The 72,089-nt window shown below is 36.8% G+C and overlaps 1 protein-coding gene across 1 annotated transcript; it reads right to left on the bottom strand.

Moving 5' to 3' along the window:
* Nucleotides 1-12,115: 12,115 nt before the first annotated feature.
* AHR (aryl hydrocarbon receptor) lies at nucleotides 12,116-62,299 on the bottom strand. Its single transcript, XM_082661924.1, has 11 exons — nucleotides 62,101-62,299; nucleotides 51,356-51,543; nucleotides 35,099-35,202; nucleotides 27,959-28,048; nucleotides 25,267-25,390; nucleotides 24,439-24,569; nucleotides 22,824-23,026; nucleotides 21,998-22,107; nucleotides 21,242-21,383; nucleotides 18,595-19,843; nucleotides 12,116-16,086 (listed from the first exon to the last, which is right to left on the bottom strand). The coding sequence occupies exons 1-11, from the start codon at nucleotides 62,163-62,165 to the stop codon at nucleotides 15,952-15,954; spliced, it is 2,541 nt and encodes an 846-aa protein (XP_082518050.1). The 5' UTR covers nucleotides 62,166-62,299; the 3' UTR covers nucleotides 12,116-15,951.
* Between the last annotated feature and the right edge of the window lie 9,790 nt (nucleotides 62,300-72,089).

Below are 72,089 nucleotides of genomic sequence, written 5' to 3'. Positions count from 1 at the left end.
AAACTTAGTGGCTTAAAACAATGCAAATTAATTATTTTACAGTACTGGAAGTCAGAAACCCTAAAATCAAGGTGTTGGCCGGGCTGCCTTCCTTCTGAAGGCACTAGGGGAGAATTGGTTTCCTTGCCTTTTCCAGCTTTTAGAGGCTGCCTGCATTCCTTGGCCTGTGGCCCTCCATCTTCAAGGCCAGCAGCAGAGTATATTCAAATCTTCTCTCTCTCTTTCTCTTGCTTTCTCTCTCTCATCTCTCCTGTCATCACATCTCCTCCTTTGACTCTGACCCTCCTGTCTTCTTCTTATAAGGCCTCTTGTGATTACATGGGTCCACCAAGGTAATAGAGGATAACCATTCCATCTCAAGCTCCTTCCCTTAGTAACATCTGTGAAGACCCTCTTGCCATCTAATCTGGGGATTAGAATATGCACATCTTTGGTGGGGGCTGGTGGGGGATGGGGCATTATTTTATCTACTGCCACCATGTTGGTTGTTTTGATTGCTTTTTAAAATAGTTTCGTCATGTGTAAATTTGGGGCAATTATATTCACCTCCTGGAGATACAGAGTTCATGAGATAGGTTGGCTTCAGCCTCACAGCAAAGTGCTTGGATGGTGGCCATTAGAAGATTTACTTTTTGTAAGTGCTCTCAATTCAGAGGTGCAAAGTCTAGATCCTGTACCCACTACTGACTCTGTTACCTGAACAGGCCACTTTGCCTCTTTGGCCTCAGTTTTTGCATCTTTAAGTGCATCACTTGAGTTTTCTCATCAGCCTGTGAATAATGACTCAAGTTGCAATAGGACTCCACCTATAAAAGAAAGCACTTACAAGCTTCTTACAGTGTCACCTACTTATTTGTAGGAGTGTTAAGGTGGTGGTTTGCATGTATCCACACATCAGTTCTCCCAAGTGTTCCCACTCTGGGCCCTTTTTACTCAGGTCCAGAAAAGAAAGCAGATAATCTGTACGATAGGAAATAGTTGAAGATATGACAACCTCAATGGGGAATATTAGAGGGGTCAAAAAGTAAAGGATTTCATGGACAGTGCAAATAATTTCAAGTTAGCAGTGTCAGAGAGAAGGATCATGAAAACATGTCACAGCTCCAGAAAGGCAGACAAGATGGAAACCATTATTCATAGTCATCATTCCTTCATCTTAAGGCTGCTTCCATACTGAGCCAATCTGTCTCCTGTAAATGCTCCCAAGTTTAATTGGCCAACACTTCCTCCAAAAGCACTCATGGATAGCATGTTTCTCTTCAACATGTTTTCCTACATCACTGCATTTACTGACTGCATCTTTATGAGGATAATTTATACCCTACCTAAAAAGAATTTGTGGCAGCTGACACGAAAACTTAAAAGTGGTGACGTCTAGAGGGAAGTAACAGATGAAGCAGGAAGAGTAGTCAGGCAGAAGCATAAAAAAATTTGCCAGACATAAAGGCAGAGGGAAATTGTTGCACTAAGTACAAAACTGAATTCTGTGCTTCCTGGCAGAGCAAACAGGTAAATGAAAGAAATCACGCAGCACTTTGAGAGAAGAGACAAGTCTTTTTTCTCAGTCTAAACTCTAGCTTAGTTCTGCATCTCATTGGTGTCATTGAACAAAATAATGGACAGTGGACAGGGCCCTTAAGAGAAGTTTTTACCAAATTAGTTTGCCTTATAATAATAATAATGGTGGTGATGGTGGTCATGTTTGGCCAGGAAAATCTTTTTCCTGTTGCTCGAGTTTCCATGAGGAAGGATGAGCACTCCTAGCCTCTTGCCTTATTCCTTAATTCTCCCCATGGTAGAAAGCCTGGGTGGGTGACAGCCACTGTCCACTCTCCTCACATATGTGAAGCACACCTATCAGTGGCCCGGGCATGAGGAATTTGGTCTCTTTTTCCCTTTTTCTCTCTCTGGAATGGCAAGAGGCAGTGACATGGGAAAGTAGGCTGGCTCTACTCATTCAAAATATCCCAGAATAGTTTAAGGTCTGGATTCAAGACTGGGGAATGGAGTGGTCAATCCCCATTTGACTCTTCCAAGTTATAGTTTCTAGTAACGATGACATTTTCCCTGTTTACACTTTTTTCTTATTTCTCAATAGCTTCAAAATTCCAGTAGAATAGAGAAGTGATATTTATTTTTTTCTTGGTCTTTTCAGTTGCCCACCAAAATCTGTTTCTTCTTTTTCCACAGAAATAGAATTGTTGCTGGGCAGATGGTGGCAGCCAGGTGTGACCATAGGACTAAGTTCATGGGTACCAAATGTGGGCAGAAGCAATGTATGCACCTTCTGACTTAAGCTCTCAAAGATCCTTGGCCTGGACAAGGTCCTTCCTTTCCTTTCTCCTGGTAGGAAGAAGCAGTGGCTGGAGCCTATTGAGGATAGAAGAGCTGCCCCACCAGCCTGGGTGGCATTCTGGAGCAGAGCCCACTCATATGAGACAAAAGTCTATTTTTGAAACAACTCATTCTTTGATCTCTTCATTATAGCAAGTTGGTCTTTAGCTAATACAGACTCCAAAAACAATAAGAGCTAGCAATTCTTTAACACTTTTCTTGCGTTTTCTAAAACAAATTTTTTATTTTATATTGGCGCATAGTTGATTAACAATGTTGTATTAGTTTCAGGTGTACAGCACAGCGATTCAGTTATACATACACATGTACCTATTCTTTTTCATATTATTTTCCCATTTAGGTTATTACAGAATATTGAGCAGAGTTCCCTGTGCTATATAGTAGGTCCTTGTTGGTTATCTATTTTAAATATAGCGGTGTGTACATGTCAATCTCAAACTCCCAATCCATCCCTCCCCCGCACCCTTCCTCCCTCGGTAACCATAAGTTTGTTCTCTAAGTCTGTGACTCTATTTCTGTTTTGTAAATAAGTTCATGTCGATCATTTTTTTTAGATTCCACATATAAGCGATATCATATATTCGTCTTTCACTGCCTGACTTACTTCACTTAGTATGATCACCTCCAGGTCCATCCATGTTGCTGCAAATGGCATTTCATTTCATTCCTTTTAATGGCTGAGTAGTATTCCACTGTATATATGTACCACATCTTCTTTATCCATTCATTTGTCGATGGACATTTAGGTTGCATCCATGTCTTGGCTATTGTAAACAGTGCTGCAATGAACATTGGGGTGCATGTATCGTTTTGACCTATGTTTTTCTAGGGATATAAGCCCAGGCGTGGGAATTGCTGGATCATATGGTATAGCTCTATTTTTAGTTCTTTAAGGAACCTCCATACTGTTCTCCATAGTGGCTGTACCAATATACATTCCCACAAACAGTGTAGGAGGATTCCCATTTCTCCACATCCTCTCCAGCATTTATTGTCTATAGACTTTTTGATGATGGCCATTCTGACTGGTGTGAGGTGATATCTCATTTTAGTTTTGATTTGCATTTCTCTAATAATTAGTGATGTTGAGCATCTTTTCATGTGCCTCTTGGTCATCTGTATGCCTTCTTTGGAGAAATGTCTTTTTAGGTCTTCTGCCCCTTTTTTGATTGGGTTGTTTGTTTCTTTGTTTGTTTTGCGGTACGTGGGCCTCTCACTGTTGTGGCCTCTCCCGTTGCAGAGCACAGGCTCCTGACGCACAGGCTCAGCGGCCATGGCTCACGGGCCCAGCCACTCCGCGGCATGTGGGATCTTCCCGGACCGGGGCACGAACCCGTGTCCCCTGCATCGGCAGGCAGACTCTCAACCACTGCCCCACCAGGGAAGCCGGTTGTTTGTTTTTTGATATTGAGCTGCATGAGCTGTTTGTAAATTTTGGAAACTAATCCCTTGTCGGTCGCATCATTTGCAATTATTTTCTCCCATTCTGTGGGTTGTCTTTTCGTTTTGTCTGTGGTTTCCTTTGCTGTGCAGAAGATTTTGAGTTTAATTAGGGTCCATTTGTTTGTTTTTATTGCCTTTACTTTAGGAGATGGCTCAGAAAAGATACTGCTGCGACTCATGTCAGAGTGCTCTGCCTATGTTTTCCTCTAAGAGTTTTATATTATCCAGTCATACATTTAGGCCTTTAATCCATTTTTAGTTTGTTTTCATGTATGATGTTAAAAAATGTTCTCATCTCATTTATTACATGTAGCTCACCAGTTTTTCCAGCACCATTTATTGAAGAGACTGTCTTTCCTCCATTGTATAGTCTTGCTTCCTTTGTTGTACATTAATTGACAATAGGTGCATGGGTTTATTTCTGGGCTTTCTGTCCTGGTCCATTGATCTATATTTCTGTTTTTGTGCCAGTACCATACTGTTTTGGTGACTTTAGTATAGTCTGAAGTATAGTATAGTCTGAAGACAGGGAGTCTGATTCCTGGCTCTGTTTTCTTTCTCAAGTTTGCTTTGGCTATTCAGGGACTTTTGTGTTCCCATACACATTTTAAGATTTTTTGTTCTAGTTCTGAGAAAAATGCCATTGGCAATTTGATAGGGATTGCACTGAATCTGTAGGTTGCCTTGGGTAGTATAGTCATTTTGACAATTTGATTCTTCCTATCCAAGGACATGGTATATTTTTCCAACTGTTTGTGTCATCTTCAGTTTCTTTCATCAGCATCTTATAGTATTTGGAGTACAGGTCTTTTGTCTCCTTAGGTAGGTTTATTCCTAGATATTTTATTCTTTTTGATGCTATGGTAAATGGGATTGTTTCTTTCATTTCTCTTTCTGACATTTAATTGTTAGTATATAGAAGTGCAATGGATTTCTGTGTGTTAATTTTGTGTCCTGCAACTTTACTGAATTCATTGTTGAGCTCTAGTAGTTTTCTGGTAGCATCTTTAGGATTTTCTGTGTATAGTATCATGTCATCTGCAAACAGTGATAGTTTTATTTCTTCTTGTCCAATTTGGATTCCTTTTATTTCTTTTTCTTCTCTGATTGACATGGCTAGGACTTCCAAAACTATGATGAATAAAAGTGGCAAGAGTGGACCTCCTTGTCTTGTTCCTGATCTTAAAGGAAATACTTCCAGCTTTTCACCATTGAGTATAATGTTTGTCATATATGGCCTTTATTATGTTGAGGCATGTTCCCTCTGTGCCCACTTTTTGGAGAGTTTTTATTATAAATGGGTGTCAAATTTTGCCAAAGTCAAAAGCTTTTTCTGCATCTATTGAATGATCATATGGTTTTTATTCTTCAAATTGTTGGTGTGGTGTATCACATTGATTGATTTGTGGATATTAGAAAATCCTTGCATCCCTGGGATAAATCCCACTTGATCATGGTGTATGATCATTTTAATGTATTGTTGGATTCAGATTACTAGTATTTTATTGAGGATTTTTGCATCTATATTCCTCAGTGATACTGGTCACTAATTTTCTTTTTTGTGGTATTGTTGTCTGGTTTTGGTATCAGGGTAATGGTGGCCTCATAGAGTGAGTTGGGAGAATTCCTTCCTCTGCAATTTTTTTTGGAAGAGTTTCAGAAGGATAGGTCTTACCTCTTCTCTAAATGTTTGATAGAATTCGCCTGTGAAGCTATCTGGTCCTGGAATTTTGTTTGTTGGGAGTTTTAAAATCACAGTTTCAATTTCCGTACTTGTGATTGGTCCTCTTTAACACTTATTGTCATGTGCCAGTGTCTGTGCTGAGCACTTTGCATGTATTATGTCATTTGGGTCTCATGAAGAGCCTGTAAGGTAAAGTCATTACATCTTCTTTTTACAGAGGAAGGAATGAAGGCACAGAAGGTTAAATGAGCAATTTATACTACACATCTGACAAGGGAGCAGAGTCAGAGTTCAAACCCAGTGCCCCGTGCCCTGAATCTTAAACATCATGGTGTCTTTGCTCTTTACAAGGACTTAGAACAGAGACTTAAAGGAAGTGTTTCAGAGCTATTTCCATGGAAAATCAGAATAATGTAACTTGAGGATAGAAAATGCTTCAGGTTTGGCATGCTCCCCCTCTCAAATAACAATCATCTCTGTAGTCAAAACAGGAGGCAGTCAACAGAGGAAGGATGAACATTTTACTTGAAAGAGCAAGCAGAACCCATCAGGGTAAGTGCTGGAGACCATTCTCCGAGGGTCTCTTGTGTTTCTGCACGTGTTGCAAGCAGAGGCACTGACTGCTTTTGTTGTGAACCATCTTTTCAAGGATGTTTGTATAGTGAACAGTCTTAGGAGATAGTGACAGTGTCTCCTTTCAGAGTAAAGGGTCAGGCATGTGTACTGCTGTCATGAAAGATTTGGGTTCCCTAAGGTCAGGGTTCCTTTCCTGTAACTGCATGTGGGGATGTTTGTCTTGCCTTGTGGGGAACCAACACAAATGCTGACACTGGTTGCTGCTACTGTTGTAAGTTATCAAGTGCCCTTTGACTCTGACCCAGGAATCACATGTCTTTCTGCAGCTGGTTAACCTGTTGGCTTGAATGTAGGGTAGAATCTCAGACCATTCACAGTTTACCTTGACAATAAGGTAAATTTTTCTATCCCCTTTTAAGTGCAATGAAACACTCGATATTCAAAGGTAGCTGGTCTGGATTTTCTACATGTCAGTTGGTTGAACAAGGAGGAAGGGAAGTGTCTTCCCAGACAATGGAAATTAACATCCTTGAAATAGATATTCATTTAGTCAGAATTCATGTCAACCTAATTCTGAAACACAGAGTTCCGTCTGAGTTCTAAATGTTATGGCAAAGTCCCCAAATTAGATTTCAGTACCCTAAAATGTCAACAAATATGTGGTTTAAAATTTTTTGAAGATACAACCTGATGGGGAAATGGAGTTGAGATACATTTTTAGACTTTCCACAAGCATCAGGATATCCAGCTCTGTTGGAAAGGAGGGTGAAACTATAATTCTGAATAGAAGGAAAACAAAAGTTTCATACATAAAGATTAAAAAATAAAGTTATTTGAATATTTTGAGTTCCCTAAGTGGGAAATAAAGCAAACTTCTTGTGCTGAGGAAAGAATACTGTACCAGAGCTCAAGATAGGTGAGATCATTTTATCAAGTAATTGTGAGACTTGCACGGGATAGTATCTGGGCCTTGTTTTTTCTTCAAGCATAAAACAGGGGGTATGAAATACATCTCAAAGCTCACATCTAACATGGAAGTTAATGGAATCATAGACTCTCTGAAATAGAAGGAAACAGTAGTGAATTATTTTCTCAGCATAAATCCTAAGTGGTGTTTCTGGAGAGAGAAAGATCATTACATTTCAGATCAGCCTGTTTCATCTCCAGACATCTTTCAATAATAGAGTCTTCTTTATATTGAGGTAAAATGTGTTAACTTGTAACTTTTATCATTGATCCTGGATTAACTTCTGGACCATAAATGACAAGAATAATCTCTTCCCCCTCACCCTTGCTAGCATATCAGTTACTTGAAGTAGGCCATCACATCAGAGATCACTCTATTCTAATCTATTAGTCCCTGATCCCTATAAATTCTTCTATATATGAGTTTGCGTTCCTTCCTAATTCTGGTTGGTCTTAAATTGTAAGCTGTTTCACGCAGGCCTGTGTACTTTAGACAGCAAAACAGAGTTCTGTCCATTGCTCTTCCTGAAAAAGTTTGCTAGAGGTGGAAGAACTGGTATCAGAAACTGATCTCCAGGGGCTGTGGATCCTGTCCGAGATGGTGGCAGTGGGGTTGGAGATGGGGAAAGGAAGCCAGGGCTGGTTCTGCCTCCTGGAGTTTTAAAAGTCTAAGCTCATCAGCACAGGAAAGCTGATGGGGCAGACTTAAATTCTATCCAAGCACATGGTGATATCCTAAAGATCACATACCACGAGAGAAGGGCAGTTCACCTGATAAACGTGATTTTACTTGTCAGTTGGGAGCCAGAGGATCAGCTGGGATCACGCAAGGAACAGTGTAGCCTGGGCAGGCCTCCCTAGTCTAATACTTAAATTGTAAGACTATCCTGGTGGTTTTCATATCATATCATCAGAGTGGCTTGTTAAAAATAAGATTCTCAGGCCTACAAATTGGATTCAGTGAGCATGGGGTGTCCACAAATCTAATTTTCAATAGCTCTCTCCATAGACAGAGATGCAGATGGCCCATGGACACTCAGTAAAATACACTGTTTCTGGTTCTTTTGACATCAGAGACACCAAATCCTGAGGACCCCACCACAGGTCCCACCATGATGGAGTAAAATAGAGAACTATTCAGCTGGATGCTTTAAGGTCAGCCTAGAATGGCCCCCTGTAGGCCTGGATGGCTAAATGTTTGTTGAATGAATGCTCCTCCCTACTCCTCCTCTCTAACCACTCCCAAATCCTTGTTTGTTGAAACCATTTTTGTTTTCAATTTTGAAACTTCTCTCAATCCCTACAACCAGTGTCTCCCTACACGTTCCTGTCAGATCTTCGGTAGAAGTTTTTTTTCTTCCCATTCTGTCTTTTCTTACTGCAAGTTGGCAGATCATTCTTGCTGAGTTCCTAACTATAGTTTGAATCTAAAGTGTCTCAGATTATAAGTACAGAAGCAAAGAATTCCATTGTCCAGTGGGACTGACTACTGTGGTAATAGAAAGGGCCAGATGTGAGGATTCGGTTTGAGCTCCTAGAAGATGGAAGTGGAGGTGTTAACAAAAATGGTAGGAGAATCTCTAGACTCAGGAGGGAAAATGAGGCATTCAGTTTTGTTCAAAGACAATTTAAGGTGCTGGTAGGATATTTAAAAGAAAACTATACTATATTACATATTGTACAAAATACACCATTGGAAATCTAGGCCAGGAACTCAGAAAAGAGGTCTAGGTTACATATTGAGTTATACACAGTGATTCGATTAGTTGAGATTATAAAGAGAGAGAGGTATAGGGGGAGGGTAGGAAAAAGGACACACATCGAACCTTAAAAAAAAAAAGCCTATCTGTAGCAATATAGAAGGAGAGGGACCACAAGTAATCCCATCAGGAAACTAATTAGAGTACAGTATTACAGAAGCCAAGGTAAGAAAGTATCAAGGAAAGATTTCTTGACTTAATAGAACATTTGTACATACAAATCGGTAGTAGTTAAATTCACACTGAAGGTTTAAGCAATAAGAGGTCAGTGATGAAGAAAGCAAGTCATAGCAAGCTGCTCTATTCAGATGTAAAACAATAAAAATGAATGAGTGAATGGATGCATGGAAAAAGAAAAAAGAATCAAGTAGCAGTTTGATTTGTCCTTAGAAGAAAATTGATGATGCTTGCTGGAGAAACCAATACATTCAGTGACTGAAAATGCAAGAAAAAGGAGTTAAGGAAAATCTGAGAGGATAATTGATAGCAACATAAAAGTAAAAAAGGAGGAAACTGAAAATTGTATCAGACTTTTTTGAGTCAAGTTGGAGATAACGTCACTGGAGAGACTGAGAAGATGAAGATACCATGGGTGGCTGGCAGTGGGGGTGGGATAGATAATAGAATGATGGGTTAACCGAAGTCTATTTATCTCTTATATAAAAGAAGTCACAAGGTACACAGACAGGGTTTCTTTGGTGGTCCCAAACATGTGGCTCCACGTCATGAGGGACCCTGGCTCATCCTGTTTTCAATTCACCATCCTAGTTTATGGCTTCTATCTTCATGGTTCAAGAGAGCTGCTAGATCTCCATTGATCACACCCATGTGTGCTGGCTAGAAAGGAAAAGCAGAAAAGCAAAAATGGCTCCTTGCAGCTGCATTAGGTCTCTTTCAGCAGCCTTTTTGGGAAGTATCACAAAAGTTTTGCTTTCATGTATTTGGCCAGAACTTTTATCAGCTACACCTATTCACAAAGGAGGCTGGAAGATATAGTTTTGTTCCCTCATTGTGACCAGAGAAATGTCAGGGTTCTCTTACAAAGAAGGAAGGGAAGATGATGGTGTTCGGTAACTGTCAGTTTCTGTCATAGACATGGTGAAACATTTGTGATGAGGCCATTATTCCAGTTTCGTCACTTTTTCTAGCAAAACTGGTTATCAGGAAAAGAAATGTTTTGGCCGGGGCTATGGACTGGAGTGGCAGTTTCCAAGAAGGAAGTGAGCAATTCCAGAGTACAAGCAAACATACTGCTGAAACCCGGATACTGAGGTCCAGGCAGATGGACTGAAAAAGCACAATGGGTACTCATGGGGCTAGAGATCACAAGGAACGCAGAGAGCTAGTTGAATAAAGAAGAAAGGAATGGGAAAGTGGAAGAAAGATGGTGTGATGAGAAGAGGAGATTTCAAGTTGGCAAAAATAAGGCAGTTACAAATGCTCAAAGTATGAGATGTGATTATTCTTGGCTGGAATGGAAAAATAGGTTATTATATTGATGTGTAGTAGTTATGGAAACAAGGCTAGAAGGATCATTGATAAGGATGATATCAGGACTTGAAAGTGGAAAGCAACACTAAACTAGAGACTAAAAACCTAGATATTCATGAGATCAGAAGTAAACAGAATGAGGAGTAGGGTCAATGTAGAGATTCACTTACAACTGAGGAGCGGTTGATTGGAAATCGCAGGGGAATATTAGTAATGGCAGACATTTATTGAGTACTTGCTATGTGACAAACAAGAAACTGTTTTTAATATAAAAATGATTTTTAAATTTACAATTTAGGAATAATTTTAGATTTACATAAAAGTTGTGAAGATACAGACTTTCTTCCCTTCATCCGTCTTCCTCTAAACTTAACCTCTTACATAACTGTGGTGCATTGGTAAAGCTAGGAAATGACAGTGGTACAGTACTATTAACTAAACGTGATTCGGCTTTCTTCAGTCGTTCCACTAATGCCTCTTTTCTATTGCAGAATGCAATCCCACATACCCTGTTGTACTTTGTATTTCGTTGTCATGCCTCCTTAGTCTCCTCCGACCTGTGATGTCTCAACATCTGTTTTTCTTGACCTTAACACTTTAAAGAATACTCCCAGGAATCTTGTGGAATGTCTCTCAGTTGGGGTTTCTCTGACATTTTCTGATGAGTAGACTAGGGCTATGTGTGTTTGAGAAAATACCACAGAGCAGAAGTGTGCTGATCATATAGCATCGTATCTGTGAAACACCACAACATACTTGATGTCAAACTCGATCTCTTGGTTAAAGGGGTGCTTGCCAGATTTCTACAATACAAACATTTTTTCCCCTTTCTCTACTGTATTCAGCAAGAGGCTGAGTTTAGCCCACACTCAAGGGGAGGGGTATTAAGCTCCATCTATTGGAAGGCATAGTTACCTATATTTGTGATTTTCCTGTAAGGAAGGTTTGCCCCCTTGTCCCCATTTATTTATTTCTTCAATCATTTATTCATATCAGGATGGACTCACGGATATTTTATTCTTTGGGTTGTAATCCAATACTATTATTTTTTTGCTCAAATTGTTCATTTTGGCAACTGGGAACTGTTTTTACATAAATTATTTATTGAATCCTGTGAGGTGCCTATTACTGTTATCCTTATTTTGTAGAAACGGAAACTCAGGCTCAGAGAGTAAGAAACCTTCCCAATGATTCACATCATGTGTGTGTTGAGGCCAGGTGTCTTCAGAGTCTGTGTGCTTAGCTTTGCTGTGCTGCTCTTAGAGGGAAAGGATGCTCGACGCAAGTCAATCAGAGATAAGGTGTCTTTATTTCACCCTTTTTCAGAGGTGAGATCACAGATTTTGAGGGGATTCATCATAAAGGTAGTAGTTGCAGAATGGATGAGCTTCCAAAGGGTCAGTATGTAGAGAAAGAAACACACATGGTGGTCAGAACTAAGCCTGTTGCCAGGTGGGAGGAGAGGACAGTAGCTAACAAAGGCAGATGAGGGAATAAACAGGATGCAGGACAGCTAATGTCATAGAACCTAAGGGAGGAAAAAAGTTCATAGAGGGTGCAGGGCCGTAGAGAATCAGCCTATGGTAAGATGGAAGTTAAGTGAACATCATCAAAGCAGCGTAATGGGAAGAAAACAAGATTTCAGGAGACCAACATTATTTTAGAGAAAGGAGGCAAAGAAGTAATTTAATAAGAAAAGGGATGCAGAATCAAGTAATTTTTCTTGTTCCTGGGATAGAGGATGACCTGTACACAGGGGTGCCCATAGGAGAGAGAAAAGACTCTGGAAGAGGGAGACGGAGTAGCTGAGTGTATGAAAACCGGAAAGGAAGGGTGCTTTTTTCTTTTTTATTGAAGTAGAGTTGATTTACAGTGTTGTGTTAATTTCTGCTGTACAGCAAAGTCATTCAGTTAAATATAAATACACACGTTCTTTTTTACATTCTTATTCATTATGCTTTATCATAGGATACTGAATACAGTTCTCTGTGCTGTATAGTAGGGCCTTGTTGTTTATCCATTCCAAATACATTAGCTTACATCTGCTACCCCCAACCTCTGGATGTAGAGAACAGACTTGTGGTTGCCAAGGGGGAGGGGGGGGGAGGGATGGAGGGGCAGGTTGTGGTTAGGGAGAGTGTCCATCTTGGAGGCCGGGGAGCTTCTCCTTCTCCCATGTTGGAAGTTGGCCTAAGAGCAGAGGACAGTGGTATTGTGGAGGTAAAAGTACAGACACACTTACGATGTGCTGTGGGGTTTTGATGGTTTCAGTCGTATTAGTGCAACTGGAAGCATGGTCCTCTGTGGACACTGGGATAAAACTTGAGACATTCCCTAGTCTTGTGAGTAGCTAACATCCCTGGTCAGTGTTTGACAGGCTTGGTGACAAGGGGGCAAGTTGCAGTCATTCATGCTGATGAAGTCATTTGACTGAAAGTAGGGATCAGAAATATTATCTGGATTTTTCTTGACTCTTTCAGATCAAACGGTTGAAACTGAATATATTGTGCACGTAGGCAAAAGACAGTGTTAGTCTTTCTCAAATATTCAGAATTAAGTATGATGCTAATTGGCTATGTTTTTATCGACTTGTTGAGAAAAATACCTAATGATTAAGAATCAATGTAAAATTAATGTAAAAAATTGTTACTAGAATGAAAACTTTTTCCCAGGAACTTCTTTTCAACTCTAACTGCAGAATTCTTGGTGAGTGTTTAATAGTTATGAATTTAACACCAAAGGCTTAACATGCCATTTATATTTGTTAGAGGTGTAAGTTTGGGCAATACCTTTTCTAATCTAAGCATAGAATAGAACATGGGTTGTTTAAATTTTTGTCATAAATATTCTTAAAATATTGGCTATTAAAATGGAATGTTGGATTTTAATCTGAGATACAAAACAAATACCACTAGACTATACTACTGATAATACAAGGTTTAAAACAACATACATTTCAGAAGCATTTTAACCTATGAAGTTACTTGAAGTGTGTTTTTTTTTTATATTCCTGTCAAGGCCAAAATATCCAGGGGCAGAACTTTATAAGAAGTTTATGAATTATTGACTTAACCTATCCTTAAATATGAATTATTGACTTAACCTATCCTTAAATATTGAAGACTGCTTTCATCTAATGTAACACTATACTTTAAGTACTCACTTCCTTTATATGGACCAGAAAGAAGAATTTGCCTTAAAACATATTATTCATACCTGGTGATTATTTTATTACCATATATATTATTGTGTACAATTTTTTGATAATGAAGGATATTTATTACAAATCATATTTTAAACAAAAATGTATTCATGGCATATGTAAGCATTAACATCTTGAAGGAGAGAATACCCATGAAAACATTTACCTCAAATTTAGTAATACTGAAAAACACTAGTTTGAGCATAGCAATGATTGAAAGCTATATAATACATTGGAACACTGGTAAATCTTCAGGTACTGTAGGAACAACCTGGCATAGGAAGAAGATCAAATGAGGCACATCACATCCTCAGAAGTGCACATCATCTAAAAATAAATCCCTCAATACAGCAGTACACAAACCATTCTTCCTTTGTTTGGCACTTAGCAGTACAGACAAAGGTGTATTTGGTTTAATGTGATTTTACTATTCTTAGATAAATTTTAGTTACTTTTATAGATAAAAATATACAATATTGCTTTAAGTTTTTTAAATTTTATAAGTGTATACTTGATTGTCATTATATTCACAATTTAAAAAGCCTATTTTTTCCCCCACTAAACCATTCAGTAACATGTGGAAGAGACTAACAAAAATGGTTTATATGAAGACTTTTAATGAAAGGTTTAAATGTGAAAATGGAATATTAATCTGGATCACTGGTCTAAATCTTTAGTGATACCTCATGCTGGAAACAAATTATGAAATGTTTTAGACAAATTTATTATTTTCAACTCTTAAACTGATTCTACAGGTTCAATATTTTGTCTGAAAATGCATAAAACTGATGTAGATATTTTGTCTGAAGTCACTTTTATATACATTAATTTACTAAAAAAATAACAAAAACATGTATTTTAAGACTACATTTCAGTGTGGGATTCCATCACGTTTTTATATAATACGTGCAAAATGTGTCTGTGCCTTTCCAGATGTCATATTTAAATAAAAGAAAGGCAGATGGTGGCACTTTTAAGTTACCTGAGGATGGTTAAATTAATAGCCTGATTAATTTGCCTTATTGATAATAGAGGTCATCATATCAGAAACAACCTAATACTTGAAGTTAAGAGAACTGCATGATTGTCTTTTTCTTAATACCAACTTTTGAAAGAAGTTGGATTCATTATTTGCTATCTTAAAAAGACACACTGATAAAATATGTTAAGACCCAAACAAATTATTTACGTGCATATATAAGGTATGCACTATTTTTAAATGAAAGAAAATATTTTACAAATAATTTTGTTCATTATAAACTATACAATGCACCATTCTTTTCACTCATACCAATACTTTGCACCAAACATTGCTATATTCAATCTTAACACTTCTCAAATATGAGAAAAACAGTTTCCACTATACTAAGAAGTGAAATTTATAGTGAACATATTCCAACATCTTAAAGGATCACAGATCTACAACAGTTTTTAAAGAATTTATACATATTGAAATGGGTGCTTTACTTATTAAAGAGCTAAAAGTAAAGCTGCTTCTCTTCATTTGAAGTTAAATGCTGTAGCATTTAACAGCAGATTCTTTACACTGCAACATTCAACTATTAAGGTGGAGATTTTAGTAAAGCTAAATGGTGGTATATCTCTTACTTCTGAAAACTGCTGAAATTTTAGTGCTGCTGTCTTATTTATCTGATAATTAAAAAATAATTTGGAAAGACATCTTCCCTTTCAAAATTTTTCAACATAAGGCACACGGCAACATTAAAGTCTAGAAACGACGAGATTAAATAATTAACTTTTCAACCATTTTTTGCCCTTTACCTGAAGAAAGTGGGTGAGTAGCGCAGTTAAAACATGCCTGGATTAATAAAAATGACTGAATTTAAGAAACACTGATAATATTTGTGTGCAGAATGTTATTAATTTTAAAAAGAGAAAGTATATTTTATATAAAACATACTCATACAGTGTTATAGGTAGAAAAAATTGTGAGGCACTTACATTACCAAGGAAGGAGGAGAGCACTGAGATTATCTCTTTATAAAAGCACCGAACCACTCATTTTAACATCTGAGATAAAAGCAGAAGCTACAAATAAAAGAAAATAGTTCATATTTGGTACACTAATAAGAATGTTGTTGAAGTTCAAAACTCGAAGTATTTCATTTTATTCTGACAGAAATAATTCCAACAGAGAAAAAGTTCTTATTTAAAAGTGTCATAACGTCCCCCTGAATAAGTTTTGTATATTCTGTGGTATCTCAGAATACTATAAAGTGTAGATTATTTCACTCCTCTGTGGCAGCATACTTTCTATTTTAATGATGGTAATATATGTAATTAACTCCTCTTATAAAATCATTAAAATTTGGTTTGGAAAAACAGTGAGCACTACATATATCAATGCCTCCACGTGAACTTGCTAACATCCAACAATGACAGTTTTATTACTCCCTAATAATGTTTCACAAACGAATTTAATCAAAAAACCAAGATGAAAAGTGGGCTTGGAATTACAGGAATCCACTGGATGTCAAGTCAGAGAAAGGTCTGGCTTCTGACGGGTGAAGATGGGTGGTAGGCTGAGTGTTATTTATGCTGTTTAATTCAGCTGGATAGGTTTCATTTAAGACTCCTCCGTTCTGAAACTGAAAACAAACAAAAATTGCAATGCAACTTATTAGAACAGATCCTTCGTATAGCTTAAGCCGTTAGATGTATGAAAATGTATTTTTAAAATCTTTGTCCTGGGCTTCCCTGGTGGCGCAGTGGTTGGGAGTCTGCCTGCCGATGCAGGGGACGCGGGTTCGTGCCCCGGTCCAGGAGGATCCCACATGCCGCAGAGTGGCTGGGCCCGTGAGCCATGGCCGCTAAGACTGCGCGTACGGAGGCTGTGCTCCGTGGCGGGAGAGGCCACAACAGTGAGAGCCCAGCGTACCGCAAAAAAAAAAAAACTTTGTCCTGCACGTTGTTAAACTTCAAATTCCTTTCCTGCTGTTAAATTTTAAATCATTCAGTGAAGACATACTGAACATATATTCTGTATTAGTTGCGTTTACAGCCTTTTGGTTTCTCTCTTACATGGTATGGAGGAATAATATCATTGTCTCACTGCAGATTTGGCATTCCATACCCTGAGAGAGTACTTGATCAGTGAACTGCCTATGGTTTGGATAGGAGCTGATGGATCAGAGAGTACCAATCGTGAATCACAGTAACTGTACTCTCTGTCATAAGTAAGCTTGTTTTGACCAGATTTTATCTAAAAGTTCTAGGTACCGATGAATTAATTACATTGAAGATCACTACACTGAACTACAGATAACCTAGAACCTTCTCAAAGGAGGTAAGTTTTGATTTGCAAGAGGTTTCTTAACATATTACACCATGGGTATATGATTGCTAGAACCAAGTTTTTTAATTCATAACATGCTTTACTACTAAAATTACTGTCCTAATTATGGAAATAAGTTACCAAAGTAAAATACTTGCTCTTGCTGTGTAACAGTGAACTTAGGCTGATTTCCATAACTGCTATTGAAAAAAAGGAGGGATGACAGAGATACCTAGTTCTGTAGGATTTTTACAGATTAGAGAGCCTTTTGTATTTTAGAATATAGTTAGTGAAAGTAACATTATAATCATACCCTTAATTGCTTTGAATGACATCTACCTTTCTGAAGCCTATGTAACATTAGGTTTCAGTAATCAAAACAGACTGCTTCTAAACTTCGTGGAGTTTTCAAAAGGAATATAGTAAGTGCCCAGAGAATGGTAGGTTTTGAATAAATTACTCCCATCAGTCATAATACAATGCACATCAGCAATTCTCTAAATATACTGCCTACAGCAGTGCTGTCCACCAGAATATAATGTGAGCCACAGATGGAATTTTAATTTTCTTTAGTTTTTATAACTCCTAGGGGGAATATATAGGTCTAGAATTCTTATCATTCATAAAGAAGTAATACAAAACAGTGGGGGAAGAAAATACTGTAAGGAACTCATGCTAATGCAGGCCCTGTTCAAAATGTAATTTTACATAATTAACTTGTACAGCAAAGTGTACAGAAGTTACCCACCCAGGCTTACTTCACAGCAGTGTTGTGAGATAGACTGTAACCAATTGTTAAATAACTGAAGGAAGTCAGGAATGAGGATAAGAAAAACTTTCACAGCCATTTTCTATGAATAAGCTCATATATAATCAGACAAAACCACGTGTATAAAAAGGCCAGAAAAAAACAATTAGTGAAAAAGAGTCAAGTAACATTTATAAACTATTATAATACATAGTCTTATAACCAGGATTCGCTTCAAAACTAAACTTAAATATACGGTAAAATGAACTAAATATTTTCTAATGGAAAAGCATAAATGCAAACATGATGTATTCCTGGGTGGCCGAAGAGAGCAGCAATCATCAGCACGTACTTTTTGTTTTTTCTAAGTTTCCACGATGCTAGAAGGGTTAGAATGACACATTTAAATGAAGACAAAGCATCCAGCTTGAGTCCCCTGATAGAAAGCCAGGGAAAAAAACTATTCGACCTTAAAGGATAAAATGAGGATCTGGCAGGTCACAGAGAGCGACTGCCAGAGAACACCAAGGAAGCCAAGTACTGAATTCCAGAGATCATCTAGGACAAAAGCATTTGAAGGAAGCACAACTATATTGATTTTTAACCCAATTTCAACAGAAATAGAGCCAATATTAAATAATAACTTTAAATAGAGTATAATCGATAAAAACATTGAATCACTATGTTGTACACCTGAAAGTAATTGTAAATCAATTATATGTCAGCAAAAAAATTGAGCTTTGAAGAAAATATCTTTAAAAATTTAAAAGGCCGTGTTTTTAAAAATCAAGATTATACTTTTAACTAATTTCACCTGGTTGTCACTTAAGGCCATGTTGCTTTTTTCCTTGATTTCTTTCTCCTTTCAGGTAACTATGATATACTTGTATTACTAACGTATTAAAAAAGTACTGGCTTATAAAAAAATAGATAAAGTTTAAAATGCTCTCTCACATGAATGCTACAGATAATAGATTAAAATCAGTCACTGACGTAGAAAATTTATAACTTGGTTCGATTTATAATGTACGAAGAATCATCTAAAGGGTTTATTCAGTTTAATAAAACTCTTACCTTGTTTAAAAATGCCTGCGGGCCTGGCATTGTTGGGTTGTACTGCATCTGAGCCACATGGCTGTGCTGAGCTTCCGGCTGGCACTGGTACATTGACACAGCCCCGGCGTAACATGTCTGAGGAGTTACTATGGCTGACTGTGGATTGAGTCCGTGCCTTTGGCTTTGGGGAACTTGTAAACATGTGACAAAGTCTTCTAAATTAGAAGAAGTTGTAAGGTATGGGGCTGGTTCAAAATCCCCGATGGGAAAGTCTAACTGTGTACCCTTAGAATGTGGCGGCAACACAGACTGACCACAGGGAATAAAGCTCTGTGCGTAAGGCATAGTATCAATCTCAGATTTGTAGGGCAACTCTTGACTGGTCCCAGGTACGTCTGAAAAGACATTGTACTGCTGTAAGTCTTGCTGAGGACAATTAGAAGGCACGGATTGGTTCGAGTTCCAGTTTGCGAACATGCCATTAACTTGCATATGCTGCATTTTCTGACACAGCTGTTGCTGCTGCTCCACTGCTCTGTGCTTCTGATGCTGCTGTAGCTGCTCTTGCTCTTCTAACTGGAGGTGCTCCTGTACCATGCAGCTTGGGTTCAGAGCCATGGACTGTTGCTGATGGTAACCTGAACACCCCAAGGCCGACTTATTTAAAGAGTCTTCGACGTAGGTCAGAATTTCATCTGTTAAGTCAATATCTCTGAAGTCTTCTTCACCAGAAAAGTCAGTTCTGAAAAATTCCTCATTCTGTTGCATGTGTTTGATATCTTCAAAATCGATGCCTAGGTGTTTCATAATGCTGTACAAGTCACTATTTCTATTATCTGGAAAGAGCCCTGCGTGATCTCCAGAGAGGGTTGGGTTCATTTCCTGAGACTGGCCAATCTGCTCGTGTTTCAGGATATTGTCACTTCCCATTGGTGCGACATTGTTTTGCCAATTACTGCACTCATTCTGAGAGTCATTGAAAAAGTTTCTTTCAAAAGGTGTACTACTTGAAGCAGGATAGAGATAAATAGATTCATCTTGTTGCATCATGGCATTCAGGAGGGAACTGGGATTGAGGGAATCCTTACTTAGAGTTGACTTGGTAGCAGAATCTTTTCCACCAGCACCATTTTTAGTCCTTATTGGTAAGGGATCCATTATGGGAGGAAAAGGGTTGGTTACCTCATATAAAACAGCTTCTCCAGTGGTAAACATAAAAGGCAACTTCAGATTGCGTTTTCGTAAATGCTCTGTTCCCTCTTCATCTCTAAAATTGTGCACAAGAAAGTTGGCGTATGTTAAGGAGAGTCGCATCATAAACATTTCAAAATAAGAAATTTTAGAAAAGAAAAAATAATAGCAAGCAAAATACACTGTAGTTGAGTTTCATAGCAGGGAACATGAACTCTGAGAGAAATCTTTCTGATGATAAGTACTTAAAATTGTTTTTCAGACAAATTTAATTTAGAATTTGTCCAAAAACTTAATAATACAGTCATTAATTTCACACTCAGGTTCCATCCCTACCTGAAAAATGGATTACAAATGGAATAAAGATCCAAATGTAAAAATGGGGCTCGTTGAAATAAAATATAAAACCCAGAAGCTCTAAAGGAAGATTGACATATGAAAACTAAAAATGTTTGCATGGGGAAGGAATTCATAAATCAAGGCATGGAGAAAATGTCATAGTTATAGGTTCATATGTACTACACAGAGTGTATATATGTAAAATTTAATATCCATATTAGGTAAAGAGCTCCAATGGATCTCATAACCTCTTAATAACTAATAGAACAAGCAAACAAAAATATCAAATGTATAAAAACATTCTTCCATTCTTATAAACAAATTTTCCCATGGGAATTGACAACTGATTTCTAAACTATTTATATAGAAATGTAAAGAGCCAAGATTATCTTGAAAGAGAACAAAAATTCTGAACAAACGAGATGGCGGGCATACATCAAGATATCAAGGCATATTAAGGTACAGAATAGTTTTGGTCTAAAAATAGACAACCAGACCAATGGAACCCCAGATACAATCCCCTGATTGAAATGCAGTGCAGTGGGGAAAAGATGGTCTTTTCAAAAAAACCATCTTTCCAATAAATGTTAGTTACTAGTCAGCTAGATATCCATATAAGGGAAAAGAATAATCTTGATCCTTACCCTCAAAACCACATACAAAAATCATTTCGCCAGACTGGAGAAAACATTTGCAATACAAATATCTGACAAACTACTCACTTCGAGAATATATGAGAAACTTAAAAATCACTGCCTGCTTATTAGCAAACACGCTAAACAAAGCACTGTTATGTTTTTATTTTATTTGACAGATGGCGCTGGCTTTTCATCTTTCCTTCATATACTCATCTTTCCTTCATATACCCAGGATAAACCCTTGGAGTTTTCTTTGATTATTCTCTTTCTGTAGCTCTACATACACAGTTGTTCAAGAAAGTCTGTTAACTCTGTTTTCTCAATGTCCTTACCCTATGCCGCCTTCTTTCTGTACATATTACCTTTCAATTTTTATTTCCAGTGTAAATTCTCTTAAAATTTATTTTTAGGTTTTCATGAAGGAGAATTTATAAACCAAAGTGTTATTATTAAAATAAAAAACCAAAACATGAAATGTTCTAGGTCTTTGTACTTACGTTAGAGGTCTCTGAGTTGCAATGATATAATCTGGTCTTCCATTCTTATAAACTAAGCGTGCATTCGACTGCACCCAAGTCCATCGATTGTCTTTCGTAAGAAGCCTGAACACTATCATGCCACTCTCTCCAGTCTTAATCACTGAAACAAAAAAGAATTAAATTATCAAATTCAAAATCAACACAATAATCTCTGTAATATTTCTAGATGTAATTCACATATCACCAAAGATGATAACTATGTTGACGACTTTTAAGCACAGTATATTAAAATGTATCAAAATACTTCTTCGGCATTGCTAGTTTTTCCTGTTTCATACTAAATTTATTATTTAAATGGTTCAAGGAAAGATTAAGTCAGACAATTCTCGTAACACGTGAAAAGAGAGTATAGAGTTTGGAGGGAAAATTGTTTTCATTTTAAAAAAAAGGGAACATTTCCTATAGCCTAATATTTTACTATACAATTTTAAAGCATAATCTCTATTAACATAAATTTTAGAATTAAAAATGATGCCATTAAAAAAACTGAGCAAAAACGTGGGCAAAAGGTCATTTTCAGAGTAATTAAACTACTTAATTCCTGTGTGGCAGCTAATGAACAGAGAGTGTAACTCAGGCTAATCATAATTGTGGGATACTAAGGAGAAGTTTATCCAAATAGTTTCCTTAAACACTTACATTAGTAATAATTTGAAAGACGTACTAGGGCGTAAGCTGCTTTCACAGCCAAGCTCATGAGAAACTACAACTTACTCCGGATATGGTACTCAGCACAGTAAAGCATATCAGCAGCATGAATAAACTGATATCCTGATCCTCTCATGCATAGCTCTGCTTCAGTATAGCCTAAAACAATTCTTCCTCTGTTTAAAAGAAAGGCAAAATAAGAATGCAATTAAAATTTAACAAAAATGAAGTAGCCAACATCAGTTCATTAGTTATATGCTAGTTTCTGTACTATGTTGACATTCAGAATTTCACACTAGCAGGTAGAAACACACACAGTTCTGTAACTGCTCTCTTTTGCTTATGGTTGCAAATTTCACTTTTAGACTGTTTTCTTCTCCTGAATAAAGACCATGAAAATTATTGCTAAAGATCAGTCTAACAGAGTAGATTATATAGGTGAAACACAAAATCTCTAATTAAATTCTAGAATACCTATACTACATTTTGAGGGGCAGGGTTTCTCCAACCTGTCTGCATTTGCGTTATTAGGAAGGAGAAAAGTAGCAACATGCTTTGGTTACTAAACTTCTAGGGCTAAAAGTCAAAGTTTGTATAGTTTAAAAATGTAAAACAAGTCAACAATAAATGTCATCAGGATACCGAATCTTATATAAACACATCATCTGTATAATACAGAAATTGTGTCAAATATTGTAAAATAATAAAAAGATTTGTGAACGTGATGAAATTTTATTTTAAAAGGCTATGCTGTAAAGTATGAAATAATAATAGCTACTATAATAATAAACTACTATAATCAACACCATATGGAAAATATATACATGCTAAGACACACTTACTGCAACAAAATATACATTTGGTAAAATAAACCTGAAAAGGTTTCACTTACTTGGCATCACAACCAGTAGGTGTAAAGTCTAACTTGTGTTTGGTTCTAAAGATGAAATTTTTGGTTCGGATTTCAAGTATGGATGGTGGCTGCAGTGGAGTAGCTACTGCAAACAAAGCCAACTGCGGTGGAAGTATTGATCCATCTTTCCCTTTCTTGTTCTGTCCGTGAAGATACTTCAACCTCCCTTGGAAATTCATTGCCTTAAAAAACAGTTCATTAAGATTAACGTTTTAAAATGGTTCCTTTTTAAAAGGCTCCATCAGGGCCATTTCCAGTGTTCTTGATAATTCCATAAAAGTTCATGAGGCTATCAAATGTGACTTGAATTCCTTTCTCCCCAGAAAGCCCATTAAAAATATCCTAAAAGGTAGTGTGAGGGCTATCCTCAAGGGATTCGTAAGTAAACCACTCAGTGCTTTAATAGGTCACAAAAGGAAGACCTAATGGTTTTCTGACCTTGCGGCTGCCCTACCATCCACGCCTAGCACGGGTCCGTACACACTGCACACTCAAACTCTATTTCCTAAACGAATGAATAGTGATAAAGCCATCAAGTACATATTAATTTTCAGATATAGTCTGTGGACTAGTCCACAGCTCAGAGTATATTCAAAATTCATAGGAATCTTTTATAGAGAGATAAAACAACTGTTTAAAAACACTAAAATGAATCATAAAACGATACAAAGAACACAGAACTCTATTAAAGAACAATTTTAGAAGACAGAGGAAACAGAGACAATTTAATCACGATCATGATCAATCTGGCTGCTTAAAACAGTACCAGGCCAAGGGATGATTCTTACATCAATATGAGAGCAGCACAAGGGAGAAAAGGCCCAATTACACAAAGAAATTCCACCTAGACATATATACTAAGTGATCATCAATACTAGCAAACTAGCTCAAAGCACAGTTCTAATTCTGGGTCAGCAAAACTATCTTCAGGAATAAACACACCAACAAAAATCATTGTTTGCTAATAGATTTGATCATCTGTTTCCAATTCCTGATAAGTCACAAAAGTAATATGCAACATGCTTGGTCTCCTTCTGTACCTGGTGGAGTGCACAATCTTCAGGACACAGGCACCTGACAGGCCGGGCCGTCTCTACTCTTAGCGTCCTGCCTACGCTGCTCCCTGGCCATCCTACTCAGGAGTTCACACTATTCAAGAGCATTTCATACTAGAGGAGGATCCTGCAATCATGAAGACACAACCACTTTTTTACACGGCAGTTATTCCAGCCATGCGGAAAAGGCCGTGATAATTTTTCCATTTGGCAGGCATTAAATCCAAGGAGGGTAAGCAGTCTGCTGCCAAAGAAGTGCTATATAATTCTCTATCTTATACCTTAGAAGTCCAAAAGAAGGGGAAAGATAGAGAGTTCCCTGTTATTCCACTAGTCTTTGTTACTGCATCCTAAAGGATAGAGATTTATTTCCAAAACTTTAGAAAGATTTTAAAAAGTTACTGTCCTTTATAAAATTATTTAATAAAGTAGATTTTTATAACCCAAACTCAAATACATTCAAATTAAATTGGTTTCACTTTTCTTTTTAATTTTCTAAAACTTCATAGTAAATGTCAGTAAAAGATTTTGCACCTTACCAGAAAACCAGATGAATTATCCAACAGACACCTTAGTCGGCAAACGAAGCACCTTTCCATAGACGAAGAGTTCTCTGGAGGAACCTGGTCTGGGTTATAATAGACTGCTGGCTGTGAGAGGCCATTAGCTTCTGTAGAAATAATAGCAACACAAAGTTACTTTCATTTTGCTGTAAAATTAAGTGTTTGAATAGCTGAAATTTGTGTTAATTTCTAAACCGAAGTCTGTATTTGGATTACAAAAGAAAAATCGCTTTCAGAAGGGGAGCTAGTGAAAAGAAATGAAAACTTATTGAATAACATTTTCACTACATAGAACTTTACCTATTCGGCTGTTTTTACTTCTACTGAGCTATCCTGTCAACAATTTCTATATTTTCTAAGCCTTTTCTTCTTTTTAACATTTTCACAGATGTGTGAAAACACTGCTTGCATTGAAAGAAGGTTTTTTTTATCCTTGCATATGCTAGTCTGCTTTTATATTTGGTGCATTTTAAACACAGAACAATTCATACACACTCCAGAATCAACCTTGTACATTCCTTCCCCCTTTTCACAACAGTGTAAGAGTTCTTTTTATACAATATATTAGTGAGTATATGGGTATACTTTGTCACGTGAAATTCATCAATGGCTGTCATCTGTCAAAATCCTCCTTAGGTCACCAGGTTCCCTGTGACCTGGCTCTGGCCCGCAGCCAGAGATTCATGTCTTTCCCCTTCTCCCCAACCTTCACCATGGAGTTCTATGCCCCTAAACGTTCTCTGCCTTCTTTCACAGAATTATATCAAAAAATCCCCAACACTATCTTTTGGTAAACATTCTTACCATCCATTTTTTGTCCAGAGTCTGGACACTGTGAAGGGTTTAACGCCCAGTGCAGCTGGCGCTGAAATTCAGCTCGGTCTTCAGTATGGATCAGTTCATACACACTCTGATGGATGACATCAGACTAAAGAAAAAAAAAAAAAAAAAAGGAAATTAACAAGAAGTACTGATTTTTTTAAAATGGGGCTTACTAATTTCAAAATCTTGCTAGATTAGTGGGTGCTTGTTAGTGGTGATGAACGCAAATGAAATGCTTGCAAAGTTCTTCAGGAATCCAATATAGGAAAAGCCAGAAAGAGACTAGCACTGTAATTGACAAGTCAAAAGTTATTTGCCATCACTTCCCTGTGTGAATGCTTTTCAGTCAAATAAGTCACCTTCCCACTCCTTAATTGCAGCACATTAAGTTCTGCTGATTTTTATCTATTTACTGATCTTTTAAAATCCTCCTTCTTCCACAAAACCTTGTCTGAACATCCAGCTGCATTTGACTTCTCTAAGCTTGATAGTATTATGTATTTCCTTCACTGCTCTCTAATAATTTTCCTTATATGAAATTTTTACTTCTAGTAGATTCCATAAGAGTAAGGGATTATGCCATTACCAGGTCAGAATCCCTCCTTCACCTCTTGCTTCTCAGCATTTACTACAGTAAATGGCCCTTCCACCAGAATTGCTCTAACTTTTTTTATTGCAACTCATGGCAAGAAATACATTTTCTATCCATCGTGTGTGTGTGTGTGTGTGTGTGTGTATACACACACGTGGAAAAAAGTTTCACAGAACACTTCTTTTATGTGTAACAATATTTTTAAAATTTATTTTTATTGGTGTATAGTTGCTTTATAATGTCCTGTTAGCTTCTACTGTACAGCAAAATGAATCAGCCATACATATATATATATATATATGTCTATATATATATATATATATATATATATATATATATATACCCTCTCTTTTGTATTTCCCTCCCATTTAGGTCACCACAGTGCATTAAGTAGAGTTCTCTGTGCTATACAGTATGTTCCCATCAGCTGTCTGTTTTATACATAGTATCAATAGTGTATATGTGTCGATCGCAATCTCCCAATTCCTCCCACCCCACCCCTTTCCCCGTTGGTGTCCATACATTTGTGCTCTACGTCTGTCTCTATTTCTGCGTGGCAAATAAGGTCATCTCTACCATTTTTCTAGATTCCACATGTGTGTGACAATATTGTGTTTTCTATTTTATTTCATTTTAAGCAACTAAAAGGAATGATTGATGGTGATCCACTATATCAATTTCATAACCCACTAATGAGTCACAAGAGGCAGTTTTAAAAATGGTGCCATAAAACACCACCAATGTCAGATATGAATGTTTTCTTAAAGAATATCCAGGTTATATGCATATATGAAGAAAAAACAGATTGGGAAACAGCTAATCTTTCTGATTTCTTAACTGTTATGAATCACATCAAATAATAACTAAACTAGTTATGTAATTAAGTTGCAAACAGGCTTTTCTATGGACATTAGTATATTTTCTTTAAAATCCAAAAATACTTAAGTTAGGCTTTGTGTCAGTAGCCAGATTCCACCACTTTAGCTATCTGGACTTAAATCTTCCTACGAACTTTATCTTCTGGCATGAAGTCATCTCTATGCCATCCATTACACAATGCCAGAGTTATCTTCTGAAGTATAGATTGGAGCATACACGTTCCCCTTAACAAAAACATTTAGTGGCTTCTGTAGTGTGTATGACATAATTTAAGCTTCAGTCTATATAACAGTGCAGACGGGGCCATTCAACCATCAGTCTTGGCATCACCTGGGAGCTTGTTAGAAATGAAATACATGGGCCCCACTCTGACGTACTGAATCAGATTATATGGGAAGGAGGCCCATCAATGTTATGACAGCTTATGAAGATCTTCAGGTGATTCTTATGCACATTAGAATTTAAGAACTACTGATACATAAGAGTAGTTAGCATTCAAGTGTACTTACAAACTTCTCAAATCATACTGGATGTTCTTGCCCCTCAAATATGCTGAATGCCTTATTACTCCATTTATTCACTAGACACTCAGTAACATTAAACCAAACACGCTCACCTCCTTCAAGGCCTGCCAACCTACTGTCTACATTACGTCTAGCTTTTCTTCTCTGTGTTCCCTCCACAATGGTCCACCCATCCGGAACCTACACTTTCTTTAGGTTAGCTTAAATACCATTTCCTTCAGGAAAGCTTCCATAATCCATACAAGTCGGAATTAAAGGGAGAAGCCATAGTATTTTGCTCATACCTTTACATATCACCTCATTCATTTCATAGTTGTCATATACCTTCCAGTATCCATAACTAATTTGATGGTAAATATTCTCTTGTCTGGCCCTGTCCAAACCCTATCTGCCCCTTACCCTAAAGTTTCGTATATATATGAGTTCTTTATAAGTGGAAGAAGAAACACAAAATCCATGAATCACATATACCCTTAAGGAAATTATAATGCAGTAGATTTTTAAAAGTATAAAAATATATTAGCTGCAAACATATACTTTTTTATTCTATAGCATATGTATTTTAATTACATTTTATATATACAAACTATCACTTGTGTCCCTAAGTATAAGATAAATTAAATGTAGAAAATTAATTTTCCAAAAAATTTTTTTAATGACCTAAGAAAAATATACTTACCTGCTGAAACCCCAGGTAATCTTGTATAGTAGAAGAAGCATAAAAGACCAAAGCATCTGTAGTGACAACCAGTACAAAGCCATTCAGTGCCTACAAGGAAAAGAGTTACAAGATTAGTGATGTGACTAAATAAAAATATTATCATCCATAAATACTGACTTCAGTTAAGGCTGTTACTTTTATTGATGAAAAAATCTTTAAAATGGTTAATATTATCACACTCCACAAATGCAGAAACACCACATACCCCAGTAGTGAGAAGAATCTATTCACACCTTTTGATTCTGCCAAAGAAAAGCTTAGAAGTAATTTAATACTCAATCACAATAACTTTAATATTTATTTCTTCTTCTTCCTCATGCTTTAGATTTTGTTTTAAATATACTGTACATGTTCTTTAAATATAATTGTATACACATCATTTACTGTAATCTGTCACACTGCTTTTAAAGGAAGATAGTGTGTAAAGATGTTTATTAGAACCGTAAAAAAATTTGATAGAAGAAAAGCTCTGTGCAAAGATAGTTTAAGCACTGACACAGTTTGAAATGTGGATGCTCTCAAAGTATTATAAAACTTTTAAAAACTTTTTATTAGAAAAGGAATACACAAATGGACTCTACATAAAATACACATGTAGAACGAATACATGTTAAGACAAGTACACAGCAAATATAGTCCATTTAAATTTAATATAATTACTAATATATTTAGGTTTAAAGCTATCATTTTATAGATGTTATTTTTATCTGTTCCACTTATACTATGCTGCTTTTTTCTTTCCATTTTGCCTGCTTTGGGCCAATTATTTTTTATTACTCCTTCTTTCTTTTAGTTTAGAAGTTATCCTCTCTTTTTCTATTCTTTTAGTGGTGGTTCAAGTCCAATGTTAACATCTCTATAGTCTAAGGTAATAAAAGTATTTAGATCAACTTAAACATTAATCGTGATCACATATTTTAATTCTAAAGCCCTCCTTATTTCCTGCTTGAGTTTAATTCAGTACTTGTTTTACTCTATGCTATGTGATCATTGTTAAACCCTCCTGAGACACTCTTCTTCATGTAAAATGAGACGTGGAATGGTTTAGTTTAAGAACCACACAGTTTGGAGTCAGAATTTGGACTGGATTCTTCTGTTTCTCACTAACTGTGTGGTTTTATTAAGTTATTTACCCCTTTAAGCTTTAGTGTCATTGTTTGAAAAACAGGCACTGTACAGTGCCTGGTACAGAGCTGGCGCTCAATTCACGTAAGGCACCATTACTATAATATGAGGTTGTGGAAATGAGCAGATAAAGATTTACATGATCATGCTTTGTGAACTATAGAGAGATACATAAACGACAGCAAGTAGTTCATTCAACACTTAATGAAATATTGCATACCAAAGAGGATGCATGCTAAGTACTGAGATTCAAAACTGAAGAAGGTACTGCGCCTGTGCTTATGATGCTCACACAGTCTTGTGGATACCCTCAGTGTTAGAAGAGGTAAAAGAAATATGGTGACTGTCTTCCTTTTCCCTCAAAGTCCTTTCACCTTCAAGATCCCTGGTCTATAATATACTTCTGAGAACTTAATTATGCAGACAACAAACAGCACCTACTATTTAACAGCCACTCTTCTAAATGCTTTTTTTTTTAACGTATTCAAGTACTTTAATTCCCTCAGCAATCCACTGAAGTAGGTGTCATATTCCAGTTTTTAAATCGAGGAAACTGAGGTAAAGAGCTGCACAGTAACTTGCCCACGGCCATACAGCTAGGAAAAAGCTGAGCCAGAAGGTAAACTTTGTCTAGCTCTAAAGCCTGCACACTTAACATTATATCACGATCTACTGCTTTTAAGTGTTACTGATCACCAACTGTTGCATGCCTATAACTCATGTAATCACAACTGGGATGTAAGATCCTTGACTTTAGATATTATGCCTTATAAAACCTGGCAATTTCCCCAGGATGAAAAATGGCGAAGGCACCCACCAAGAACTTAAATGTTTAATGATTAACACCCCCCAAATTGAGTATTCTTAAGTTTTAGCTGGCAGTAATAGTATATATCCATTACTGCATTTTTTTATCTTGCAGATGTCTTCCTTCTAGAAAATAGTATCCATTGATCATATGCATATTATTTTGTAGAATATGTTTTTCGAACAGTGGAACGAATTTAGTACTGTACAATAAGCTCATTAGTGCATGCCAGGTGACACAAAGATAATTTAGGGTATGACAGATAAGCACTTTTAGACAAACGTTAATTGTCAGAAATAAAACAAAAAGCCTCTTAAAAGAATATATACATACCAATCTTAAAAGAATATATACATACCAATTATATGGATATTAAATGATCTTAAATACCATGTGGAGCAAGGTTATTACTTGTGCTGAATTATTTATCTTAGTAAACTAAAAGAAGGAATTAATTTGGTAATTACATATTAATAAAAGAGATTATTATTCTTTGGTCTAAGTCACAACTATCTCTCTATCTGAAAATCATGTTGAGCTTCACTTACTATTTAATAAGAGAAATAAACTGCAATTAGTACTGTTATTTATAATTTCAACTGCTGTTATCTCAAAAATGAAGCTACAGATATTAATAAGCACAGTATTAAGTAGCAATGGATAGAACATATTTAAATATAAGAAAATAAACAAGTAAAGCAAATAACAGATAATGAGATGATACAAAAGGTTATTTTATTGTTTTATTTTTATTCCTCATAAAACAGTAACAAATTTAAGCTAATCAAGAAAATAAATATTTTAAACTTTCATTAAACATCTTGTAACATTTTCTTCATGTGCCTCCTTTGTTAAAACCAAAGGAAAAGATTTCGTTTCAAAAGTTTCAAGCCAAATGGTATACTGTACCTCTGGAAACATCCTCTGCCTCTAAGTGATAACTAGGGGATAACCACACGTTGGAAATATAAAGTAAGATACCATCATGGCAACTGTGTATAATGAAAGATGCCATTTTCACATATCTACAATGTGTTCATCTGCTCCATAAGTGATAAGAGGTATGGCCCTAAGCAAATTGTATAGTGTCTGATGCTTCCTACTAGAGAGGAAGCATCACATACTATACAAATGGCATCCAACAGAATTAATGACAAGACCACTTATTTTAAATACCTAAATATTTCCAATCTTCAGAAAATTAAAAAGGTAACACTAGTTTTGCAACAGTATATTTTTATTCTGGGTCCTTGACATAGGATATGTTTACAATTTTTCTAAACATTCTAGGGGAAAAATAAAAATCATGGGCCCAGATATCACTGATGAACATAGATGCGAAAATCCTCAACAAAATACTAGCAAACAGAATCCAACAGCACATTAAAAGGGTCATATACTATGATCAAGTGGGATTTATCCCAGGAATGCAAGGATTCTTCAGTATATGCAAATCAATGAATGTGATAAACCATATTAACAAACTGAAGGATAAAAACCATATGATCATCTCAATAGATGCAGAAAAAGCTTTCGACAAAATTCAACACCATTTATGATAAAAACCCTCCAGAAAGTAGGCACAGGAGGAACTTACCTCAACATAATAAAGGCCATATATGACAAACCCACAGCCAACATCGTTCTCAATGCTGAAAAGCTGAAAGCATTTCCACTAAGATCAGGAACAAGACAAGGCTGCCCACTCTCACCACTCTTATTCAACACAGTTTTGGAAGGTTTAGCCACAGAAATCAGACAAGAAAAAGAAATATAAAAGGAATCCCAATCGGAAAAGAAGAAGTAAAACTGTCACTGTTTGCAGATGACATGATACTATACATAGAGAATCCTAATGATGCTACCAGAAAACTGCTAGAGCTAATCAATGAATTTGGTAAAATAGCAGGATACAAAATTAATGCACAGAAATCTCTTGCATTCCTATACACTAATTGTGAAAAATCTGAAAGAGAAATTAAGGAAACACTCCCATTTACCACTGCAACAAAAAGAATAAAATACCTAGGAATAAACCTACCTAAGGAGACAAAGGACCTGTATGCAGAAAACTATAAGATACTGATGAAAGAAATTAAAAATGATACAAACAGATGGAGAGATATACCATGTGCTTGGATTGGAAGAATCAACATTGTGAAAATGACTATACTATACTATGCAAAGCAATCTACAGATTCAATGCAATTCCTATCAAACTACCAACAGCATTTTTCACAGAACTAGAACAAAAAATTTCACAATTTGTATGGAAACACAAAAGACCCCAAATAGCCAAAGCAATATTGAGAAAGAAAAATGGAGCTGCAGGAATCAGGCTCCCAGACTTCAGACTATATTACAAAGCTACAGTCATCAAGACAGTACGGTACTGGCACAAAAACAGAAATATAGATCAATGGAACAGGATAGAAAGCCCAGAAATAAACCCACGTACATATGGTCACCTTATTTTTGATAAAGGCGGCAAGAATATACAGTAGAGAAAAGACAGCCTCTTCAATAAGTGGTGCTGGGAAAACTGGACAGCTACATGTAAAAGGATGAAATTAGTACACTCCCTAACACCATGCACAAAAATAAATTCAAAATGGATTAAAGTCCTAACTGTAAGGCCAGACACTATAAAACTCTTAGAGGAAAACATAGGCAGAACACTCTATGACATAAATCACAGCAAGATCCTTTTTGACCCACCTGCTAGAGAAATGGAAATAAAAAACAAAAATAAACAAATGGGACCTAATGAAACTTAAAGCTTTTGCACAGCAAAGGAAACCATAAACAAGACGAAAAGACACTCCTCAGAATGGTAGAAAATACTTGCAAACGAAGCAACTGACAAAGGATTAATCTCCAAAATTAACAAGCAGCTCATGCAGCTCAGTATCAAAAAGAACAAACAACCCAATCCAAAAATGGGCAGAAGACCTAAATAGACATTTCTCCGAAGAATATATACAGAATGCCAACAAACACATGAAAGGATGCTCAACGTCACTAATCGTTAGAGAAATGCAAATCAAAACTACAATGAGGTATCACCTCACACCAGTCAGAATGGCCATCATCAAAAACCTACAAACAATAAATGCTGGAGAGGGTGTGGAGAAAAGGGAACCCTCTTGCACTGTTGGTGGGAATGTAAATTGATACAGCCTCTATGGAGAACAGTATGGAGGTTCCTTAGAAAACTAAAAATAGAACTACTATACGACCCAGCAGTCCCACTCCTGGGCATATACCCTGAGAAAACTATAATTCAAAAAAAGTCATGTACCACAATGTTCACTGCAGCACTATTTTCAATAGCCAGGAGATGGAAGCAAACGAAGTGTCCATCAACAGACGAATGGATAAAGAACATGTGGCATATATATACAATGGAATATTACTCAGCCATAAAAAGAAACGAAATTGAGTTATTTCCAGTGAGCTGGATGGACCTAGAGACTGTCATACAGAGTGAAGTAAGTCAGAAAGAGGAAAACAAATATCGTATGCTAACACATATATATGGAATCTAAAAAGAAAAAAAAATGGCTCTGAAGAACACAGGGGCAGGACAGGAATAAAGACACAGACGTAGAGAACGGACTTGAGGACACAGGGAGGGGAAAGGGTAAGCTGGGATGAAGTGAGAGTGGCATGGACATATATACACTACCAAATGTAAAATAGATAGCTAGTGGAAAGCAGCTGCATAGCACAGGGAGATCAGCTCGGTGCTTTGTGACCATCTAGAGTTGTGGAATAGGGAGGGAGACGCACGGAGGAGGGGATATGGGGATATATGTATACGTATAGCTGATTCACGCTGTTATACAGCGGGAACTAACACACCATTGTAAAGCAATTATACTCCAATAAAGATGTTAAAAAATAATCACTGGCCCATAATTTAAAGCAGTTTAACAAGTGTTAAGCATGCCACATTTGTCTATTTTCACTTGAGATAAAGAACTTCCTTATTACTTTACTACATAAACTAAGATGCATGTTTAATCACATTCAGCAGCAATTATTAGAATGCTTCCTGTGACCTGAATAAGGGGTCTTTACGTTTCAGCTAATATACATAAAAATCCTCAGCTAGAGGCAGGAGGAGGACAACTCACGGTTGAATATATTTAATTTTTTCTAACATAATGGAAGCAAAAGTTAATTTTCGGTATCAGGGATATGAACACAATTACAAAATTATAATAAAATCTTATAAATTGTTAGGTTACACTTAAGCATTTACTGAATGAATGGAGTTACTGAAACTTATGGCTACTTTTTGTCACAATGACAAATTAAGTTCTCCACTCAGTTCACTGGGTAGAATTGAAAATTATTATGTAATAGTAATAGCGCAGATTATAGCACACATCTTTTCTGTTTTATTTTATTTAACTAGTTTCTTTTTTTTTTTACCATTTTTTTAATTGAAGTATAGTTAATTTACAGTGTTGAGAGTTAGTTTCAGGTGTACCACAAAGTGATGTAGTTATACATATATATATATTCTTTATAGCACACATCTTCATTCTATCTTTCTTTAATAAGATAAATACCTGAGAATTTTAACTGAGAATCGAGCATTGTATCAGATCCAAAAGAAAGAAAAATTGGAAAAGATTTAAAATACTTTTATAGACAAATCTACTAGAAACTCTCCAAGTTCTAGCGCATGACAATAGGGCTGACGGTTGTTGAAAAAAATCTGTAGCAAGGTGATAAGTCACACACAGCTGCTAAAAGAAAATATAATTATAAGAACACATTGAAAAAAATAAAGTTCAGGTTAAGAACAATTTCAAACTATTTAACAAATACAATTATTTTAATGGAGCTATATTCCTCAAAACATATACATAAATCCAGTGTCTTAAATGAGAACCTTTAAAATAATCTAGGAGTTCTTGCTATTTAAAGAAATGCAACATGGAAAGTGATAACTAGACTTCTAATAAATATGCTTCATAAAATTCCATTTTTTCATGTACAATACTAACATTATACCGCTATTGTACTTCAGATGAAAGTGGTATGAAACGCTGGGTGAGTCCTAAATAAACTGGGGATAATTAAAAGGCTGTTAATTAATTCTCCATTTATAACTGTCCTAATGAAAACGAACTATATTTACTACAATTTACCTGCAGTAAGAATTCTCCTTCCTGCAAGTTCAGGCCTTCTCTGAATTTTGTTCTACAGTTGTCCTGGACTCCATTTCTGTCAGCTGGGGTGGACATTAATGCAACTATGAAAAAAAGGGAAAAACAATGATATAGTATAGGTGGTTTTTAAAATAAGCAGTTTCAAAGAGCTATAATAAAAAACCTCTGTACACCAAACACAGAGATAATTTGAAAAATTGGTATCTACTGGTACTACAGTAACTAAGTGAACAATCCTTTGCCAATGGGTGGTTTCCAGTCAGCTGACAGATTCTGGTGTTTTTTTTTTTTTTTGGCTGCTTTGGGTCTTCATTGCTGCGAGGGCTTTCTTTAGTTGTGGCGAGCGGGGGCTACTCTTCGTTGGTGTGCGGGCTTCTCATTGCGGTGGTTTCTCTTGTTGCTAAGCATGGGATCTAAGCGCGGGCTTCAGTAGTTGTGGCTCACAGGCTCTAGGGTGCAGGCTCAGTAGTTGTGGCGCACAGGCTTAGTTGCTCCGCAGCATATGGGATCTTCCCGGACCAGAGATGGAACCCGTGTCCCCTGCGTTGGCAGGCAGATTCTTAACCACTGCTCCACCAGGGAAGTCCCTGACAGATTCTTAAAGATAATTTTTGATGAGTTCACTATATGATTTTTGGCATATTACTTAAGGAGTTTCAAAGAATTGCCACGACATTGCTATAAACACTCCTGCAGTTCTTATCTATTTAGGAGAATAAGGTTCCTCACAACCTAACCTATAAAAATATTTTTAGTATGTCTCTACATATTTATCTTAACATCTGTGAACTACTGGGTGGTGAGAAGAATCAACCAAATGCCTTATTAAGAAATATATGTCCATTGAGGTTAGGATCCTCTTGTCTAGTTTTAAGGTAAAAAAACTGTTAGTAGTATTATTAAGTTCATATTAAATTTATAGGTCAATTCATGGAGAATTAATGTCTTTATGATGTTGAATCAATCTGAGAACATGTATGTTTTCCCATTTGTTCAAGTCTGTATTTTTTGTCCCACTAGAATGTTTTGAAGATTTCCACAAAAAAGTATTTTTATGTCTATTCCTAGGTACTACTACACCTTGTAATGTGGCTTCTCTTTCATTATCATCTTCTAGTTGCTTATGGATTGCATATGTGAATGGGAGTCTGACAGGATGGTGGGATGCTTACTATAGAGGGTACCACGCAGTAATGCTGCATCTCCCCACCTTCCCATCTCTCTCCACATCGTGTGTGTGTGCATGCATTTATAGTCTGGGAGGCAGCACAGCTGAATAGAAATAATAATTGTTACCATTTACTTATTTAGCATTTTTCCAAGCACTCTCAAATGTCTTCTCAGTTAAAACATGTGGATGGACATTGGTATCTGACAGAGCTGAGTTCAAATCTCAGCTCTGCCTTTTCCTAAATGTGTGAGCTTTCTGAGCCTGTCTCCTAATATGTAAAGTGGTAATTGAAAAAGCAAACAAACAAACAAAAACACCCTGCAGGGCCGTTGTGAAGAATAATTAGAATATATGTGAAGTTCCTGACGTAGAGCAGCTCAATATTAGTTGGTAGCTTTAATTATTAGCAGTATTTCCCAAAGCTCATAGATTGCCCTGTTATAAAGTTGAAACTTGTAGACACACTATTACACCATCTTTCTATTTTTCTGATCTTTTTTTAACCTGTGATATTTAAAATAAGAGAAACCATTAAGCCAAACCAACTGTGACATTCCTTTTAAGATTTCTTATTTCATTGGATTTTTAAGCGCTAAGGATAATCTGGCTCAGTGATAAGCTGGAGATATATTAATAACCAGATTTTTCTCTCAGTTTGAGCAAAGCATCACATATAAAACATTTTCATGTGTGAAGCATATTTTCTGGTAAACCAGCAGTGCATGTGTCACACTGGACTTTTATGCCAAGTCCTTGCCTTTGCAGAACTTGAAGCATATCTCTTTGAAAGAAGAAGCCAAAAACCTGGCCTCTGAATATAACAATTCCAAAAGGCCACAGAACAGATTTCTTTAGGCCAAAATATAGTTTGAGGTAAACTAACTGATCTAACAGTTAACCAAGACCAAAGGAAAGGCTTAATCTTTTCTCGTTGAAAAGTAAAGGACAGATTTGTTGTTCCTGGCTTTCCAGTGGCCACATTTGCTTGAACGCATTAAAACCTCACAATGTAAGGGTTAACTACACTCTCCTACTTTTCCAAAAGCTCCAGTACGAGGCACAATTTAAGAGTTATACCAAATATCAATAAGATTTGCTATTAGAAAGAAAACAACAAAACCCAAACCCCGACATTATGAAAGAAAGAAAACAACAAAACCCAAACCCCGACATTATGAAAGAAGCAAAGTCATCCTAAAAATGGATAGATATTGTGTCAAATTTACAACGTCTAAATTTTCTTATTAGGAATCTTTTAAAGTTAACTTTTAATCAGTGGAATGATGTCAGTTCCCACTAGAGTTATTGGACCACTGAGAAGCTGAATAAGAAATGAAAGAGGCCATTCATCTCAGTAACTTACAATTTGTTTCTGGTCTTGTATTGGGGATATTAGCCAATGTAATTAGACATTAGACAGACTCTGCCTTTAAGTAGGGCATATAAGCTATGGAAATGAAGAACTAGAAAAGAATGTCAAAAATATTGGTAAAGAATGTCAAAAACATTAAGTACCAGGATGGAATTTAATTAAAGTATCAGAGGAACTTGAAAAAGAATAAATTCTTTCTAAACAACAATGCTTACAATTCTAAATGTTAGAGGGACAATGTTTAATACGTACGTATAACTACTGCTTAAGTAGGAAAAGTGGTAAATGCATTTGGGGGAAGGACCACTGGAGGGTTCTTCCAAAAACAAGCAAACAAGTATTTCTGTTGCTCTCTTGTTTAAGGCTAATAATTAATCAGTTAAGAATTCAAGTAAATATTGTGCGAAGATGAGTCGAGGAAGGGTGCACTTCCTTCCCATTCTCATCTAAAAAATACTAATATGACTTTTTAGAAAACTTATTTTATGTCCTAGCCACCTGACCCAAACTATGTAATTTTTGCCTTTCCATGAAGTTTGTCCTCTACTTCTTGATCTCATACCTACCACCTCTCCCTTCTTAAAGTTACTGGAAGATGTATTAATTAATACTACTCACTTTCACATATACATTTCTTGCCCTGGTCAGAAAGCAATAAAAGAGTAAGAAGATGATGTGGGGATATGACTTCCTACCATCTGAGTGGCCTTAAATAATTTCCTTCATAATAATATGTGATACTTAGAGCCCACACTGTATGCCAGGCAGTCTCCATGTATTACGTCTTGTTTATTTAATCTTCATAAGAGTTCTATGGAACTGGCCTTACTGTCCTTTCAGTAGATTAGGAAACTGAGACTTAAGGAGGTTAGGAAACTTTCCCAAGGTTCTAGCTTTAAGTGGTAGAGCCTAGGTAAGAACCCAGGTAGCCTAATCCTAATTGCATGAGCTATTATTAATCACCTACCAGACTTCTCTCCCATGCTAACCACCTTTGACCTTTAGTTTCCTCATCTTTAAATTAGGACAGTGATACCTCTGGAGACAAATTCTTGTGAGAGCTAAAATAACATGTAGAGTACCTGGGTTAATGCCTGAATCTATAACTGACAGTCAAGGATGGAGAAAATGGGCTATATGCTGAGTTTACACACCCTCAAACCATTATGGAAGCTGACACTAAAAGTTGCAAACTAGGGATAATTGAGTGTTTTCTCATCTCTAAACAGGGAGCATTAAAGAGTGTCTAACAGGACTGCTATGATGACTGTGCAACATAAATCTGAAGGTACTTCAAACATGTAAATTGTTATAAAAATTATATGCATCATCAGATACAGAAGACACTTTAATCATTACACCCCTGGAATTAAATACATGGCAGTTCATAGAAACAAAATATAATATCTGAAAATAAGTCATAAGCCAGTTCTGCTACTCGAGAAACACTGGCCGTACTGAAGAGACATTTGTTAAAATCCTCCCCACATGTGCAAAGTGTAAGGCTTACACCTTCCAAAGTGTAAGGCTCTGACTTTCAGCATTCAGCGGAATATTAAGATAATAAACCATCAAAATATTTCAACTATTTGTTCTTTGAGAGATCAATGATGCAATTAAACAAGAATTTAATTGATAATGGAATTTAGAGTGTAAATATATCACAGCATTATCAGATTATAATATTACCCATATAATTATTACCAACTGATTCAAGTCTTTTTCCCACATGCATTTAATCATATCCATGTTTCCTAATACGGCACTTTCCTTCCTTATACATCTAAGCTCAGATTTCCATTTCTCCCTACAAGCCAAATATTTCCTCTTCAAAAAACATGCTCTGAATTTCTCAAGAGAGAAATTCACGGGGAACAAATATTGGCATGTGGTAAACTATACTTTGTATTTTGTTACTGTAGTTGGCATTTAAACAGAAAGATGACATGGTAAATGTCTTGCCAGGAAAAAGCATAAGGCTTTTTAATCTCTAATTGTTGACATAAATTCAATTTATTTTACAATAATGTTTATCATCCCCCTTTATTACTTCTGGTAGGAAAAGTTAAATTCCATTCCCACATTCGTATAAGCATAAAAGAGAGCAAAGCTATCACCTATTATGAAATTCAACCAACTGCATCTATAAATTAGAAAGGGTTAAGTAATGTAGTATTTCTTGAATATACGGAAAACATCCCCAGTCTAGTATGGATGAGTATTTACAAATAATTTCCAATCATATATAAGTGTACCTGAAGTGAGTTCCTTCTAGATCCTTTGAGGTAATAGATAGATATTTCACTTCAGTAACATCAAGTTTGTTTGTTTGTTTGGTAAATGAAGCATTGTCCTTTTGAGGGAAAGAAGGAAGAAACCGAAAATTTTTTTAAAAAACTATGTTATATTCTAAGTTTTCAGGAGACAAAGATTAGGTGTACACAGTTCAGTGCTTTCTGATGATATTCACAGATTTTTTTCTGCCTAGAAGTTTCTACTCACCAAGGCAGAAAAAAAGTAAATTCGGGTTTTAAAAAGGCACATGTTAGTTTATATCTTTATGAATGAATGTAGGTTGCATAACTGGCAGTTACTGTCTTTTTAGCAAATCTAAAGAAACACATCATTCTAAAGCTGCAAAAATCCTTAAAAGTTAGATCTATTCTCACTCTCGATTAAGTGGAAACTAACTTCCAAAGATGTTACTCAACATTTTTCCAGTTTTACGTTTAGTTACATGCAATTCTACTGTAACGATATGTTAGGTCTCTGAATTAATGAAACCAACTAGAGCAATTAATTTACCTTTTCAGTGGGGAATGAGTTGCATTTAGCTTTCCACATAAACAAGAGTGGAATTAAAACTGCATTCTAAGTAGGAAAATTTAATCAGCCAGAGCAGTGATTCTCAAACTTTCATAGACATTAGAATCATCTGGAAGGCTACTGAAACACATTGCTGGACTCCACCCTCTAGAATTTCTGACTCAGTAGGTCTAGGATGGGGCCCCACAGTCTGCATTACTAACAAGTTCCCAAGTGATGCTGAGGGGCAGGTATCACATTTTGAGAACTAGTGACTTAGAAAATCAGGATTTAGGAAATAACTCACAAATGTTCTGGATCTCATTCCTTCATACTTTCTAAAATTATCTTTCCTCTGCTTAAAGAGTTCATTATTAATATGTCTTCAGGAGGTAATTCTAATCCCAATTTTATAAAGATGAAAGTAGAACCACATAATTTACTACTGAAACACAGGGCAATAACAAAAAATTCTGTATGTACAGTTGACTTGTGAAAAACATGGGGTTTGAACTGGGCAGGTCCACTTACATGTGGATTCTTTCCAGTAAATAGTACAGCACTACATGATCGTGATTGGTTGAATCCACAGATGCAGAACTTTGGAGATGGAGGAACCATGGATATGGAAAGCCAACTGTAACGTTATATGCCAATTTTCGACTAACCCTTGTGTTGTTCAAGGGTCAACTGTATACAATTTAAATTTTATAACTGTGGTTCACAAAGATCTTACTTTTTAGGATAAACCCACTACACACTTAAAACATCAGGCAGGCAAGCATTCTTACTGTCCATGCTGAGAAGATGAAGACTCTGTGGAACAGTGATGACAAAGGTCTAATCTAAAGCCACAGGGTTAGTAACCGAACTACCCCCATGTCCCCTGCCTGCTGGTGCGCCCCTTACATGACAAAGTCTCCCTCTCCTGGGCCAGGACAAAGAGAGGGAAGCTGCCTCTGTAACACAGAGACTAGACACTTGAAACTAGACACTATCAAAAATGTAGGAGGCAACAGAATATTCTGTAAAACTGACCATGAAGGCACTCCCACATCATGTGGGCAAATTTAAGCCTAGAAGAATTCGATACAGACAATTCTAGGTTCATTAAGTTGATCCAGTTTGACTGTCTCTTTCTCTCAACCTCCCACGGCTGACACCTGAATGGCGTTATGTCTTCTATGGACAACCAAGAATCAGAAATTACCACCTCTAGTATTATTATTTTTCTGTAGACTTTAATTTCACTTTAGTTTACACTTTCATGTGCAATTTTCTCTTTGCCCCTTTAAGAACTTGACAAATGAAGTCATCTTTGAGCAAACTCATTATCACCATAGCACAGTTTCATATTCCACACACAGAGATGTGCTTTCCTCTATCTCTGCCCATCCTTAAAGCATTTCATCTTTGGTATTTTCCCTCTTATTCTATATGCTTTCCCCAGGAATATTTTATTCACTTAATAGTTTAAAATACTATTCCAATGACATTATGATGACTCCAAAATCTAAATCTCCAACTACAAACAAATAAATGAATTTGAGCTACTGATTAAAAATGATTGATTAAAAAGTCAAAAAGCTGTAAGAGCAGGATTAAAAAATAACACATAAATTACTAAATAAAAATGATTAGTGGTAATATAAATGTGTTTTATTACAGACCCTCGAGTGATTAATTTTATATTACATGTGAAAATAGTTTGTAAAACACTATAACATGGCAAATGTATATTTCCATTAACCAGATCAGCAAAGACTCACAAAAAGTCAAATAATTTAACTACAAACATTTAAAATCTGTCCTGGAGAAAAAAAAAAAAAAGAGAAAACTGCTGAAAGTTGGCTGGCTTTAATATTCCCCCAATGGTAATCCCTGTTTAAAACAGAAAGCTAAGCTCATAAATTTATGACCAACTGGAACTGTTCATGGCCAAGCAATTAAGGATCAAGGATCCTAGAGTCATATAACACTAGGAAATGATCAAAGAGAAAACCTATTAAAGCAGTAAATTTAAAAGAGACAAGAAAGAAGCAAAATATATAATAAAGGATATAATGAGTGTAGGTTCAGTTTGAAACTCTGTTATATATTTGTCACTGTTTTTAAAAAAATACTTGTCAAAGCAAAGGAAAACACTCAGAGATAAAAGTATCCTATGTAAAATATCATAAAATTATTTTTTCACTTTACTTATTCATAGAATTTTACTCTTCTGCTGTAAGTTAGGATATCTGAGGAAAAGAGATTAAATTCCTGATCCAAAGAGGCCATATTATTAACTATAAAAGCCAGGATTTGAATACCACAATACCCTGACTCAATAAGAATGTCCTACCATTCTTTTCATCCATCCATGTTTCAATCTGCATGGATTTGATTATATTAAGTCCATAAATTAAAATTTAAAAGAATCTCTAAATCTTAACAGTTTTAGTTATGGAAGGTATCATGAATGTTAGGAGAGTTTCATGTTTTCAAATGTAAATTCTGGAAAAAAACACATAGCTAAATTACCATCTAAAATGGATAACACCATGGGTTAATGACACTCAACACTATTTGATGATTTCAAATGTGCTGATCTTTTAGGCAAACAAAACCTACTTTGGACATTTCTAGGATTCAGAAATCACAACTGCTGCCATACTGCAAGTTTTGTAAATTACTTGACACATAGTAATTAAAAAAAAAAAAAAAGCAGATAAAATTAGTACCCAAACCCTGTGAATGTAAAAAGAAAGTGCACATACAAACGCCTTAAACTTTATAAAACATCAACCCTTAAAAAGGCTTTTTATTTAATTCATTTTTACTGCTTGTTCAAGCTCATTCTTCATATATATACATGCATATATATTTGTTTTTCAAGATAATGCTCTGAAATCCAGAGAAACACACAAGCTGAAGATGAATAAACACAATAGCTCTTTTTTGAAAACCTAATGAACTGGAAATGAACTGTTAAAGTATCTACAAAAGGAAGACCAAGAAAAGAGCACATACAATTTTTAATGTAAAATAAAGTCAAAAAAGATCCATGGTAAACAATGAGGTTGAATAAATTTTAGATCATCACATAAACTCTCACCATCCTCTCCTCTCACCGCATTTTTAGACTTGGTGAATTTAAAATACTCCAATATGTAAAATATTTACACTTAATACATGCTTAAAATAATCACCATTTTATAATGATTCGTGACTCATTGCCCCTACACTGCCTAGTTTTAAAAATAACCAGAGAACTATTCCCTATGACAGTTGCAAATGCAGAACTTTGGAATTAGAAACTCAGATCCTCAAGCTCACCTCTGTCAGGCTTAACGCAGCCCACACAAAAATCACCTTTTTTTTGTTTATAAGTTTTCCTTTCCACAAATTAAATTTGCACATCTCAGTTATAGAGATGTCATGAAGAGTAACTCATGACTGAGATTAATGAAGGATGCAAAAGATTTCACAGTTAATGACTCTATTTTAATGGTATAATAACTACCATGAGTATTTTACAGAATTAACAAACACTGCATGCCCTTGACATTTACTATCACCTCAAAGAAAGAAAACTTTTCTGCCCTTTTTACCTCATTAGGTATCTGTGTCTCAACAAAGAACGTGGATTAGTCATTCTCATCAATTTTGGGGATTACTGTGGAAAAGTAGAATAATTTAAACAATCCTTACATGATGATGAATATTTTTAAAACTGATAATGAAATCTAATTCAAAATTTTTACATGTTGAAATTACTTTTGCTAGGAATAAAACATTACCATACTGATTCAGAGTAGTTAACAAGCACAATGTCCACTGTTTTGACTCTGGCATTAAAAGACACAATATAGGAGGAAACAACCCTTTCCTTTCACATCGACCAATTTCAAAGACTGGGTTATGTATAACCACCCAAATCTAAGTCTCTCTTAATAAACTATGATTGCTCATAGTCATTTAGTAATTTAAACTTATTAAATATTTTCCATCTCAAAGGTAACACGATATGTGAGTCTAAAACTCATTTTATGACTGGGGTCTTCTTTTTATTCTCTACTTTTCTTTTTAAATTAGAAGGGGATAGTTTAATTTTAACAATTTGAAATTTGATGAAAAAGCGTGAATGTGATGTTAAAGATTTTAGGCTTTCAGTCTATATTTCCAAGACCTAAGTCCACACTGACTTGCCAGGTCATAGCTCCACTTCGTCATTTTCTGTCTTCAGGCTCCCCTCAACTTTGATTTAATCTATCAAGATGCAAAATTTGTACTTTACTATGTTTAATTACCAACATGAGAAAATAGCAATTTTGAATTTTTAAAATTTGTTTCCTAAAAATACAAAAGACACTACAGAAGTACTGCAAAGATACATAATTTAGAAAAGTCTTTAAACAGTTAAAATAAGCAGGGAAGAATAGAAGGTAACACAGAAGAACAGTGTTACTGAGGAAACTGAATAGAACTTAAACACCTTCTATAATTTCAATTAATCTATTATTAATATATCATTGTTATTAATCCTTAAACATGTTTAAATGTGTCCATTGTGCAGAAATTAAAAATAAAGTATCACCTTATTCTGGAATTTTTAATCTATCAAATTTACAAAGAGTGATTTTTTTCCTTTAAATCCAGAGACCTATTTGTCCATCCTATCTACGCTGACAAAACTGAAAAACACACCAAGACTGCCAGACGACTGGGAAGTATTAATACAACAGGAACATGCAGCAAAGAAGAAAACGACCATAGGCCCAGGAACAAGATAATGAACACAAAGTGAAGGCAAAGGAGCAAAGCGGATGGCACAAGAACGTAAGGGGCAGTACTGAAAGCACCAAGAAAGGGCACAGTGATACAGTTAGTTCAAAGAAGACTGAATCCTTAAACACTTCTACACGTTTCACTGTATGATCCAGCCAATCAGTTAATTAAAAGCCATGTAAAAAGTTCCTTACTGCTCTGATTCCTTAAAACAAACATTCCTTGCATTTGTACATTTAGAAATAGAGAAGAATATAATTGATAGAACCAATAATTATAACTGGCTATTAACAGAAAGCTTATTTGGAAATAGCAAAATATTAACGTCAAAAACTAAGCCCTAGAGCCATATTTCTAAGTATATAATTTAGAATTTCCACATTGTTTTTCAGATATGTTAATACAATTAAGTTAATAAATAATTACTGAGGGCTCACTCTGGGGCAGGCATTGTCCTAAGTGTTTAAGGTGTAACAGTAAACATATTGATAATATTCTCAAGGACCTTCCATTCTAGTTAGAAAAATAGGCAATAAATGGCATATTTAAGTGCACCAAAAAAGAAGCATATTATGAAAATGAAAATTTTATAATCATTGCTTCATCATCTGTAAAATAAAGAGTGTACAAACTGAAAAACAATTCTCTGAGCTTTACTGTCTAGAATACATATAGTTCAAGAGTTTTCAAGGATTAAATATTCAAAGGTTCCCACTGTTCCTCAGCTGAAACTAAAACTAATAACTAGTGAAACTTCTAATCCTTTTCCCTCCCTTGTAAATGCTCCCTAAATGTTGCATTATAAATATTTAATGTGCACATTTTTAAAGGATTTCACATACAGTATTTGTCACAGTTTCTGAGATACTCGACCTTGAGCTATTAGAGGGCAGAAGCCTTTTTTCCCCTTTTTCTTCTTCATGAATTCAGCACAGTGCACACTATTTAGAATACAGCACAATCTTGAATTACAAAATGTATTAAAAAATGATTTCAGTTTAATTATGTCAAAGAAACACCTTCTAACTTTACCATAATGACTGAGTCTTGTTCAAGTACTTCAAAGTTATATTTTAGAATGTTTTGATTAATTAGAAATGGATAAAGATTAATGTTGTACTTGAAACTTAAGTGCTGCTTTTCAGACAGTCTTAGAAGTATAGTCATGGCTCCAAAGTTTAAGAAGATCCCATCCAAGCTGGATTATTTAAACTCACAATAAATAGATGTATTTTCTTGGAAAAATATCTATTGTTACAGTAAAACTTGAGTTTCCTTTCTAACAAGATTGTATGATTACTCGTTTATATTGTTCTTTCCGCAGGAATTCACACACCCCCTGTTTGCATCCTGTTATTCACTTAGAGCTTCCCTTCACTTCGCTCTACTCTTTCCCTAATAGTGGGAGAGTGGTTTTAACCGCACACAAAAATCCTAATCACTGTCCGCCTGCTCCAAGTCTCCTCATTTGCATTTAGTACTTGTTCAGGTCCTAAGAATTACGTGCAAATTTTATTCTGTGTTTTTTCAAAATATTACATTGCCTTCCTAGATAACTGGTGGTCTGGGGAAGACTTTGGGATTTCTCACACATTATTTCCCTCATCTTCCATCAAACTCCTTTCCTGTACTGAACAACCCTACAAAACTGCTTAGAATACACACTACCCTGAAATCACACTTACAGTCTTTCTAAAACTTTGTACATTTGGATTTGTCTTTCTAAAGGCAAAGAAAAATTTATTTTTAATAATTCAGGACATAATCAAAACCAGGTTAAATCACTGCCTCAGACTTATCTAGAATGCTTGTAAAAATACAGATTCCTGGGTTCTACATAAACCTACAAAGAATCAGCATAAAAAGAGCATGTCCTAGAATGTGCATTTTAACAGGCTTTCGAGGTTATGCTGATGCATACTAAAGTATAAAAACCAGTAATTCAAAGGACCTAAAATTAAAGATAATACCACCCAGCAATCCCACTACTGGGCATATACCCTGAGAAAACCGTAATTCAAAAAGAGTCATGTACCACAATGTTCATTGCAGCACTATTTACAATAGCCAGGACATAGAAGCAACCTAAGTGTCCATCAACAGATGAATGGATAAAGAAGATGTGGCACATATATACAATGGAATATTACTCAGCCGTAGGGAGAAATGAAATTGAGTTATTTATAGTGAGGTGGATGGACCCAGAGTCAGTCATAGAGAGTGAAGTAAGTCAGAAAGAGAAAAACAAACACCATATGCTAACACATATATGTGGAATCTAAAAAAAAAAAAAAGGTTCTGAAGAACCTAGGGGCAGGACAGGAATAAAGACACAGATGTAGAGAATGGACTTGAGGACACAGGGAGGGGAAGGGGAAGCTGGGACGAAGTGAGAGAGTGGCATGGACATATATACACTACCAAATGTAAAATAAATAGCTAGTGGGAAGCAGCCACATAGCACAGGGAGATCAGCTCGGTGCTTTGTGACCACCTACAGGGGTGGGATAGGGAGGGTGGGAGGCAGATGCAAGAGGGAGTCGGATATGGGGATATATGTATACGTATAGCTGATTGACTTTGTTATACAGCAGTAACTAACACAACATTGTAAAGCAATTATAATCCAATAAACATGTTAAAAAAAGATAATTGATGAAGGAATGACACAAATAGGGTAAAGATAATTGATGAAGGAATGACACAAATAGGGTAATAAGATCTTACTGTCGAATACACTGAGCCAGAATAAAAAATAAACTTATTAATGAAAAGCCAAGAAAATACTTTTTAACAAGTGAGAATTCCACAATGAGCCCCGCTACACTATGACATTCTTTATAAGGTAGATTTGGGAATCGCTTTTACTTGAGGTATTGAACAAGATACACATCTATTCATGAAATATATATATATATATATATATAGAGAGAGAGAGAGAGAGAGAGAGAGAGAGAGAGAGAGGGAGAGGGAGACTGCTTTTTACATTAAATATACATATATTAATGTATATGTATGTGTATGCATGTGTGTAAGCATATACACATACTCACACACATAGAGACAGCCTAGAAAGCAGTAAGTATGTTAATACTGAAATGGCACACTGGCTATTCTCCAAGCAGCTTCAATTCTACTCCACTGCTTCTAAACAGGGAAAAACCCATACATTTTTTTTCTCTTTTAACATATAATTTGATTTCCCATTATAGAGGAGCAGGAAACGAAAAGGCAAAATGATCATGTCAATACATCTTGACCAGAGTCAAGGAATAGTGCCTCCCTGGCTTCTCGACTATAAACCCTCTAAGGACAGAGACCACATCTTACATGTCACGGAACCCTCCATCATAAGGTCAAACAGCACAGCATGTGAATAAATGCTGAAGATCAGGACTGCATCCCAAGAAGCTGGGATTGACCTTGGGGTTACAATCTACAACGGGGGCTCCCAAACTTGCCACACCACCAGAGTGTATGATTCCATTGGTCTAGGGTAGGGCCCAAGATTTGGCATTTCTAACAAATGGCCAGGTGACATTAATGCTGACTGTCTAGGGTCTATACTTTGAGAATCACAGATCTAGGGAAAAGTTCTCAGGATTTTGCTATATATATATGGTTCCCAGAAAAGAGAAGTAACTGAGATATGGTCAACAAAAACAACAGAGGGAATGTGGAAACCTAGTTCTAGCTCGATGACAAAATAAATATACAGCTGATACACACACACACACACACACACACACACACACACACACACACACACACACACACACACACACACACACACACACACACACACACACCACTGAACATCACGTGACTCACCTAGAAGATGAAGGGTCTGGTATACATGAAGATTGAAAATTCAAAGGCTTTTTATATAGATCAGAGAAAACATAAGCGTCTACTATGAACACTTAAATATATAATCTTCCCTGAAGTTATTATCCTCAAATCAGTGTATATTGCCCAGATCACAATGGTTAAACTATACAATTTTTTTAAACATCTTTATTGGAGTATAATTGCTTTAAAATGGTGTGTTACTTTCTGCTTTATAACAAACTGAATCAGCTATACATATACATATATCCCCATATCCGACTCCCTCTTGCATCTGCCTCCCACCCTCCCTATCCCACCCCTGTAGGTGGTCACAAAGCACCGAGCTGATCTCCCTGTGCTATGTGGCTGCTTCCCACTAGCTATCTATTTTACATTTGGTAGTGTATATATGTCCATGCCACTCTCTCACTTCGTCCCAGCTTCCCCTTCCCCTCCCTGTGTCCTCAAGTCCATTCTCTACATCTGTGTCTTTATTCCTGTCCTGCCCCTAGGTTCTTCAGAACCTTTTTTTTTTTTTTAGATTCCACATATATGTGTTAGCATATGGTGTTTGTTTTTCTCTTTCTGACTTACTCCACTCTGTATGACAGTCTCTAGGTCCATCCACCTCACTACAAATAACTCAATTTCGTTTCTTTGTATAGCTGAGTAATATTCCATTGTATATATGTGCCACATCTTCTTTATCCATTCATCTGTCGATGGACACTTAGGCTGCTTCCATGTCCCGGCTATTGTAAATAGAGCTGCAATGAACAGTGTGGTACGTGACTCTTCTTGAATTATGGTTTCCTCAGGGTAGGAGCAACAAAAAGCCAAGCAACTTCGTAATTGGATTATATTAATCATTTAGTCAAGCAGTTTTTGACCAAGAATCAGAAACCCAAGGAGTACATTTATTGCTTTAGTCTGCACTCACTGAAGGCGTTTATTACTGTACTACAGCTTTGTGGTAGTCCATTATTCTCCTTTTCCTTTTTGGCTCTTCAAAAACTTGAATACTTAAGCTCGTACATGATCTTGTGTTTTGCTATCCTTTTTATTGTAAAATGCAAATATTTTAAGGGATATTTTGACTCTAAATATGATAAAAGAATTTCTCACCTAAAAAAAAACTATATAATTTTTAATCCAAAATGAAGAACATACAGCATGCAAACAAACCAGCAAATAAAAAAGATGCTCAGACTAAACACAGCAAACCATCTAAACATAGACCTACAGGGAAGTAACTGTTCTGCAATATTCTACACACAAACCGCAAATTCAAGTATCTGTAAATATGTCAAGGGCAGCAGTATCAGCATCATCTGACAGTAAGAAGAGCAAAATCTCTGGCGACACCAAAACCTACTGAATAAGAACCTTCATCTTATCAGGGTCCCTATGTGATTTATGAGCACGTTAAAGTTTAAGAGCACTGACATGTCACTGAGATTTTATCATTAATTCTTTACTACTATGGGTAAAATGACATAACAGTTCCTAAAAAATCTATTTCTGACATACAAACAGACCAAAAGAGAAATCGAGGAATTATTTTACATGAGAAGACACACTGAAGCATTATTTTCAAACAAAAACTTCCATTTAAAATAATTTATGACTATGATAGACTGTGCAATTAAAGTGTAACAAACATCACCTAGTTCAAATCCCTAGCTTAAAGCAGAGTAAACTGATGCTAACATGTTCAAGTCAAATAGTTGTCAGTGGCACAATGGAGACTGAAATCCAACTCTATTGACTCCAGTGACAAAATGCCCTTTCCAATGGAAAAAAAATTTGTAATTACATTTTCCTGGAGCAAACATATAGTTAATATAAAGCAGTAGAAGTATAACTTTGAAAGGATAAACAAAATGATGTATCTGTGAAACATATTGAAGGAAATCCAGCAAAAATATATCATAGTAGTTAATATGTGTTTTATTCTTTCCAGTAAAAAAAAAAAAGACCTTAAAAAACTGAGTAGAAAGGAGAAGAACCAGAAAGTGTCCTTCTTAATCTGAGTGTTAACTATTTTCAAAGAATGACACCACATATTATTTAAGTGGCAGCATATGTTTGATGAATCAATCTGGAAAACTGATTTCAGAAATATTAAAAATTTGGCTTTGCTACCTAAGTTTTACTATCCAGCAATAAACAGAACTTTTTCACGTAAGGTTAATTTTTGCACTTTTCAACACAGAAGCAGAAACAGCCGTATTCAACGTAAGTATTTTGTAAGCGACTGTAGAAAAATTAAACCCTTCTGTCTTACCATCAAAGAAGCTCTTGGCTCTTAGATAACTGACACTGAGCCTAAGAACTGAAAGTTTGTCCAGCTTATTAACAACATCTTGTGGAAAAGGCAGCAGGCTGGCCAAACGGTCCAATTCCGTATTAAGTCGGTCTCTATGCCGCTTTGAAGGATTCGACTTGATTCCTTCAGCTGGGACTGGCTTGACACTAAAAAACAAACAAAATTCCATAGAATACATTAAAATCTATAAAGAAAAAATTCTGGTCACATTATAACATCTCAACTATTTTTCTAACAAAACAAACATCTAAAATCTACTTCAAGTTTACATAAATCCTTTCAAAATGCTCCCTTCATATCTTAATTAAGAAAAACAAGGGAATGGGTAAACTCCTTCATAATGTTTTATTAAAAACGTATGAACCCATCACAGGAAAATGCTGAGTACCTCTTATATACCTCATACATTTGTGGTACATGATTCCCAATTAACAAATCTATTAGGCGTTTTTCCCCTTCAAACACATCTATTGTTAGGGGGAAGAAAGAAATCTGCAGTAAGTTATGTGAAAATTATGCCTCCTTTGCTATCTTCCACAAAAATCATCTTAGCATCATTTATGTTGCAAATAAACAGGAGCGACCCTAAATAAAAAGCTGTTCTTCATCATCCTCAGCTTCCTATATTTAACACTTTCCTGTCAGTGACAACGTCTCAAAGCCATTGTGGCATCTCCACAGGGTCCTCCAGCCATCTAATGGGGTCCTCCAATATTAAGGCGAGAAAAACTTTGACTTTAGTTATTGATATTTGTCGATTGTGACAAATATTAGAGGTTAACTGTTTACTAGCAATTGCTCGCAAATTTTACTTTTATGACTGGCCAGTAATCCTTCTTAATCATTAGCCATCATAGTTTGCATCTCAATTAGAAAATCCAATGAAATCCCAACATTTAGCATGATTTTCATCTGAGAAAAATGATACTTATGGTTAGGAGTAGAACTTGAGTTCAGAAATGAGAAACTGAACTTCACACAAAAGCCTTAGCCAGGATTTCATAACAGAAATTCATCAAAGTGGATTTACAGATCATCAGACACCTAATGTTGAAATATAAAAAGAGAAGATATCAAAAAACCAAACAGGGGCTTCCCTGGTGGCGCAGTGGTTGAGAGTCTCCCTGCCAATGCAGTGGACACGGGTTCGAGCCCTGGTCTGGGAGGATCCCACATGCCACGAAGCAACTGGGCCCGTGAACCACAATTACTGAGCCTGCGCGTCTGGAGACTGTGCTCCGCAACAAGCGAGGCAGCGATAGTGAGAGGCCCGTGCACCGCGATGAAGAGTGGCCCCCACTTGTCACAACTAGAGAAAGCCCTCGCACAGAAACGGAGACCCAACGCACCCATAAATAAATAAATTAATTAATTAAAAAAAAAAAAAAGTAATTTTTAGATCATGTCTCTGTACCCCACCATTTGCCAGAAAAATAAAGAATTAGCCGGAGCATTCTTATGATGAAGACTTTTTTCCTCCAGTTTTACTGAGAAGACAAAGACATTTTTGATAATTCAAATTAATTTCATCTGAAAGAGTGGAAATTGGCTTGAGTATAATGCTGTTAATTTGATTCAATCAAAACATTTCTCGACAACATGTTTTCAATGTTATATGAACATGAAGAAGTAATACTTTATGCAAAAAGATAACAGAAAGTAATATGAAAACTTAACAGGCTTTTTTCAATGTCCCTACCCAGTAATTTCTTCAGAACTTGTCTATTTCTATTTTTTTCTATTACAGTTCATGTTATTTCTACAAAAAATAAGAGTAAGAAACTGATAAAGTGGCATATATACAAAATAAGTCAGTAGATACTTCCTCTAGACTATGCGTGTAACTACATACTTAACAGAAATTGGTGACTATTTCTCTAGCTATTTTCCCTGGTCACGTGTATAATCAAATTCAAGTCACACATAATTACTGCATCTCTCCAATTAATCAACTGAATCTCAACTTTTACCTATAATGCATGTCTACCTCACTGAATAACTGTCTACTGACTAATCACCTGTTAAAGCAAATATTTATTTGCACCTATGTCCTGGGTGGTCCAGGAAAACATTCTTCTCCTATATACTCAAAAAGTGTGACGGGAGCTGAGTTCAGCGAGCAACTGCTTGAAAAAAGATTTTTATAGAAAAGGTGGTATCTGAGCTACATCTTGAAAGGTGAACAGGATTTCAGAAGGCGGCATAACTGAGGAAAGGTGAACTGTGAGAGGGCCTATCTGTGAAGCACAGGGTAAAGAGAGAGAAGGGGAAGCTGGTTAGGGCCGCCTTCCTTCAGTAAATAGTGACCACCCACCACACGTGCCAAGCACACAACACTGAGCAGTGAACCAGCTTCAAAGCGCTGCTCAATTAGATCACTTTACTGTAGAGTCTTCCCTGACCTACTCCCACTGGATTCCTCCCAGGTGACTACTGTACTTTATGCATCTTATGTAAATGCCTTAAGCACCATTCCATTAAGGAATATTCTGTGCAGACAGCATTTCCCGTAATTGAAAATAAAATCTAGTCGTGCACTCTTGGTAGCTTTCCAGTAATGATTATAAAACACTGGGGAGAAGACAGTAACACAAACATTGAAGCAAGACAAGCTGCTAGGACACAGAAAGAAATAACAATAAAAGTAGGATAAAGAGGTTTAGAGGTGTTCCTCCATGTGATATTGCTGCCTGTCTTGCGCTGGCTTTTTGCAGTAGTCAACCCTGCACTAGATGAGACTTTCTATACACAATGCAAAACTGTCCACAGCTCTAATGTATTATTATGCACATTATGGAATATTTAGCTTGAGACTGAATTTCCTAAGTCAAGTGTTATGCAACCTATATTGCATATACTTGTTTGTTCTCTTATTACAATATCAGCTTAATCATTTTGTATCTCCAGTGCCTAGCATAGTACTTGACACGGAGTGGACTCTCAATTAATGGCTGCTGATCAGAAGTGTCCAGAAAGGAAATGATTGCAGCCTGACCACAGGGAGTGATAGTGGGACGATAACAAGTAAGGCCTGGCTTGAGATTTTTAAACACAGCACTTTGTACCTACCACAAAGCTCCGTACCGAGCCAGACTCAAGTGTTCAGTCAACTAAACTGACGTGACTTCCTAGGTACAGGAAGTAAGGGAGAGAAAAACGGTGAGTGAGGAGAGGTTGCAAATGACTGGGATTGGTAGCTTAGGATCACAAGTGTATTTCCTAATGGAAAGTACGCCAAACGAAGAAAGAGGAGACTTGAGGACAGACCTCAATGATGCCAACATTTAGGTATAACGTTGAGGAAAGGGCCGCGGGCAAAGAGTATGGAGGAGGAATGATAAGGCAGATAGGAAAAGAACCCAGGCAGAATATTTTGGAGGTCACAGAACAAAGTCAAATGCACCAAGTTATTAAGGAAAGTCAGGGCTGAGAAGTACCCACTGGACTTGGCATTTCGAATCCACTGTTGTTAAAGCTGAAGTCATAGATTTGAGACACCTTTTCACCGATTTTATGAGAAAGATTCAGAACTATTTTGTGAAAATACTTCATACTTATCCACACCTATTAAAGATGCACCAAGTAATTAAAAAGAGAGTAATTCTACATCAATTACACCTGAGTTACGCTGGTACTTTTACTTTCGTATTGTCTTTAAACCTATGCCAAACATACTGCCAGCCATCTATTTAAACAAAAGTCTACATTTGAAATGTAAATAAGTGTCCCTGCAAGATTGGATTTGGGATATCTGGAATTCAGACACCTCCTGAAATAGGGAGACTGTAGATGTCGATCGGGGAAAGGAACAATTTATTATTTTTTTAAACCTTAACCTCAAAAATCTTGTCCCAACCTGTAAATCAAAATTGCTGTGAAAGCAAGACTTTAGCTGACTGCATGCCATGCTCCTGTTTTAGAAGCCCTGCATGCCATAAGTACTGGCAGTAACAAGCCCAATAGCATGTCCAGTGCCAGCTTGCATGCTCCCTTTAATACCTTTTTAATATCCCAGGCTAAAATGTCTCTTAGGCTCATCACTTGTGCTCAGGGTTTGAAACAAAGTTGAAAAACATAACAATCCAGTTTAATCATAAATTACTGTAATTGTAAATGTTTATATTTTTATGACATTTACCATAAAACGTCAAAATGACATGCAAAGACAAAGTTTCAGTAATCCTTAGATTAAGGTGGCATTTTCTAACGAAGATTACCTATCACAGTACTGAGTTTTTTGCCCTATCGGCTTCTTGCTGTGGGTGATTTAATCTACTCTCACTGCTTCAGTCTACTTACCAGTAACTTGTTTATTTCCAGCCCCTGTACCTGAATGTCCTCACATTCATATTTTTCAGAAGTTGGGCACCGCTTCTCTGCATCTATTATGGTATGACTCTCATTCCAACAGCTAGGAAATTGAAGTATTTCTCGATAAATCTCTCTACCATACCACGTACACCCCATTAAGCCCAACTCTTAAACCCATTCATTCTTCATTTCCTCCCCACGGCTTCAGCACATACTTATTTATCTCTGAATATAAATGCTGAATGTTTATCGTCATATATTGTATACTTAACGTGATATTGGAGAGGGGATCTGTGACACAAATTAAGTCAAATTTCACTGTTACTCGGAATACAGCTGGATATTTTACTCCCCTATGCGAAGCAAAAAAATGTCTACAAAACCTTCGGAGAATTCTGGCTGGCAGTTACTTGTAAGGAGTCTGAATTCTTCAGTCGCTCTCCTGTAGCCGCTCTACAATTGTGATGGGTTCTTCCCTTTCCCTCTTTTGCTATGCTTAAGGAGTGGTGATGAGGTACAAACGGCATATAATCTTTAGCACAAGACTTTAACAATGAAAACTGGTACATGAAATATGCCCTAGAAATCACTGTTACTTCCAAAATCCTGGAAAAAAATCATTAAGAATGTTCCCTTTTTCCTCTTCTTTTTAAAATATACACTTTTTTTCTTTGTATTTCCCTTGGAACCCACAGAGAATACATCACTAAAACATGAAAAATTTTAACTGGTGGCCAATTGTTAAATTAGTAAATATTCTCAAATACCTACTATGTATATGGTACTAGGAAGCTCTGGTTGCTATAAAGACAAATAAAAGGTAGACCTATCTTTACAGAGCTTGTCTTTCTTACTAGGAGGAGATACATTCTATAACAAGCCAAAAATCAAACATAATGTATTGCTCAATAATGTAGATGCCATAAAAGTGATGCTGGAGAGTTCAGGAAGGTAAGAGCTCACATACAGGTAGAGTAATGGGGGAAGGTTTCATGGAAATGTGGTTTCTACATCAGGTCTTAAAGATAGGTAAATCACTTCCAGTTTCATGATGGCAGAGTACATGGCTTTCTGCAACTACCCTTCTCTCTGGAAGATCATGCCAAACAAGGAAAACAGAGATAGAAACACAAAATCTGTCTTGGATAAACCTAAGACACAGCTAAACCCAGATATAAATAATATGAAGATGAAAATTAGGTAAAAAGTGAAATCAATGACAACGGAAAACAGAAAAGAAAATGTAATCATAGTATATTACTTAACTCGGCAATAAACAATACTTACAATTAAGGAATCACTGCATGTGAATTTAATCCAAAATTGTGATAAAATTATACTGGGAGGATGAGGAGAGATTAAATAGCACTAATAACCATAACTATCACAATAAAACATCAACAGATAATGCCTACTATGCTAAACTTAAGATAACATTATACACATTATTGACTTTTTCATGTGCATGTGTTAGTTAAAACGAATACTTTTCAAAATAGTATTTCATTAAAAATAAGGTAAAAGAGCAAACTGAAAAACAACTGAAAAACATAAGACAAAGAAAATCAGTATGTAAAGGACATCTCAAGTAGAAAAATCTGCAAATGTACTCACTATTATTCCACACATACAATCCCAACATAGAAGTTCCATTATCTACCCCATTTTTTTTTTGGCTTATGAAGTTGACAATTAATATTTTTAAAGCAAAAATGCAAGGACATAGGCGCTCCTACAGACTACCAATAGGAATGGAAATTTTTTGCAGAGTAATTTGACAGCATGTTTCAGAGCATAATATTTGGCTCAACCGTAAAAGTATATCATATCTTTGTACCCAAATTTCCACTTATAGGAATTTTTCCTAAGGAATGAACTAAAAATTTACATAGAAATTCACATATCTCAAGGGTATTCTCTGAAGTACTAGTTGAAATATTTAAAGATTGGAAATAACAGAATTTCCGCCTCAAAATAAATTACAGAGCTTTAACAGAAGGGAGTACCATGCAGCCACTGAAAACAATGTTTTAAAGGAGGGGAGGTAGCTAGCACATCAATGAAAATAGGAGGAAAAGACTCTAAGAAGAAAGGGCATGAATGCAAGTATGGAGTCAAGCAAGCACAAATCATGTATGGGCAAAGGGAAATAATTTATTCAGAGCACTATTTGAGAAGAAACAGTGAGCGTTAAGGAAATCCCTAGTATGTGGGTGTACCATATGCATCACTGAACTTACCTGGGCAGCACTGCGAAGTTGGAATGAACGTAAGCTTTGGAGCCAAAAGACCTGGAATCTGATATTAAAACTCATCCTTTCATTTACTACCTAACAATTTTGAATCTGAACCTCAGGTCCCTATCTGGAAAGCTGAAATAATAATACCTTTTCATACTACTATTACAAAAATGAAATAAAATGATGTCTGTAAAGCACTGTGCATGCTTATGTCACAATAAGTACTAACAAACAGTAGTTTTTTGTTATATAAAACCAGTATGCAAAAATATCAATTTTAAAAGAAGAGTGGAAGTAGAAAGGTACTGTTGTTAAAGATTTGCATGGTACTAATTTCTAAGTAAGTGTCTAAATTATATGCACCAATAAGCATGTACTGTGTAAGTTTTTTCACCAGTGGAGTAGCACATTTCATTACCCACAATTGAGAATGCAATCATATACTGCCTCTTACTGTTTCACAGGAGAATTGATTGCTCTGTGATAATGTAAGCTGAAATTATTTAAAAATAGAATCTATATTTCTGTTAGAAGTCTTTACAGCTTATAAAATACTCTTCTTCTGCTAATTTTAGTTGTGAGAGTGGCAATGTAGGTGTTGACTGCCTGCCTTATTGGTCAATCACTTGCCAAGACCTATACAAGTGAGAAAAGTAGACCTCATCTTTTAGTTTAGAGCTAGTGCTTTTTCAATTTTAGTTTAGAACTAGCGCTTTTTCAACTAGTGCTCACTGTTTCCTCTTTACACCATTTATTTGTATAAATGTTACCAATAACTAATCACTTTCACTTACTTATTTCATAGGTCCAATATTTGAGAGCCTTTATAGTCACTATGTATAAACTATCTGAAAAAGCTTATTTGAAAGAAAAACAACAGTGGAGAAACAATTATGTAACTAAAAATACCTATATTTTTATTTTAGAAGCTATTTAGGAAATTTTATCATAGTACGTTTATATCAAACATTTTCAGTGAAACATAATTTTATTCAACTAAGTAGGTATTGTATAAGTGAGGTTCATTAGGTTTAAATAGAATGAATAGCAATTTAGCAAACATAGCAAGGAAGACACTGCCTTTATACTAATGTTATTAGTGTGTTAACAAAGTAAAAAGGGTCAACTAAGGCTGAGAAGTTATTTCTAACTCTGACACTTCATGATGGCTGGCTTGATCACCACCACTACTGATATCATTTTTAAGTGTAGATTTCATTTACTCAACACCTATTATTTGCCAATATTCAGCACTAATTTTCTAAAAATATGGTAAATTGAAGTACCACTAAAATTTTTTTGTATTAATAGAACTTAAAAACTGAAAAAATACATCCAAAGTTATTATCATTAGGGGAAAAGAAACCCAGACTCTATTTAATTCAATAGTGTGCTTTTCACCTATCTTCATGCAGCAAAGTAATTAAAGAAATGTACAAAAAGCCTTTCCTCTCCAAAGAAAATAAAACAAGAAGAGGATTTAAGTAAAAACAAATTGTTTTTTCTTTCTTTCTTTCTTTCTTTTTTTTTTTTTTGAGCAGGGTTATTTTAAGGAACACGTAAGGAAACAGTAGAACCTATTCCTAAGGGTATCTTTGAAAATTTCTTTAGGAACATGGATCAGATGCAAGGTTGCTTCATATCCTTTAATCTTCTAGCTTTCATTACTCCGAAAAGAAAAGAAACATTTACTGAGTGTCTACTATGTACAAGATACTTTAGCGGGATTAAATTTAACACGTTTAAAATATATTTCGTACTAAGATAATTTTCAACGTTGGACTTTGCCACTAGGGGGCGTTGATCCCGTTTAATAAATTCCATTGAAGATTGGAAGAGCTTCAGGTTAAAAGTATGTCACACATTTGGTTCCAAAATTTTATGGAATTGTATATTTAAATGGCCATCTTTTTAACAGTCCTATAATTATGCTACAACATATTTTCTCCTTAAGATACAATGGCTGACTTAAGGGGTCAAAGTTAAATAGATCTCAATAACATTTTCAGCTGAAACAAGATGAATTTTTCTGACAATGTGCCAACATATTATAGAGCCTATTAGCCACAAACTAGTAATTTAACTAAAAAAACACATTAAACTTAATATTGGGTTTATGGCCCCATTCTTAAAATGGACTTTGATTAACTGCATTTTAAGTTAACCATTTTTTCATTCTGGTAAAAACAATTTATAAACAATTTCATGTGATTCTGTAAATGCCAGCACTAGGCTTTTCTTATGGAGCAGTGACCTTTTAAGGCATTTATATGATTAAAAGCAACGCATGATGCTCAATAAAGATCTGATAAACATTTATACTAACTAAATAAAATAAGGGTGAATGTAGAAACGCTTTAGTTGTATTGTATTAGAGATTATTAAATACAAATATACTAACATCTTATAAAGTATATTAAAATGCTAATATAAAATAATAAAAGGTACATCTTACGTAAATAAAATGTACAGTACTATGTTTAAAGGAAAAATCTTTAATAAAACATTAACGAGAAGCCAAAAATGTTAAACTTTATGATGAATAAAAATTAAAGCACTCTATTAAAGTCATCTAGGTCTTTCTGTAACACACTGACTGAAATGCAGTAACTTAAAAATCCATCAGGGGCATCTTCAGGTTATGTGACCATATACATAACACCTATGATAAAACTCTATTACATATAATGCCAAGTATACCAGTGTATTAATAAATACATAGAAGCGTTTGTGACGCCTCTCAATTTTAAATAACCACTAAGGACAAAGTCAAATTAGACAAATACATTTTTATATAAGAAACCACTCTATAAAACGCAAGTATTGAAAACCAATGTCAACAGAACTGCCAAGACAAAAACTGCTGATTCGGCAGTATTCCTAATGTCGGCCACACTGCAGGATAAGTCTTCCAAATTTTAATCAGTCTATTTATAGATGAATATCCTCTGTTAATGCCAAGTCTATATCTGAAGACCTATAATCACTGAAATTCTAAAAGGAAATTAAAACTCCAGAATAATTAAACTTTTAAATTGGTCTTCAATATTAATCTTAAACTGTTATTTTTCTGGTTTGGATTAGTGACCTAAATTAAGTTTTAAGCCAAATGCACACTTCTGATTTGTTCTGAGGAACTGTTTAATGTGTTCTGAAAGTTGTTTATGAAAGTTTGAAAAATGTGAAGTAAAATAACTCAGGGATAATAATTAGGAATAAACACATGAATACTGCCAATTCACAAAAGTAAATCTGTCTCAAGCACGGATTTTTCTTTTTTCTGAAAAAAAAGGATTTGCCATCTCACACAAATATCCCACCAAAACAAACAAACAAAAAATCTAAGTTTGTAATCTATCAGAACTGACTAAACTTGGAAGTAGAGGGAGAAGGGAATTAGAGAAAGATGCTAAGAATGAAAACGTCTGTTTCAATAATTCCAGCTCCAAATCATTTACAGACCCAAAGTGATAAGAAAGCTCCCCCAAAAGGTAACTGAAAATACAAATCCGTTACTGTATTCTGGCTACTACACTCACTCAAAACTGCTACCATCTCTATACATTGTACCGATGCGTTCACGCTGAGCGCTACAAAATTACTGCCAAATAAGTAGAGAGTGCAACAGAAAGCCAGTTGCACCGGACTAAAAAATACCTTCAGAAACACTCATTCCCTTTCCTGCAGACAGCACGTGTTTAGCTCCTAAAAGCATCTCCCCCCATCAGGAGTGAGAATGGTGACCGTCCTCTAACCTAACCGAGGAGGATATTAAATGTGAAAGGGGATTTCAAGACGGGCTTAGGTTAACTAATCCACCAGCCAGCCCCACAGGGCAGACCAGAGCTGTCAACAAATTAGGACCACAGCACAGTGAACAGTGCTATAAATGGGTGGGGGGTGGGAGTGCGAGGGTGCGCATGCCCTGGAGACTGGGGAACGGGGGGCACAATTTTTTAAATGCAATCTTTAAACACGGAAAAACCCAAGGCCTGGGTTTCTCGACCGGCCTCCAAATCGCGATTCCACGGACTGCGTGGGGAAGGGACCTAATCACCAGGCCGCGGGGATGTGGGCACGGGTGAGGCGGCCTCCGGCACCTGCGCGCCTGAGCGCCCACCCCCGCGCCGAGGACGCGCACCAGACACTCACGTTTTCTGCACCGGCTTCCGCCGCTTGCGACTGGCGTAGGTGATGTTGGCGCTGCTGCTGTTCATGGTGCCCGGCTGGCGGCGGCTTCTCCCCGGGCGCGGGCGCGGACAGCCCGGTCCCCGGGACCCGGCGGCGACCGGGACGACGGCGGCGGCGGCCGGCGCCGGGTTCCACGCAGCCGCGCCCGCTCCACCTGCACCCTCCCCGGGCGGTGGCAAAGACGCCGCACCCCAAGAGCCTTGGCTCCCGCAGCCCCGAGTCCAAGTGCGCCGCCCGGGCCTGGCGCCGGCGGTCGAGGGGTGGAGACCGGTGAGCCGGGCGACGCAGGTGCCGTCTATACGGGCGGAGGCGGCGCAGCGTTGCCCGCAGGTGAGGCGGCCCGAATGGAGGAGGAGCCTGGGCCGCCTGTTTGGAATCCCAGCCTGGGTCGCGCGCTCTGGCGCCACGCCCCGTGACCGTCGCCGCGGCCCCTTGGGTAAAGGAGGCGACGCCGCGCTGCTCCCGGGGCTTCCTCGATCCCGGGTACTTCCCGCCTTTGGAGCTCGGACTCCGGCCGCCGCTTTCGGTGCCACCAGCTTCCGCTCGACCACGCGTCTGCCTCTGGTCTGAGCCGGTGGTCCCAGTAACGCTTTCGGAACCTAGCATCGAGGGTACTCGACAGGCGCTGCCTCCCGCCGCCGCTTGCACCGGCTGAATGGCAGAAGCGCCCCCGACTCCTCTCTGGCCCCGCCCCGCCTCGTGGCCCCGCCTCTCGATGCCCCGCCCCCTATGAGCCCCGCCCCATTCTACTTGACTCCGCCCTTCCTTACAGTTCCCTTGAGGGCCCCACCCTCTCGGCACGTGATGACGCAAGGCGTAATGACCCCCTCCCCCACCCCCGGTATCCATGTTCTTGAGGTCAAGGGAAGGAATCTGTGGACACATTTCCAGTCCAGAAAGACGTGTGACAACAAATTATGTGTAGCCAAACGCTTTGTAATTAGACAGTCTCAAGGATAGAAATGCCAAATAGTGAGCTTAAATTCACCTATGTAGGAGACAGTGATGCAGCTAATTTTGGGCTAAGAATTACAGTGAGCTGGCAGAAAACCAGTGGAACTATAAATTTTCCTCAAGAAGAAATCTTCAGGAGGCCACATCTGAGTTGAACTTGAAGGCTAGGCGTTTACTTGTCTTTTTGTTTGGGTTTGGTTTTTGTCTCCATACTAGACAGTATAGTATTTTTTCCCCAGCCAGAATAACTTTGTTAATCTATAGTCAGATTTCAGTAAGGTAGAAAGGAAGGAAGAAAGGCAGCAGGAGGCATTTGAGGATAAGTAGTCTGGTATGGCTGGAGAGAGGAGCTGGAAGTGAAATTCAGGAATTCTAGGATCAAATCATAAAGCTTTGATCAAGAGTCCAGATTTTATTCTGCAGTCAATGGAAACATTTTAAGGATCCACAGCAGGAAAATGACATTCTGGTGTCTTGGAAAAGTCACTCTGGAATGAAAGTGCAAACTAGATTACAGGAGAGCAAGACTGGATGCAGGGAGAGTAGTTAGGGACTTGTTGAAGTAGTCCAGGTAAAAGTCCAGGGAAGTGACAGTGGGATAGAGAAAAAAAAAAGAAAGAATAGATAAGGAAATAGATGACGAGAGGAGTATGTTTTGCTTGTCAGGAGCAGAAGGGCAACCAGACTAAGATGTCTAGATGAAATCTCACACCATATCTATTCCTACATTTCAAAATGTCATCAAACCATTTCCACCTGGTGAGTTTGTTACCTCAAATTCAGAACATTGATAAATTGAACATCATTTTCTTTAGCTGAAACCTTGTTCTGTCTCTGGCTCAACCATTCTCCAATGAACCTATGAAACATCTTCAACTCCCCTACCACTTACATCTAAATATTCCCGCAAATACTATTAAATTTTGTGCTTAGCAACGTCCCTAATTCATCTTCCTCCACCTTATTCTTCAATAATAACACCGAGAGTGCCCAACTCAAATGCCATATCATTTGCGATTCCTATCCAAATATTGTGGATAATTACCCCCTCCACACATTAATTCAATTAAGAGATATTTTGAGGGTAATGCCTGTGTGCCATGATTGTTCTAGTACTGAGGAGACAATGGTGAACAAAAACAGAAAAGTACCATACTCTCAGGAAATACTGTAATGGAGAAGTACACGATTCAGGATGGTCTTCTAGTAGAGAAATTTGACCTAGTCATTGAGACAAAGATAAGCGTTTGCAAAATCATGACAGTTGAGTTGAGGTCTGAAGGATAAAGTCTTAGGAGAAAAGAGGGGAAGGGCATTCCAAGCCAATGAAATAGTACAAGCAACATCCGTTTAGTGGGAAGGAGCCTGGTAAGTAGTATGATGGACTAAAACAAGTTCAGGATGAGCAGGGGAGAAGGGCACAAATGATCAAATTTGTGTTTCAAAATATCACCATATCTGCAGAGTGTAGAACAGATAAAAGAGGGAGGAGCAGAAAGGAATGGAAATGATACTCCTTAGGAAACCATTAGCAGTAGCCCAGCCAAGGGATGACAATTACTGATACAAGGGTGGAGGTGATAGTGTAGATGGAAAAAAAGTGAATAGGTTCCACAGAATTTGAGGAGGTCTTGAAAGATGGAAAGGATGAATATATGACAGTGACAGAAGAGGGTGTGTCAAAAACACAATAATAGCTTTTTGGACTATGTATCAGGCTATGTAATAATGGCATGTGCTGGTGGGAAATTATTAATTTAGCTTGGATCTTTTATGTTTGAGGTACCTTTGAGACATCAAAGGTGTCAAGTAGGCCGTAGGATATATAGGTTTGTAACTCAAAGATGTGTGAGCTGGAGAATATCTCAGAAATCATCTGCATTTAAGTGACAAAGAAGAGATTATGAAGGTTGTGGGGTGCAAATATATGCTAGAAAAGGAGGACTGGGCACCAAAAAACTTCAGTATGTAATATCTAATTGCTGGATAGAAGATTATGGTGCTGTAAAACTGAAAAAGACTTGCTAGAATGGTAACAAGAAAATAAGGAGACTTTTGTCATGGAGGACAAAGTGGAAAAATGTCAGAGTGGTTCACAGTATTGAATGCTGTTGAGAGGTTCAAATAAGATGAGAACTGGAAATGTCCTTTTTGGCTTCTCAAAATGGGGTAATTTGTAACTTTAGTGAACACCGTTGGTGGACTAATGGACCTACAAATCACACGGAAGTGGGAACAGAATTGAATTGGAGATGAGGAGGTGACATTGGCAAACACAGACAATTGTTTTTTTAAAAAAGTTTGTGAAACTGAGAGACCTAGGATGGCAGCTAGGGGGAGTAAAGGGTTAAATTGGGATTTTTTCTTTTTCTTTTTTTTTTTAAGTGGGTTGTACTTAAGCAGATGAGAGAGAGGTGAGAGAGAGATTGAAATTGACTGCGTAAAAATGACAAAGAACATTAAGAAGAAGAACTGATACTAAAAATAGTAAAGGCAGGAGGGAAAGAGTGCCAAAGCATAAAGGGGGAGTTAGGATAACTGTAGTTTTGATAATAACAGAAACAGCCCCTCTAGTGCTTTACTCTTCGAAGTGGTCCACAGCTTCTCATGAGAATTATGAGAAATGCAGAATCTCTGGGTGTCCTTACTGACTCAGAATCTGAATTTAATAAGATCGCCCAGGTGATTCAAAGGTACATAAAGTTCAAGGAACATTACTCTATAAGCTGGGGGACAGAAGAGTGGTGGGTGAGATAGAGAAGGCTGATAATTTTGGATCAGAAAGATAAAGAAGGTGTGATGAGGAGGTAGCATGACCTACAAAGGGACAGGTGTGTTTTGTGGGTGATGGGTTTTGTTTTATTTTAATTTTACAAGACTGTAAGGTAAAAGTGATCCAGGATATGGCAATGGGGAACTAGGTGGACATCAACACTATATCCTGTATATGTGATGAAAGAAAATAATTAGGCACCATTTGGGAACTGATAGCCTTGGGGAGAGCTAGATTTTAGTTTAAGGCAAAAGGTGGAACGAGTTCCCAAAGAAGACAGTGCGTACAGGGGAGTTTGCTGTTTATGGATTAGCAATTCCAAGGGCACAGAATCAACCATCTTTATCTTACCTTCTCTTTTATTTCCCCATCTCTGTATTATTATCCAGAGCCATTCTGTCTAAAATGTATAAAGTGTAAACAAATAATTTCCTCCTTGCATAGGAACTTTAAGGGTGAAAAATGCATAACAAAACATAATTTATTGATTCTGTACCTTAAAGTGCTTTTTCAGAAAAGGGATATACTAAATGTACAAAATCCCATAAATCAATCTTAATCTACTGTTTTAACAAAAGTCCACCCTTTTTAAGGTTGTTAGTTATTTAATACAATCCTTTGCTATCTTATTTTGTCCTACTTCCATATCCCTATTTCCTGTTTGACTTTAGGATTCTGTTTGACTTTATTTTACTAATTGATCTTTATACCAGGATTAAAATAGAATATCAATAAGATTTTCAGAATTCATTTCATTTTAATACTGACATCATGCACTTCCCTTAAAATTTGTGCTTACTATGTCAATAAAATCAGGCTTTGTAGTAGAATGCCATTTAAAAAAAAAAGAATGAGTTGCCACTTTCTAGAAACTATCACCTTCTGCTTCTAATATCACCACTGTAGAACATGGTTCTCAAAGTGTGGTTTGTGGCCTTTGCTAAGATTTTAAAATTTTCTATGAGCAATTTTTATGTAATAACATGGCTTTTTCTGCTACAAAGCTACAGTAATCAAAACAGTATGGTACTGGCACAAAAACAGAAATATAGATCAATGGAACAGGATAGAAAGTCCAGAGACAAAGCCACGCACCTATGGGCACCTAATCTGTTACAAAGGAGGCAAGGATATACAACGGAGAAAAGAGTCTCTTCAGTAAGTGGTGCTGAGAAAACTGGACAGCTACATGTAAAGGAATGAAATTAGAACATTCTCTAACACTATATACAAAAATAAACTCAAAATGGATTAAAGACCTAAATGCAAGATCTGATACTATAAAACTCTTAGAGGAAAACACCGGCAGAACACTCTCTGACATAAAGCACAGCAAGATCTTTTCTGATCCACCTGCTAGAGTACTGAAAACATAAACGAGTTCTTCCCTGGTGGCACAGTGATTAAGAATCCACCTGCCAATGCAGGGGACACGGGTTCTAGCCCTGGCCCGGGAAGATCCCACATGCCGCGGAGCAACTAAGCCTGCGTGCCACAACTACTGAAGCCTGCGCGCCTAGAGCCCGTGCTCTGAAACAAGAAGCCATGACAATGAGAAGCCCATGCACCGCAACAGAGTAGTCCCCACTCCCCACAACTAGAGAAAGCCTGCGTGCAGCAACAAAGACCCAACACAGCCAAAAATAAAAACAAATAAATAAATGTATTTTAAAAAAAGAAAATATAAACGAAAATAAATAAATGGGACCTAATTAAACGTAAAAGCTTTTGCACAGCAAAGGAAACCATAAGCAAAATGAAAAGACTTGACTTCCCTGGTGGCGCAGTGGTTAAGAATCTGCCTGCCAATGCAGGGGACGTGGGTTTGATCCCTGGTCTGGGAAGATCCCACATGCTGCAGAGCAACTAAACCTGTATGCCACAACTACTTAACCCGTGGCTCTAGAGCACATGAGCCTCAACTACTGAAGCCCACGCACCTAGAGCCTGTGCTCCACAACAAGAGAAGCCACCGCAATGAGAAGCCTGCACACCTCAACGAAGAGTAGCCCCTGCTCCCCGCAACTAGAGAAAGCCTGTGCGCCGCAACAAAGACCCAATGCAGCCAAAAGTAAATAAATGAAATAAATAAGTAAAAATTTTTTAAAAATCATGAAAAGGAATGTTTAAAAAAAAATGAAAAGACAACCCACAGAATCGAGAAAATATTTGCAAATGAAATGACTGACAAGGAATTGCCAAAATATACAAACAGCTCATGCAGCTCAATATCAAAAAACAAACAAAAAACAAAAAACCCAAAACAAACAACCCAATCAAAAAACGGGTGGAAGATCTAAATAGACATTTCTCCAAAGACGACATACAGATGACCAAAAGGCCCATGAAAATATGCTCAGCATCCCTAATTATTAGAGAAATGCAAATCAAAACTACAATGAGATACTAAGTCACACCGGTCAGAATGGCCATCATCAAAATCTACAAACAAATCTACAAAACAAAATCTACAAACAATAAATTCTGGAGAGGGTGTGGAGAAAAGGGAACCCTCCTGCACTCTTTGTGGGAATGTAACTTGGTACAGTCTCTATGGAGAACAGTATGGTTCCTTAAAAGACTGAAAATAAAGCTACCATATGATCCAGCATTCCCACTCCTGGACATATATCTGGAGAAAACCATAATTCGAACAGATACACGTACCTCAATGTTCATTGCAGCACTATTTACAATAGCCAGGGCATGGAAGCAACCTAAATGTCCACTGACATAGGAATGGATAAAAAAGATGTGGTACATATATACAATGGAATATTAGCCATAAAAAAGTGAAATAATGCCATTTGCAGCAGCATGGATAGAGATGGTCATACTGAGTGAAGTACGTCAGAGAAAGACAAATATCATATGATACTGCTTATATGTGGAATCTAAAAAAAAATGGTACAAATGAACCTATTTACAAAACAGAAATAGAGTCACAGATGTAGGAAAAACACTTATGGTTACCATGGGGGAAGGGGGGGAGGGACAAATTGGGAGATTGGGATTGACATATACACACTACAACTAATAAGAACCTACTGTATAGCACAGGGAACTCCACTCAATACTCTGTAATGACCTATATGGGAACAGAATCTAAAAAAGAGTGGATATATGTATAACTGATTCACTTTGCTGTACAGCAGAAACTAACACAACATTGTAAATCAAATATACTCCAATAAAAATTAATTTAAAAATAAGATAAAATTAAAATCACACCTTCCAAAAAATGACTTTTTCTTATAAAATTAATTTGCCTCTAAGAGTTTATGAATATTTGACTGCCTTTTCCAAAGCAACATTATCCTTTTATTTAGTTTAGGTGAGATTACTTTCTGAGGTTTACGATGCAGCTTTATATCTGTGGGTTCTTTTTTCCTGCTAAATGTTACGAGAAAAAGAAGTTTTAGGAATGCTACTATAAATAGCAGCTGTTTTACAATAAAAAAGAACTGAAATGAATGCTAACCTTATTCTGTCAGAGTATGTGCATTTATTCATTTCATCCAGCAAGGTTTTAGCTTCTATAATATACCAGACCGTGGGATGTGGTGCTGGTACCAGACATATTCCTAGCCTCTTAGAGCTTACATTCTAATGAGAGACAGAGAAGTTATACAAGTAGTTATACAAATAAATATATAATTGCCACTATGATAAGTGCTATGAGATGAATACTCTGAGAATGTGTAATAGGTGAATTTGCCTTGGTTAAGGGAGGCTACCCTGAGGCGAATTGTGAGACACGGGTAGGCATTTTGTAGGTAACATGGGGAGGGAAAGTGCACCCCAAGCAGACAGACATTTTTTACAATTTTTACCTTCTTTTCAATCCTGCAGCTTCTTACCCCAGGCCTTCAGAATGATCTATTTCACTTATCCTCTGCTTCTACATTTTACATCACATATTACATTTACATTAAATATTTTAGAGAGCATAGCCCATCCTTCACAAACTGTGTACTGGGGCACCCCAAGGGTGCCCCAACAAACTCAAAGGGGCACCTCTTAGACCTTACATTCATGGGCTATTTAAAATTTTCAAGGCCAACACAGTGACATCAGTTGGACACCATGCAAAACACTACCTCCAATTAGATTAGACCTTCAACATGAAATTGTACTCAGTCCGTTTTTTTTTTGTTTTTTTTTTGCGGTACTTGGGCCTCTCACTGTTGTGGCCTTTCCCTTTGCGGAGCACAGGCTCCGGACGCGCAGGATCCGCGGCCATGGCTCACGGGCCTAGCCGCTCTGCGGCATGTGGGATCTTTGCAGACCAGAGCACGAACCCGTGCCCCCTGCATTGGCAGGGGAACTCTCAACCACTGCGCCACCAGGGAAGCCCTGTACTCCAACCTTCTGATGACATCTTTTAAGGCAGCGTTTTGTAAGTTGCCGTTATAAAACACAAGAACCATGGGAAAATGCCTGTGGAACAGGAAATGAGGACACTGGTTTCCCATCCAATTCCAAGGTTTCAGAATTTGTAAAGTATCCAATAAACATGCACACGCCATTAAGAACGTAACAAAAAGTTTTAGAAATGTATATGTATTATTTTTTTTAATAGCAACGAAGTTGTTAGGACAGACATACATAATAAGTTTGGACCTAGCTACTTAATAAATGGAATTGTTAGGTATTTCTTTTAGCCTCCACACCATGAAAACACTTCTGAGATAATAAGAGAGCCATGAACTGGGAAAGTCTGGGAATCTTTGGCATGGCTAAACCCTTCATTAACAGATGAGAAACCTGAGATAAAGTACCCTGCTAATCAGAGCCTAGAATTGAGGTCTTGTGACTTCTATTCCAGTCAAAAATATATAATTTATCTCACTGTGAACTGGTTTGATTCATTTCTTGAAAAATAATCAGTTTACGAGTTGCTTGCTCTAACACAAAATAACAGACATAAGTAACTAAGGGCTATTTCTAAATGCATAATGCCCTCTTTCCTTGCTTGGATATGCTACACAATGTCACAGTCAGAAGCCAAAAAAAGTAATACCTTTTTTTTTTTTTTTAACATCTTTACTGGAGTGTAATTGCTTTACAATGGTGTGTTAGTTTTTGCTTTAAAACAAAGTGAATCAGCTATACATATACATATATCCCCATATCTCCTCCCCCTTGCATCTCCCTCCCACCCTCCATATCCCATGCCTCTAGGTGGTCACAAAGCACGGAGCTGGTCTCCCTGTGCTATGTGGCTGCTTCCCACTAGCTATCTATTTTACATTTGGTAGTGTATATAAGTCCATGCCACTCTCTCACTTTGTCCCAGCTTACCCTTCCCCCTCCCCGTGTCCTCAAGTCCATTCTCTATGTCTTCATCTTTATTCCTGTCCTGCCCCTAGGTTCTTCAGAACCTTTTTTTTTTTTTTAGATTCCATATATATGTGTTACCATACAGTATTTATTTTTCTCTTTCTGACTTACTTCACTCTGTATGACAGACTCTAGGTCCATCCACCTCACTACAAATAATTCAATTTTGTTTCTTTTTATGGCTGAGTAATATTCCATCCTATATATATATGCCACATCTTCTTTATCCGTTCATCTGTCGATGGACACTTAGGTTGCTTCCATGTCCTGGCTATGGTAAATAGAGCTGCAATGGACATTGTGGTACATGACTCTTTTTGAATTATGGTTTTCTCAGGGTATATGTCCAGTAGTGGGATTGCTGGGTCGTATGGTAGTTCTATTTTTAGTTTTTTAAGGAACCTCCATACTGTTCTCCATAGTGGCTGTATCAATTTACATTCCCATCAACAGTGCAAGAGGGTTCCCTTTTCTCCACACCCTCTCCAGCATTTATTGTTTGTGGATTTTTTGATGATGGCCATTCTGACTGGTGTGAGATGATACCTCATTGTAGTTTTGATTTGCATTTCTCTAATGATTAGTGATGTTGAGCATTCTTTCATGTGTTTGTTGGCAATCTGTATATCTTCTTTGGAGAAATGTCTATTTATGTCTTCTGCCCATTTTTGGATTGGGTTTTTTTTTTTTTGCTATTGAGCTGCATGAGCTGCTTGTCAATTTTGGAGATGAATCCTTTGTCAGTTGCTTCATTTGCAAATATTTTCTCCCATTCTGAGGGTTGTCTTTTGGTCTTGTTTATGGTTTCCTTTGCTGTGCAAAAGCTTTTAAGTTTCATTAGGTCCCATTTGTTTATTTTTGTTTTTATTTCCATTTTCTC

This window comes from Grampus griseus, assembly GCF_964374135.1.
Source record: "Grampus griseus genome assembly, chromosome: 9".
In the NCBI taxonomy this organism is placed as follows: Eukaryota; Metazoa; Chordata; class Mammalia; order Artiodactyla; family Delphinidae; genus Grampus; species Grampus griseus.
Note: the sequence above shows the minus strand (reverse complement) of the source record. Positions and strands in the feature narration are given on the sequence as shown.

What these genes read in the sequence shown, in the direction of transcription:
- AHR (XM_082661924.1), bottom strand. Translation starts at nt 62,165, where the DNA reads ATGAACAGCAGCAGCGCCAACATCACCTACGCCAGTCGCAAGCGGCGG. An exon ending in CTCTGGACAAAAAATGGATG is followed by an intron (nt 24,570 to 25,266) that starts GTAAGAATGTTT and finishes TTATTTCTACAG; the next exon opens with AAGCTAATGGCCTCTCACAG. An exon ending in CCTACTGGTTGTGATGCCAA is followed by an intron (nt 22,108 to 22,823) that starts GTAAGTGAAACC and finishes TCTTTTAAACAG; the next exon opens with AGGAAGAATTGTTTTAGGCT.